Source organism: Mesocricetus auratus, unplaced genomic scaffold (genome assembly GCF_017639785.1).
Source record: "Mesocricetus auratus isolate SY011 unplaced genomic scaffold, BCM_Maur_2.0 Super-Scaffold_100033, whole genome shotgun sequence".
NCBI classification, from domain to species: domain Eukaryota; kingdom Metazoa; phylum Chordata; class Mammalia; order Rodentia; family Cricetidae; genus Mesocricetus; species Mesocricetus auratus.
In genome coordinates this window covers 6,704,953-6,777,041 of record NW_024429213.1, presented here as the reverse complement: position 1 = coordinate 6,777,041, position 72,089 = coordinate 6,704,953, and positions in this window count along the sequence as shown.

The following is a 72,089-nucleotide window of genomic DNA, read 5'->3' as shown; positions in this document are numbered from 1 at the left end:
TTCCCATTTTTCTGAGGAATCTCCATACTTATTTCCAAAGTGGCTGAACAAGTTGGCATGCTCACCAGCAGTAGAGGAGTGTTCTCCTTTCATCACAACCTCTCCAGCATAAATTGTCTTTGGTGTTTTTGATTTTAGCCATTCTGACAGGAGTGAGATGGTATCTCAGAGTTGTTTTGATTTGCATTTCCTGGATAGCTAAGCATGTTGAGCACTTTCTCACGTGCCTCTCAGCCGTTTTAGACTCCTCTATTGAGAATTCTCTATTTAGCTCTGTAGCCCACTTTTTAATGGATCCTTTGGTGTTTTGGAGACTTGCTTCTTGAGTTCTTTGTAAATTTAAGAGATCAGCCCTCTGTCAGATGTGGGATTAGTGAATATCTCTTCCCATTCTGTGGGCTACTTTTTTGTCTTGCTCTCTGTGTCCTTTGCCTTACAGAAGCTTCTCAGTTTCAGGAGGTCCCATTTATTAATTGTTGACCTCATTGTCTGTGCTACTGGTGTTATGTTCAGGAAGCTGTCTCCTGTACCAATTCATTCAAGGGTACTTTCCACTTTCTCTTCTAAGAGGTTCAGTGTGGCTAGATTATGTTGAGGTCTTTGATCCATTTGGACTTACGTTTTTTGCATGGCGATAGACATGGATCTATTTGTGTTCTTCTATATCCAGGTATGCCAGCACCATTTGTTAAAGATGCTTTCTTTTTTCCATTGTATATTTTTGGCTTCTTTTTGAAGATCAGATGTTCATACATGTATGGGTTAATAACAGGGTGTTCAATTCTATTTCATTGGTCTACCTGATTATTTTTGTGCCAATACCAAAGTGTTTTCAGGACTCTATAATAGAGCTTGATGTCTGGGATGGTGATGCCTCCAGATGTTGCTTTGTTGAGTATGGTTGTTTTGGCTATCCTGGGTCTTTTGTTTTTCCATACAAAATTGATTATTGTTCTTTCAAGGTCTGTGAAGAATTTTGCTGGTATTTTAATGGGGATTGCATTGAATCTGTACATTGCTTTTGTCAGGATTGCCATTTTTACTACATTGATCCTACCTATCCAAGAGCATGTGAGATCTTTCCATTTTCTGAGGGCTTCTTTAATTTCTTTCTTTAAAGACTGAAAGTTCTTGTGATGCAGGTCTTTCACTTGTTTAGTTAGCGTTACCCCAAGGTATTTTATGTTTTTTTTGTGGCAATTGTAAATGGTGATGTTTCTCTGTTTCCTTTCTCAGCCCATATATCATAGGTATATAGTAGGAGTACTGATTTTCTTGAGTTGATCTTTTAGCCTGCCACTTTGCTGAAGGTGTTAATCAGCTGTAAGACTTCCCTGATAGAGTTCAATGGGTCATTTGTGTAAACTATCATATCATCTGCAAATAGTGAAAGTTTGACCTTTTCCTTTCCAATTTGTGTCCCCTTGATCTCCTTTTGTTGTCATATGTCTCTGGCTAGAACTTCAAGTACAATATTGAAAAGGTATGGAGACAGTGGACAGCCTTGTCTTGTTCCTGATTTTAATGGAATCAGGTTGAGTTTCTGTCCTTTTTGTTTGATGTTGGTTGTTGGTTTGCTGTATATAGCTTTTATTACATTTATGTATGTTCCTGTTATCCCAGATCTCTCCAAGACCTTTATCATGAAGCGGTGTTGGACTTTGTCAAAGGCTTTTTCAGCATCTAGTGAGATGATCATGTGATTTTTGCTTTTCAGCTTGTTTATATGGTGGATTACATTGATGGATTTTCGTATGTTGAACCATCCCTGTATCCCTGGGTTGAAACCTACTTAATCGTAGTGAATGAATGCTTTGATGTGTTATTGGACCCGATTTGCCAGTATTTTATTGAATATTTTTGCATCAGTGTTCATGAGGGATATTGGTCTGAAGTTCTCTTTCATACCAATATCTGTAGTTGTGTCTTTGTGTGGCTTGAGGATCAAGGTTATTGAAGCCTCTTAAAAAGAGTTTGGCAAAGACCCCTCTGCTTCTATTGCATGGAATACTTTGAGAATAATTGGTATAAGCTGCTCTTTGAATTTCTGGTAGAATTTTGCACTGAGACCATCTGGACCTGAGCTTTTTTTGGTTAGGAGTCTTTTGATGACTGCTTCTCTTTCCATAGGGGTTATAGGTCTACTTAAATTGCTTATCTGTTATTGACTTAATTTTGGCAAGTGTTAGCTACCCAGAAATTTGTCCATTTCCTTTAAATTTTTGAATTTCATGGAGTACAGGTTTTCAAAATATGATCTGATGATTCTCTGAATTTCCTCAGAGTCTGTTGTTATGTCCCCCTTTTCATTTCTGATTTTGTTAATTTGCATATTCACACTGTGCTGTTTGGTAAGTTTGGACAAAGTATTGTCTATTTTGTTGATTTTCTCAAAGAATCAACTCTTCATTGCTTTGATTCTTCATATTGTTTTCCTAGTTTCTACTTTATTGATTTCAGCCCTCAGTTTGATTATTTCCTGGTGTCTTCTCCTCCTGGGGGAGTTTACTTCTTTGTGTTCTAGAGCTTTCAGCTGTGCTGTTAATTCTCTAGATCAACTATTCTATAGTTTCTTCATGTGGGCACTTAGTGCTATGAACTTCCCTCGTAGCACTGCTTTCAAAGTGTCCCATAGGTTTGGGTATGCTGTGTCTTCATTCTCATTGAATTCTAGGAAGTCTTTACTTTCTTCTTTTACCCAGGAATGGTGCAATTGTGCATTATTCAATCTCCTTGAGTTTGTAGGATTTCTGCAATTTGTGTTGTTTTTGAATTCTAATTTTAACACAAGATGGTCTGTTAAGATGCATGGAGTTTTTCCAATTTTTTTGTACCTGCTGAGTTTTGATATCTTGCCAAGTATGTGGTCGATATTTGAGAAGGTTCCATGTGGTGGTGAGAAGAAAGTCTATTCTTTTTTATGTGGATGGAATGTTCTATAGATGTCTATTAAGCCCAAAATTGGGTCATAACTCCTATTAGACCCTGTCCTTCTTTGTTAAGTTTCTGTCTGGTATTCCTATCTAGTGGTGAGAGTGGGGTGTTGAAATCCCCCACTATAAGTGTGTGGGGCTTTATATGTGATTTGAATTTTAATAATGTTTCTTTTACTAACGTTGATGCCTTTGTTTTGGAGGCATTGATGTTCAGAATTGAAACTTCATCTTGGTGGATTTCTCCTGTTATGAGTATGTAATGATCTCTTCCATCTCTTTTGATTGATTTTATTTTAAAGACTAATTTGTTAGTTATAAGGATTGCTACTCCAGCTTGTTTTTTGGGTTCATTTGTTTGGAAAATCTTTTCCCAACCTTTAACTCTGAGGTAATGTCTGTCTTGGAGGGTGAGGTATGTTTCTTGTATGCAGCAGAAGGATGGGTTCTGTCTTCAGACCCATTCTGTTATCCTGTGTCGTTTTATGGGTGAGTGAAGGCCATTAATATTGAGGGATATTAAAGACCTTTGAGTGCTCATTCTTCTTTGATTTGGATTGGTCGTTGTTGGTGGAATTATGTTTGGAATCCACCCCTTTTTTTCTTTTGGCTGTTGGTAAAGTGGGATTATCTAATGCCTATGTTTTTCTGGTTGTAGTTAATTTCCTTGTGTTGGAGTTTTAGTTTCAGATCTTTCTCTAGGGCTGGGTTAGTAGATATGTATTTCTGGAATCTATTTGTGTCATGTAATATCTTGTTTTCTCCATCTATAGTGATTGAGAGCTATGCTGGGTATAGTAGTCTGGGCTGGCACCCATGGTCTCTTAGTGTTGGTAGAATATCTATTCAGGATCTTCTGACTTTCAGAGTTTCAATCGTGAAGTCAGGTGTAATTCTGATAGGTTTGCCTTTATATGTCACTTGGCCTTTTTTCTTAGCTTCTCTTAGTATTCTTTCTTGGGGTATTGATTATTATGTTGTGAGGGGACTTTTTGTGGTCTAATCTATTTGGTGTTCTGTAAGCTTCTTGTACCTTCATTGGCTTGTGTTCCTTTAGGTTGGGAAAGTTTTCTTCTATGATTTTGTTTTATATGTTTTCTGCCTCTTTGAGGTAGTTTTCTTCTCCTTCTTCTATACCTATTATTCTTAGGTTTGGTCTTTTCATGGTGTCCCATATTATCTGGATGTTTTGTGTTAAGGATTTGTTGGACTTAAGATTTTCTTTGGTTGATGAATTCATTTCTCCTAGTGTATCTTCAACACCTGAGATTCTGCCTTCCAGGTCTCTTGTATTCTGTTGGTAATGCTTGTATCTGTAGTACCTGACCATTAGCCCAGCTTTTCTATTTCCAGCCTTCCTTCAGATTATGTTTTTTTTTATTGTCTCTATTTCAGTTTTCAACCCTTGCACTGTTTGAATCGTTTCTTGAAGTTTTTGGATTATCTTTCCGTCCATTTATTGCATTTTATGATTTTTTTTGGTTTGCTTTTTCTCCCATTTCTTGCATTTTTTGTTTTTCATTTTCTTCCATTCCTTTGAGGAATTTTCCTATATCCTGTTTTATGGCCTCTATCATTTTCATGAAGTTGTTTTCAAGGTCATTCTCTTCTCCTTCATTTGCATTAAAATGTTGCAGTCTTGCTGGTGTGGAGTCTCTAGAATCTGGTGGTGTCATATTTGTTTTTGTGTTGCTGAGTGTGTTTTTGTATTGTCTCTTTCCCATCTCTTCTTCTAGTGGGTGCAGAAAGAGCTCCTTACTAGTCTGGTGGTTATGGGACCAGAGTTCCCTTTCAGTGGGTGCAAGCAAGTCCAATACTATGGGTAGTTCTTCTCTTCCTGGTCCTAATCCTGGTCTCATGGGTGTAGAAGAAGCCTAGGAATCTGGGGTGTGTAGTTTCCCACCTGGTCCCCTGGTCCCTCTGGTGGAAGAGAAGACTTGGGATCTGTGGTGTGTGGCTCCTGCCAGGATTGGAAGCTCTGTGGCAGTCCCCAGGCATTGGTTCCGCTGGTCCCACTGGTCCCACTGGTCCCCTGGTCTTGTTGGTGGAAGAGAAGACCTGGGATGTGGGGTGCGTGGCTCCTGCCAGGATTGGAAACTCTGTGGCAGTCCCCAGGGTGTCCCCAGAACTGGAATGCAGGCCTGGATGCAGGGCCTGTTTTACCTGGTCCTGCTGGTCTCGCTGGACCCACTGGTCCCTCTGGTCCCCTGGACCTGCTGATCCCCTGGTCTCATTGGTGGAAGAGAAGACCTGGGATCTGGAGTGCTTGGCTCCTGCTGGGATGGAAGAATCTTTTAAATTATCTTGATTCCCAAAGTATAAAGTATTCTCTAAAAGATTTCTCTAAAATGCACAGAACATTTTATTTCAGTGAGTCTAGCTTTGGGAAAAAATAACAAGACCAAATTAAAATTGAAATATATATAGAGAGAAGGTAGTTTTGTTAATGTGTGAGCAGCCAATTATTTAAGCCTGACACATCATTGCAAAGGGTACTATATTTAATGTAATGTTAATTCCCTAGGTGAAGTTCAAAATTTCTTTCACTTAGTTGCCTATAGCTTTCATTCCTCATTCTCTGTTCATTGCAATGTCTGTTGTTTGAAGTCCTAGGGAAATTGTCTAAGGATAGAGGCTTATATGAGGCACTACCTGAGTTTTCCATTTGCCACTGTCTTGCCTGACACTTTTTCAACATGTGGTGAGAAAAAATGGATCAATTCACTGGGGGTATAAATATAAGTAGTATTTTCAAACCATAAAATAAAAAAGAAAACACTAACTTTTATTCTCAGACTGCAATAGGCTGCAATACAGATTCAAATTATGATAATTTACTCTGAAATAATCCTTCAACAGGATTTTATAGAGTGTTGGGGTAGATATTTAAGATGCTCTCAGGTGGTTTTTCAATCTTATGGAACTATGTAAACAAATTTCAGTGCAGATGAATACAATTATTAGAAGCCAGGCAGCCAAATCTTGGAGTTCATCAGGATTACTCAGAGAAGTTGTTAAAGATTATTAGGTCACCAAGTAGTATTTCTGATTTAATAGTCCTGAGACAAGGCCTCAGAGTCCTCATTTCTACTAACTGCCCATTTATCCTTGAAGCAGTTGATGTGGTAATAACATTGATTAACACAAGGTATGAGAATTCACTATAATCAGTGAAGGTCTGATACAAAGGAACTTGCACTTTGGGGAGAGACTGTGTGACCAAGCCAGTATGAACGACATGGGAGATGATGGATAGAAATTTTGAAAAGCTTTGTCATGTTACCCTACCAAATTCATTGTATGGGTTAAATGAAATTTTAAGTAATATTGTTCACATTTTGCTGGTGAACAGAGAGAGGACAAGGCAAAGCTAAGTATTAATAACTTACCCAAATTAACATATTGATATATAACCCATATCTACTGCTTCATGCCATTTTACTGGATATCAGGAAGGTTTCCACATAGCTGTGTAGTAAAGTAATGTGATGAGAATATTAACAGAGCAGCAAGAGGAAATCAAGTTTCCAATTAACTTTAAAGAGTGGTCTAGAGGAACAAGTTTCCAATGAAATTGAAAGAGTAAGTGAGAATAGCTGATTAGTCTAGTGTTTGCTTAACATGCATAAGGCTCTGAGTTCCACCTCTAGAACTGTCAAGGATAGTGGGGGTGTTTTAGTCAATGGTCTATTGCTGTGAAAAGACAACATGACCTCAACAACTTTTATAAAGGAAAACATTTAACTGGGGCTCTGCTTCCAGAGGTTTAGTCTATTACCATCATGGCAGGAGTCAGGGTGGTACACAGGCAGAATTGGTGCTGGAGAATTAGCCGAGATCTACATCCTGCCACTCGTCAAGACAGACTCTGGGCTTGGCATGGGCTTTTGAAACCTCAGGGCCCACTCCCAGTGATACACTTTCTCCAATAAAGTCATACCTCCTAATGTTTTCAAATATTTCCATTCCCTGGTAACCAAACATTCAGGGACACTCTTACTCAAGTGACCTTAATGGGTAATGTGGTGGCAGTTAGTAAGTGGCAGATCAAAGAAGCACAGTGTGAATTCTTTGAGCCACCATGAATAATAGCATAATAGTAAGATTAGAAGACTTATGTATAAGAGAGATCAAATGCTAGGCTGCCTAGATGAGTCAGCGTGTTTAGTTCAGAAGCACGAAAAGATCCTGATAAAGAAGAGGTTAAAATATATTGATAGTTCAATTAAAAATCTTGTGCTAGATGGAGTGATGAGGTGGGCATAAAGCCTTACCCCAGGTGAGGAGTTACTGCTAATCGATAGAAGCAAGGAGAAGAACAGTTGTGTTTAAGGGTGTGACTCCTGGTAGCTTGATCATGTTCTAGAGGAGCATTGGTTTTCAACCTTCCTAATGTTGTGACCCTTTAATACAGTTCCCCATGTTGTAGTGGCCCCAACCATAAATTATTTTTCTTGCTACTTTATAACTGTAATTTTTCTACTGATATGAATCACAATGCCATTTTCTGTGTTTTCCAATGTTTTCAGGCAATCCTTGTAAAAGGGGCATTTGACTCCCTGGATGGCCACACACAATAGAATATATAGGTAGCACTAATGAGACTCAATAAGTTTTAAAAGCAAAACATTACAAAATTGAGTGGGTATGGGGTGGGGAATAGATCTGGGATGATTTGTAGAAGGGAATAGATGCAATCAAAATAAAATGCATGCAGTTTTCAAAGAATGTGTGTGTGTGTGTGTGTGTGTGTGTGTGTGTGTGTGTCTGTGTCTGTGTCTGTGTTGAATGAGCTTGGAGGAAGATTCAGGTCAGTAGTAGCTTAGTTTCTACACGTCCTGTGATCAAAGTAAGTGGTGTCTTAAGAAACAGAGTTTTACCATCAAGATGTGGTAGGAGACAGAATTTAATCCCTACTGGGTAGCTTTTATAATGCTGGAAGGTGCTGTGCAGGCTTCTGGAGGAGAAATGCCATAAACAGCATTACCTAGCTGTGAACTCTGTGAACTACAGTAACAAGTGGACAGGCAAGACATATTCATTGGTACAATAGTGGCATGACGATCCTGAGAGTATCCAATAGCTTTATGACTGGGTTAAAGAGTAATTCCACAGGATGGAATTCAGGCCTGGTACTATAAAACTGGACAACAATTTATGGGTAGATAGGCCACATGTCCTAGGGGACAGCCTACTACTATTATTTTGTTAAGTGAACATAGTATCAAACTGTCTTGTGTATACTTAAATTTACACCTGTAGATCCATGCTGCTCTCACCACCCTTTCCCATTAGGAATGCTTCTGTTTACAAAGGATGAAGGATTATACAGAGACTTCTAAATGGTCAAATGCAGAGAATAAGTGTCTGTGAAGGACTTAGTCCTAGATGGGGCCTCTATATTACACAAGAGTGAGTAGAAAGATCATAAGAGACAGAGAATGTGTATGTACTGCTATGAAATAGTATCTTCTGGGCATGGTGACTTCACAGAAGCTATGATGGTAGGCACAAGACATGTGAAAGAACAAGCCATCAACATTCCAGTACGGATGAGTGAGGGGCTCATAAGACCCTATCCTTAGTTGAGGAGCCATTAACAGTTGATGGCTGTTTGGGGAACAACAGTCAGTTTTCTTCAGGATTGAGACCCCCTGATAGGTTGTACACTGGAGACGGCATATTCCCACACTCAGACTGGCAGCACTAATTGAACTGAATGGGTTATCAGGAGCAAATAATAAGAAGTTATGAAGTTTGGGGAGTGTTGTGGGGGCAGGGTTCCAGGAAGAGTAGAGGGATAATGACAAGCAAAATTGATCAAAATACATTGTATACATGGATAAAATTCTCAATGAATAATCAAACAAGTAAAATGATCTTGTGTTAATGATGCTACAACTGTCAAAGTTACTGGTAGAAAAGAAAATTGCTGCAGGACTGGAGTGTCACAGAAGAATGTATTTAAACTTTCTTAGCCCTCTAACCAACCAAGGCATCTACACTTAGATTTGAGGCTAAATAACCACTGTGGGAAAAGGTGGAATTGCTTATACTGCTGTCATAATCCTTTGCTCTACTACATATGAGCAAAGCAACAGCAAGAGTTCCCAAGGATAAAGGCCACGAGAAACAGAACCATTCATGAGCTGATGAATACTTAACAATATAAAAGAAAATGAAACTGTCACATTTCCTAGTCAATTCTTCTCTGCCCAGGATTTCCTCTTGTATAAATTTAGGCATTGTATCTATCAAAAATGTAACAATTCATTAATCTACCAACCTTTCTACCTCTTGCTATAGTTTGTATATGGAATGCTTCTGAAGGTCTCATGTATGAAAGGCTGGGCACTTCAGTTTAGTACCATTGGGAATGCTGGATCCTCCAAGCAGGTGGAACCTAGATAAAGAATAGTCTGTTGAGGGTGTGCTCTCAGGACACCCCTTTATATCTCTCTGATTCACTTCCCAGATATTAGATGAATGACTTCTTCCACCTTGAGTTTTTGCCATGATATACTACCACTATATGGGTCTATTGCCAATGGGGCCAATCCATCAAGGATCAGAACTCTAAAACTGTGAGCTCCAATAACCTTTTTCTCTTTATAAGTTGATTACCTTAGACATTTGTTATGGAAATAAAGCCCTAACACTTCCTCATCTGCTCCTCTGTCCATCCTAGATCCAGCATGCACTTTATGCCCCTTGTCCTTTGATATTACTGATTCCTAGATGCCCATTCTATGACATGAATATTATTTTTCAATGGACACATGGAGAGAGGACACATGGAGCGAGAGAACACATAAAGAGAGGACCTGAAATTGTTGTTTAGAAAAATTCAAAGTCTTCTCTACATATAATGTTTTGACTTCTGCAAGTATGTGAGCACTTTGACTATAACTTACACATTTTTCTTATTTTATTTTAAAAATTTAGCATCTATTATGACAAAGTTCACACACATATACAATACATTATGATGCTATTTAGCCATTAGCATCTTTTAAGGTTTTTTTTTACATTTACTTATTTGTAACGTGAGGTTATTCTCTGGCCTGGCTAGGGTCCCCCACCCAGCTAAACACACGGATACACGGATGCTTTATTAGTATAAAGCTGTTGGCCTTTTGGCTAAGGTTTCTTACTTGCCAGCTCAATATTTATTATTCATCCATTTTCTACTAATCCATGTATTTCCATGTGGCCTTATCTTATTGGAGAAAAGGTCCAGTCCTTTTACTCCATTGGGGTCTACATTGCATCTGTTCCACATCTTTGCAGAGAAGAGCGATTTCCTGCTTGCCCCTGCTTATATTCTGATTCTGCCTGCTACGTCCCTTATTATTTATTTTTTCTGCTTATTGTGCATATGTGTACAGATGTGTGTATGCATGAAGCAATGTGTTTGTATGTGTGAATGTGGGAATTGGTTCTCTCCTTCCACCATACCAATCCCAGGAATCCATGTCAATAGGCTTGGCATCAAGTTCTGATAGTCACTCACCAGTCTCACTGCCCATCCCCATCTCTTATCTCTTCCCACATCTACTGAATTCTTTTTTTTCTCCACAAGGTTCTTTCCTACTTTTGTATCTTTGTATTTTCATCTACATTTTCAAAAATATTCATCTCACTGGGTATATATTGTATTTGTAATTCAGATATGCCCAGGGAGTGTAACCTTGAATTAACACTTAACTAATTTTTACCAAAAACATTATTCCATAAATAGAAGATTCCAAAATACAGGTAACTATTTCTCTAAAGACTCAAAGATTAACCCAGACTAGATTGTCATATACTCAGTCCCTGTTTTTCCATATCCCCTCCACCAAATCTTATTAATTATATATTAATTTTATGTCTTTGACCTATATTGAGAGACATTGAAGAAAAGTTTAATACAAATGTTTGTTGTTTGTATTTTAACATGTTGCTGAGATGGTTTGAATAGTTCCATTTATTTAAGTATCTCTACCTTGTGTGACCTTGTGGAAAATTTTCCTGATTAGCTTTTGGTGTTCCAATACTGGATCCTTTTTTTTTTATTTTTATTTTCCTGCCCTCACAAGCAGAATGCATTTTTCTCCTCTTTGTACAAGGTGAATTCTAAAAGCTGAGAGTCAAATCTGTGTTCTTCTCTTATGAGATCTTTACACTAAATATTTTGTTTTCTAAATTCATCTCTGACTTTTTCTCTCATGTATTTGTTCTCCTTCGTTCCCTCCCTCCCTCCCTTCTTCCCTTCCTCCCTCCCTCCCTCTCTTCCTCTTTCTTTCTTTCTTTCTCTCTTTCTTCCTCCCTTCATCTATCCCCTACTGCCCAGTCTCTCTCTCCGTGTGTGTGTGTGTGTTGTGTGTGTGTGTGTGTGTTTGTGTTAAGATGATTGACATTTGTATGCAAATTTGAGTTCAATATTGTTTTCTGTCTCTTTCCTTTCCCTTAAGTTCAGGTTCAACCATGATTTAAGTAGGAATCATCACCTGATTCTCATCTGCGGGGTTGAATACATACTTCATGAAACATATTCAGGGTATTCTTTTCTTTTAATAAAGCAGTTTCATTGAGGTAAAATTGGTATATAATAAACTGAACAAGTTTGCAACACACAATGGATATAGTTTGACTTATACATATATCCATGACATCATCACTACAATTAAGATAACTACCATACCCAAGTCCCCATCCACCAAGAATTTCTTTACACACCTCCACATTTTTTTGTTGTTGCTGGTTTGGTTTGATTTTTTTCATGTGTTTATTTTGAGACACAACCTTATATGCTACCCAGGCTGGCTTCACAGTCCTTATCATCCAGTCTTACCTCCTATGTGTTAAAACAATGTGTGACGCATGTCTGTCCCTTTTCATGCAACTTGTTAATCCTTTTGTCATATTTATTCATACATCATTCCAGTATTTGTAGATTTTCTTTCAATGTAAGTATTTATCCAGGTTTTTCTATAAAGTGCATATCCTTGTTTTGTTTTGGTTTCTTTGGCTTAACATAATTAGGTTGAGATTCATTTCTGCTGATAAGTCAATAATTTGTTTCTTTACATGGCTGAATGATAGTCCATAATAAGAATATATCCCAATTTGTTTATTCATTCACTTATTAATGGACATTTGAATTGTTTACAGTCTTAGGCAGTTACAAATAATATTTCTATGAATATTTGCTTGTAAACTTTTTTTTACAGATACACCTTTTCATTACTCTTGGGTAATTATTAATATAGACACTTCAGCTGGGTATTCAGCAAGTTTAGAGGATTTTTTTTACTTATTTTACTTCCAACACGTGTGTGGTTTTACACTTAAACATATTTGTTTTTTTGTTGTTGTTGGTTTTTGAGACAGGGTTTCTCTGTATTGTTTTGGAGGCTGTCCTGGAACTTACTCTGTAAACCAGGCTGGCCTCGAACTCACAGAGATCCGCCTCCCTCTGCCTCCTGAGTGCTAGGATTAAAGGTGTGCACCACCAATGCACAGCTCAATATATTTCTTGTAGGTATCGTGTTAACGAGTTTTATGTTAAACTGGAATGAACTAAAGTCATCTTGGAAGACAGACTTTCAACTGAGAAAATGTTTCCATTAAATTGGTCTGTAGGCAAGTCCAAAGCACATTTTATTAATCAGTGAATGACAAGAGAGGGTTCAGCCTATTGTAGTTGACACAACTCCTGAATTGATGGTCCTGCAAAAGAAAGCAGGATGAGGAAGCCGTGGAGATCAAGCCAGCAAATGGTAATCCTCCATGTCCACTGCATGAATTTCTGCCTCCATATTCCTACCTTGAGTATCACTGAACCTGATTTTCCTCAGTGATGGACTTAAATTCTTTGAAGTGAAATAAAACCTTTCTTTTTTCTGTTGCTTTTGGTCAAGGTGTTTTATTACAGTAAAAGAAATGGTAACTAAGACAGTACGTTACATTGGAATTTATTTTTATATCATCTGGCAATCTCTGCTTTTTGATTGGGGAGTTTAAATAATTTGCACTTAATATAATTATTAATGTAGTTAGGTTTCCGTTTGCTACTTTGCTATTTGTTTTCTATTTGTCACTTGTTTCCTTTGTTTTCCTCTCCTATTTTTCTTTCTTCTTTTATATTAGTTTGATAATTCCATTTTAACTCCTTTGTTGGATCATTAGCTATAGCTCCTTGTTTAGTTCTTTTAGTAGTCAATTTACAGTTTATACTATATATTTTTAATTTATCATAATCTACTTTTATTTAATATTATATCAATTCAAATAAAGTATACAAATTTTAAACATATTTTCCCACTTCTACTTAACACATGTGAAAAATAAAATCAAGGTAAGTTTGAATGTTATGAAAATAGAAAACATTTCGGTTACCATTTCTTCCAATAATTTTTCTGGCCCCTTTTATACTTCCTCTTGTTTAGGAATACTGATTGCATGTAAATTAGACATTTAATGTTGTCTTATAGATCACTGGTAGTGTGTTCAATAGTATTTTATTCATTTTAGCCATTACAAAGAGTTCTTATCATCATGTTCTGAAGTGCATCATTGGTTTCTTCTGTAATCTCAACGTTGTCATTCATCTGACCTCATGTGTTTGTCATCTAAGCAATTATTGCTTTCATCTCATTAGTGTCAACTTGAGTCTTTTTCAGTATATCCAGTAGCTCTACTTAAAACATTCAATCTTTTCTTTAGCTTTTTGCACATATAAAATGCAGTTTTATTACCTCTTTTAACATCATTTTCTGTCAGTTCACATCCATATCAGTTCTAGATGTGTTTGGGTTGATTGATGCTTTTCATTGTGAGCTATGTTTTCCCATTTTGCTTTCCTGAGAATCTCTAACAGTATGGTAGAGATTGTAGAATTTTCTTTGTTGGATCTTGGAAATTTTTTATCATTTTTTATTTTAATTTTAAATAGCTTGTTTTACATGTCAATCCCAGTTCCCTCTCCCTCCCCTCTTCCCGCACTCCCCTTCCCCCCTCCCTCCCACCCTATTGCCAAATCCTTCCACATAGGGGATATCTAGAGTCTGTCATTTTACTCTTGGTAGGGTCAAGGCACTCCCCTAAGAGTCCAGGCTGAGAGAGCATCTCTCTTTGTGCTATAGGCACATGAAGACAGTTTGTATACCAGGGATAGACACTGATCCACAGCTCAGGGCCCCATAGGTTGCCCAGGCCTTCTCACTGACACTCACATTTGGGGGGTCCAGATCAGTCCCATGCTGGCCTCCCCACTGTGGGTCTGGGGTCCAAGAGCTCTCCCTTGTTCAGATCAGCTGTCTCTGATGGTTTTGCCAGCCCATTCTTTGCCAATTTGCTCATCACTCCTCTCTGTCACTGGGTTCCTTGGGTTCAGTTCAGTGATTAGTTGTGTGTTTGCCTCTGCTTCCATCAGTCACAGGATGAAGGCTCCCAGATGGTTATAGACATCAAGTTCATTATCAGGAATGGGCATTCGAGGTGGTCCCTCCACTATTGCTTAGCTTGCCAATTGATGTTATACCTTTAGATCACTCGAGGTCACTCTGGTGCCTGATCTGTCTTCGATCCTATGATTCCCTCTTCCCCCTATTCTACCCCCACCCCCTCAACTTCCTGTTCCCCCATGACCAACTCCCTTCCTCTTTACCCCCTCTATTTTTCCCAGGTCCCACTCCCCCCACCCCTCGCCGTGTTCCCCATCCATTCAGAGGATCTTGTCTCCATCCTCTTCTCTTGGGTACTATGCATATATGCATATCTTTTAGGTTCTTTCCTGTTTCCCAGACTCTCTATCTGTGGAAGTGCAGACTGGCACTATCCTGATCCATATCTAAAATCCATATATGAGTGAGTACATACCATGTTTGTCTTTTTGCAACTGGGTTACCTCACTCAGGATGGTTTCTTCCAGTGCTATCCATTTCCCTGCTAATTTCAAGATTCCATTGTTTTTTCTGCTGAGTAATACTCCATTGTGTAAATGTACCACATTTTCTCTATCCACTCTTCAGTTGAGGGGCATCTAGGTTGCTTCCAGGTTCTGGCTATTACAAACAATGCTGCTATGAACATAGTGGAGCAGATGCCCTTGTTGTATGAACCTGCCTCATTTGGATAAATGCCTAAGAGTGGAATTGCTGGGTCTAGTGGTAGATTAATTCCCATTTTCCTGAGGAATCTCCATACTGATTTCCAAAGAGGCTGTATGAGTCGGCATTCCCACCAGCAGTGGAGGAGTGTTCCTCTCTCTCCACATCCTCTCCACCATAAATTGTCTTCGGTGTTTTTGATTCTAGCCATTCTGACAGGAGTAAGATGGTATCTCAGAGTTGTTTTGATTTGCATTTCCCTGATGGCTAAGGATGTTGAGCACTTTCTTAAGTGTCTCTTGGCCATTTTAGCCTCCTCTACTGAGAATTCTCTATTTAGCTCTGTACCCCACCTTTCAAGTGGATCCTTTGGTGTTTTGGAGACTTGTTTCTTGAGTTCTTTGTAAATTTTGGAGATTAGCCCTCTGTCAGATGTAGGGTTAGTGAATATCTTTTCCCATTCTGTGGCCTGCCTTTTTGTCTTTTTGACTGTGTCCTTTGCCTTACAGAAGCTTTTTAGTTTCAGAAGGTCCCATTTGTTAATTGTCGATCTCAGTGCCTGTGCCACTGGTGTTATGTTTAGGAAGTGGTCTCCTGTACCAACTCGTTGAAGAGTATCTCCCACTTTCTCTTCTAAAAGTTTCAGTGTGGCTGGATGTATGTTGAGATCTTTGATCCATTTGGACTTAAGTTTTGTACAAGGCAATAAACATGGATCTATCTGCAGTCTTCTGCATACCAGTACCCAGTTATGCCAGCACCATTTGTTGAAGATGCTTTCTTTTTTCCACTGTACAGTTTTAGCTTCTTTGTCAAAAATCAGGTGTTCATAGGTGTGTGGGTTAAAATTAGGGCTTTCGATTCGGTTCCATTGGTCTACCTGCCTATTTTTGTGCCAATACCAAGCTGTTTTCAGGACTATAGCTCTATAATAGAGCTTGGAGTCAGGTATGGTGATGCCTCCTGAAGTTCCTCTATTGTATCCTGGGCCTTTTGTTTTTCCATATAAAGTTGATTAATGTTCTTTCCAGGTCCTTGAAGAATTGTGATGGAATTTTGATAGGGATTACATTGAATCTGTAGACTGCTTTTGGCAAGATTGCCATTTTTATTATGTTGATCCTACCAATGCAAGAGCATGGGAGATCTTTCCATTTTTGGTATCTTCTTTGATTTCTTTCTTCAAAGACACAAAGTTCTTGATATACAGGTCCTTCACTTCCTTGGTTAACATTATCCCCAGATATTTGATGCTGTTTTTGGCTATTGTAAAAGGTGATGTTTCTCTGATTTCTTTCTCAGTCACTTCATCTTCTGTATATAATAGGGCCACTGATTTTTTTGAGTTTACCTTGTATCCTGCCACATTGCTGAAGGTGTTTATCAGCTCTAGGAGTAACCTTGCGGAGTTTTTTGGGTCACTTATGTAAACTATCATATCATCTGCAAATTATGAAAGTTTGACTTCTTCTTTTCCTATTTGTATCCCCTTTATCTCCTTTTGTTGTCTTATTGCTGTAGCTAGAACTTCAAGTACAATATTGAAGAGATATGGAGAGAGTGGACAGCCTTGTCTTGTTCCTGATTTTAGAGGAATTGCTTTGAGTTTCTCTCCATTTAGTTTGATGTTAGCTGTTGGTTTACTGTATATTGCTTTTATTATATTCAGGTACATTCCTGTTATCCCTAATCTCGCTAGGACCTTTATCATGAAGGGGTGCTGGATTTTGGATCTTGGAATATTTTGTATGCCTGTACATATTCTAGAATGAAGTTAAATTACTCAAAAAAAGTTTGATATTTTGGGTTCTTCTTTTTAAGATCTGCTTGTCAGAAACAGAGTGGTATTTAGTCTATGACTAATTATTATACACCATCGAGGCCAGAACTTTTGATATTCTACCAACAATCCAAGAAGGATGAACATTGCATTTTGCCAGTGAAAATAGTTCACACATTGGGATTTTCCTTTTTTCTTTGGGGTATTACTTCCTGGACCTCAAGTAATTTCCTCATATGCATATGATAGGCAATATTCTTTCAAATATTTGTCATAGAATAAGTTTATGTTTCCAGAATATTTTCCTTGTGCTATTCTCTTACTGCCATTACTGTTTTGTTCCTCCAAAACATTTTGACTTCCTAACCTTTTGACAAATTCCTCATCTCAAAATCTGATGCATTTCATTTGATTTCTTCAATACTACACAGTGTCCTGGAAACACTTTCAGATTAGCAAGGTAGGCAATAGGATGTGTAATCGTGTAATTTTCCACTCTTTTGGATTGTTATAACTGTAACCTTCTGCCCAGTCACTTAATAAACTTTGATTCACAGATTTTTATCTAATATTTTCTTTTGCTTCAGATGCGAAGGTAAATGCAGTTCCACCTACTCCATCTTTGATAGAATTTCCAAGTCAACTTTTCTTTGGTTTAATTGACTGTCTTTGAATTGTTCCTTCCTGTTGAGAGTGGTGGCCCACACCTATAATCACAGCACTCAGGAAGAAGAGGAAGAAACATTGAGATTTCAAGGCCAGCCTGAGCTACAATGAGCAGACCTTGTAAAAACAATTTGTCTTCTAGTGTGTGGGCTGACATAAAAAGATAGATACACTCATCTCTGAAGATAATAGGTATTTGTCTTGTTATTCTTTGCTTTGGATTATTTTTCTCCTTAATTCTTTGTGTAATATCACCTGAAATAATGTTGAAGCTCAAGGTAAATTGTTGTACCTGAGAGTAAGGTATTCTGGAGGCTGACCAGTCTCCTCTAAACTTTAGTCTTCATACAGAAACACAAAGGAAGCCTTTGTTTCAACCGAGATCAAGAGGGCTCAGAGTTCCCCTTTGGTTAGGGTGTCCCTTAATTAAATCTGCCTTTCATGACGTTAGCAGTTGACGAGGTGTTTGAATATTTCAAATTTTAGCCAATAGCTCTCCATCCTCTGTGACTACTATGACAAATCTAGTTAGAAATATAGTGGGAAACCAGGTCAGTCTCTGAGGCCTCTGACAGTGGATCCAATGTTTATCCCTAGTGTACAAGTGGACTTTGACAGCCCATTCCCTATGTATGGATACTGTCTCAGCCCGGATACACAGGGGAGGGCCTAGTCCATGGCCCAAATGATGTGACAGCCTTTGATGATCTCCCATGGGAGGCCTCACCCTCCCTAGGGAATGGATGGGGGTTGGGATGGGAAAATGGTGGGGAGAATGGGAGGATAAAAGGGAGAGGGAACTGGGATCAGTATGTAGAATAAGATTGTTTTTCATTTAAATAAAAAGAAATATAGTGGGAAGAAATAATTCTGACTTAAATATCAAAGTTATCATTTTGTTATATTTTGCTATATATGATTATGCTAAAGTATAGTTCTCTCCTAATGGAATACATTCATTTTATATCAGTCTCGAGGTCTACCCATATAAAAACATTTGAACTTGGTAGGCCTATGTGATAACAACAGCTCAAGTGAACAGGATAAACAGACAACATGACAGATCAGTTTACAAGTGAATTCGATCACTCTAACCACCCAGCTGTGTACTTTAGTATGTAGATATTTAGTACTCATGCAAATACACGTCAGGAATATTGAACATCTGTTCTTAATTATTTATTTTATTATATAAAGTAATAGGTCTTATTACAGTATTTTCATATGTGTGTGGGGGGTGTTTTGGCACCTAGTTCTAATTCACTGTTTTACTTACTCCCTTTTAATTGCTTACCTTCCTTCCCTTATTGCTTTTATGTAATGTATTCCATTACGCTGTCACCACCTCCACTCTAGCTGTAATACTTCTTCGTTCCCTCCTATGCCTCCTTTGATGCTTAAATATACATGCACATACATTTAACTCTAGATTTGAGTCTAGTTTATTTTGTTTTACACAATGATTTTTCAGTTCCATGTACTGCCATGAAAATTCCATGTTTATCTTTTCAGCTGAATAAAATTCCATTGTGTGTATGAAATACAATGAGGAATATTAACCTGTTCATCTGTGGATGGACATCTTGGCTGGTTCCATTTCCTAGCTGCTGTAAATACTGCAGAAGTAAACATGAATATATATGTGTATCTGTGGGATGTTGATTTAGACTCCTTTGGGTATATACTCAGTATGCCATATCTGGGCCATATGTTAATTCTATTTTTAGATGTATTAAAAAAGAAATCTACAGCTGACTTCTATAGAAGGTATACCAGTTTACATTGCAGCTAGCAGTTTAAAAGGAATCCTATTCCCTTTCATTATCACCAGAAGCTTTTTTATTTGCTTTCTTGATCGCCATGTTAACTGAGGTGAGATGGACTTTCAAAGCAATTTTAATTCCCATTTTCTTAATGCTTAAGTTTGTTGAATAGTTGGTGACGATTCATTCCTCCTCTGTATCTTCACTATGATTATTTCTTTTTTCCAATTCTTTTCTCTTTTGATTTTAAATAGCTTGTTTTACATGTCAAACCCAGTTCCCTCTCCCGCATCCCCCACCATCCCCCCATCCTCCCACCCTATTGCCAATTCCTTCCACATAGGGGATATCTAGAGTCTATCATTTCACTCAAGGTAGGGTCCAGGCACTCCCCTAAGAGTCCAGGCTGAGAGAGCATCCCTCTTTATGTTATGGACACATGATATCTGTTTGTATTCGAGGGATAAACACTGATCCACTGCTCAGGGCCCCATAGGTTGCCCAGGCCTCCTCAACCCCTGAATGTGAGAGTCACTATGATTATTTCTTTTCCCGATCAGAATCTTCTTAATTTTATGAAATCCCATTCGTCAGTTCTTGGGATTACTTCCTGTGCTATTAAAGTTCTGTTCAGAAAATGCCAGTATCTTCAAATGTCTTATCAATGTTTTCCTTCAACAGTTTCAAATGACAGATTTTACATTAAGGTATCTCAACATTTCAAACTGACTTTTGTTCAAGCTGAGAGACATGGCTCTAGTTTCATGTTTGATGTGTGTATATCTAGTTTTCCCAACACCATTTGTTGAAGAGGCTCTCTTTTTTTCCAACGTAGGACTTTTGACACTTTTATAAAAAGTTAAATAAGAGGCTGGAAATATGTTTCAGTTGTTGAAAGCACTTGCTACTCTTATAGAGGGCCTGAATTCAGGTCCCACTCACCACTCTGTAGTTCACAGATGTATAACTGCAGTTCCAACGCTTGCTATCCTTCCTGACTTGCATGGGCACTTCAGATATATCCATCCATCCACCCATCCATCCATCCATCCATCCATCCATCCATCCATCCATCCACCCATATATCTATGCAAAGCACAAACGCATAAAGTAGTGGTGTAAATTTAATTATGGATCACGTATTCTAGTTCATTGATTTATGTGTCTGTTTGTGTGGCATTACCATGCAGGTTTTGTTATTGTGGTTCTGTGTTACTCTGTGAGATAAGGTGATGTTTACAGCACTGTTCTACATGAGTAAGATTGATTTATATGCTCAGGATATTTCATATGAATTTTAAAACTGCTCCATATAAATTAGAATTTTTCTAGATCTGGGAAGAATATCATTGGAATTTAATTGGTGTTTATGTGTGATTTGTAAATCACTTTCACTAATGTGATCACAATTTACAATATGAATTCTGGAATTTCATGAACATGTGAGGTCTATTTTCTAGCCGCTTCTTCAATTTCTTTCTTCAGTGTCTCAAAGTTTTCACTGTAGGTCTTCGACCTTTTTTGTTAGGTTAATTCCTAGGCATATGTTGAGGTTATTATGAATGAAACCTTTTCCCTTAATTTCTTTCTTGACAAGTTTTTCATTCATACAAAAAATCTACTGGATATGTATCTATATCTATATATATGTTATTTTATTTATTTAATTTTTATTGTCCTGGCTATGAGTTCAAGAATTATATTGAATAAGAGTGAGGTGAGCATCTTTGTCTCATTCCAGACTTTAAAGCAAATGCTTTCAGTTTTACTCTACTTAGTACAGTGCTGTTAGTGAAATTATTAAGGTTCAAGCTTACACCTTGACAGCCTTGATAAACAGGATAGGATCAATCATATTTCATCATTAGGCTAATTAAGCAAGTAGTAATACAAAACAGACTTATTTGTTGTGGCATCATTATAAAGAGGAACAAATAAAGAGATCCAATAATATTCCTGCTTAGCCCTAAATTTCATGGTGATTAGACATGAAATTTAACAGAAAGGAATAGGTGTGCATAACTAAGCAGTACTTGTCAAGGTGTGGTCATGCCAGTGATTGTCTGGGCTCCTGGTCTCTCTAGTAAGGTGTTTGGACAGTTGCTGGAACTGTGTGAAATCTCTTTCTCTGACTAAAAACAGAATTTCAACCTTTTCTTTCTTCAAGGATGAAATTATTTCAAAAGTTTGAGAGCCAATCTATGTTTGTTCCTATCAAGGTGTTTAAAATATTGACCATGGGTCTATCATATATAGCCTTTATTATCTTGAGGTATGTTGTTTCTATTTCTAGTTTCTTCAGGACTTTTATCATGAATGGATGTTGAAATTTGTTGGAGGTTTTTTTTGCATAGATTGAGTTGACAATGTGATTTTTGCTTTTTTAAGGTTTATTTATTATGTATACTGTGCACTGCCTGCATGTATGCTTGCAGGCCAGAAAAGGGCACCAAATCTCATTAATGGATGGTTGTGGGCTACCATGTGGTTGCTGGGAACTGAACTCAGGACCTCTGGAATAGCAACCAATGGTCTTAATTGCTGAGCCATCTCTCCAACTCATTGCTTTTTATTAAATGCCTTATTATTCTTTTACATATGCTAAAACCACATTGTATCCTTGGTATGAAATCAATTCGGCCATGATGCATACATGATCTTTTTAATGTATATTTGAATTCAGTATGCCGTAACTTTATTGAAAAGCATTTTGCTGATTTAAGTCATACAGGAATTTATTTTAAAACAAATCTTGGTGTATATACAATTTTACCCTTATTAAAGAGGAAAACAAATTTGCCTGTTAGTAAACTAGATGTGCTTATTCACATTTTATGTAAAGAATTAAATCTTGGCTGGATTCCTTTGCAACTGGGTTCGATTCGGTTCACAGCTGTGGGTGTCTGCCTCTGCCTCCAACAGCCATTGGATGAGAGTTCTAGGATGGCATATAAGGTAGTCATCATTCTTATTATCATGGGAGGGCATTTAAGTTAGCCTTAATGCCAGTTGGTGTCATTCTTATAGATCTGTGAAGATCTCACTAGTGCCAGATCTCTCCTCCAACTTATACTGGCTCCCTCTTTTATGGTATCTCCCATCCTTTTCTCCTCTACTCTTACCCTGGCTCAACCTTCCTGCTCTCCCCTCCTCTTTTCTCTCTCTCTTTATCCGATCTCCTTCTGTCCTCCCCTTCACCACCTAATCCAATTAGGAGATCACATCCCCTAACCCTTCTCCGGGTTACCATGCATATCTATCTTAGGGTTTTCCCTGTACATCAGACTATCTGGTGGTGGGGTTGTGGGCTGGCAATGCCCTGCTCCACGTCTAAAATTCATATATTAGTGAGTACATACCATGCTTGTCCTTTTGTGATAGAGTTACCTCACTCAGGATGGTTTCTTCCAGTGCCATCCATTTGCCTGCAAATTTCAAGATTTCATTTTTTTTCTGCTGAGTAGTACTTCATTGTGTAAATGTACCACATTTTCTCTATCCACTCTTCAGTTGAGGGGAATCTAGGTTCTTTCCAGGTTCTGGCAATTACAAGTAATGCTGCTATGATCATAGTTGAGCAGATGTCCACATTGTATGAGGGTACATCTTTTGGGTGTATGCCTAAGAGTGGAATTGCTGGATCTTGTGGTAGACTGATTTCCATTTTTCAGAGGAATACCCATACTGATCTCCAAAGAGGCCGCACTAGTTGGCATTCCTACCAGCAGTGGAGGAGTATACCCCTTTCTCCACATCTTTACTTGCAAGTGTTTATTGCAAAAAGTCAATAGTTTGGTGCAAGACCTCTGGTTTCAGCTACACTATGATCCTGGGCCCTCTCTGGGACTCCTCTTGAATATTCTGTTGTTGCCCTGTGTTGTGGAGATCCTGAAGCTTTGGGCCTATAGGACCAGGCACTTCACATGCTCCAGCAGATCACAGATGGGGCGGGACAACTCATAACCCTGATTCTGGGCCTGGGTAGTTGCAGGGTTGATCAGCCTGTCACCAATCTCACCACCAGAGTGAGCTCTCCAGCATTGCCCTGGAAAGTTACCCCTTGCAGTAAGTGATAGAGTAGTTCTCCTGATTTCACACTATAGCTTCTATGATATGATTTTTCCTTTTTTCTTTTCTTTTTTTCTCTTAAATTTTATTTTATCTTGAGTTGGGGGTGCAAGGGGAGAGGGCAGATGTGAAGGGATGGGCAATGAATGGGTTCAAGATGCACGCTGTGAAAGACACAAAGAATAAATAAAACGAATGTTAAATAAATTAAGATAAAGTGAAAACCCTTTGCCTTTCTAGTATTTTACAACTATTATTAAGAACTTTTGCATTGGTTTGTGTTGTTGCTGAAGGCCAAATTGATGTCTGTGGTCTCTGCTGTTGTTGGAGAACATGTTGAAGTCAGTGACCCAGGCTGCAACCAGAAACCATGTGGAAGATAATGATTTGTGCTGCTTCAGGCTTCTATGGGTAAGGAAGCTTTTTTGTAGTGTTATTGATGACTTCAGACTTGTAACTGAGAATGAAAGACATTAAAGGCTTCTGTGACACCACCCCCCCACCACAAAAAACGAAATGCTGTAGACAGGAAGCTACTGAAGACAGTCCTTTGAAACTGGTAAAGATGCTAAATGTAACTCTTCACTGTTGATGGTTCCTGCTGGGCAGGTGGGGAAGGACTCATTTTCTTTAAGGCATGTCCACTGGGAGTTTGGCCATACTCCAATGATTATATGGGCAACACAAACTGGACTTGGTGTTGCTTATTTTGGGGGACACAAGTGTGGGATGGCGGGTGCTTGACAGAATGAGTCTGATAGCACTCCTCTTTTAAAACATCACAGAGTAGTTTGAGGGCTGTTGATGCCAGCTCTTCTTTAGTGGTTTGGTAGATTTCAGCAGTGAAGTCATCCTATATCTTTTTGGGAAACATTCTTTCACACCACCAATCTCATGGCTTTCTTTGGATCTCTTGAAGTTATTTATATCACCTTAATCTGATTTTTGTAGGTCATATACTCAAGAATTTAGCCATTGCTTAGAGAGTTTCAAATTTTTGGTGTCTAAGCTTTCCCAGGATTAGAATCTGTTGTAGCTCCTCCTCTTTCATCCCCTATTTTATTAGCTGGTGTCTGCCTTTTCTTTTGGTTAGTTTGTCTAGAGCATTGTCAATTTTGCTTATTTTTCCAAAGACCTAACTCTTTCACTATTTCTACATATTTTTCTTTGGTATTCATTTTATTAATTTCTTTCCTTTATTATTTCTATTGCTTTTTAGCGTTGGGTTATTTTTCTGTTGCATTGAGGAGTGCCATCAGGCTATTTGTTTGATATCTCTCTGACATTTTAATGTAAGCATCCATAGCTACTAGCTTTCTTCTTAAACTGTCTCACTTATATCTTAAAATTTTTGATAACTTGTGCTTTAATTTGCATTTGATCCTAGGATTGCATCCAGGGCTGGAGAGATGATTGCTCAGTAGTTAAGAGCACCTAATGTTCTTACAGAGGACTCAGGTTCTGTTGTCAGTACCTGCATCTAGTGGCTTACAAACACCTGTAACTCCAGTTCCAGGGGATCTGTCCTCCTCTGTCTTCTGTGATCAACTGTGCACACATGGCTCACTTGTGCACATAAACTCTCTCAGTTATGCATAAATGCACATAAATAAAAACAAGTAAATCTTTAAAGTCTTCTTTTCTGGTTGCTTCAATAGTTTTTCAATAGTGTATATTTATGTGTCGTTAGATCTTGGACCTGAATGATCTTCTAAGGTGGCTAATAATGCTGCTGAGGTGTATTGCTCTTAAGTCCATTGTGACTGTGGGACGCAGTCACAGTACTGAGAGCTGTAGAGGCAGACAATCAGACTCACTATTTCCAAGACCCAATGAGTACTTTCTTTGTATGAGGGACAGAGCTATAGATGATAAAGCAGACTGCTGGAGCTTTGTGTTCTCAGGTTCTACTCTACAGCAGTGAAATGCAGATAGATGATGGCTTCAGAGATCAATCTGCCTTCTGACCTCAGGTTCAAGGCTATCAAACAGCAATGTTATTCTTAGTTGATTGCATTTCCTCCACAGCGTAGATGATGGAGTTATTTTTCACTACGAACTTTGCTTCCTGAGCTGAGCTGCCTATCATCTGGACTTCGTGGCTTGTTCGAATTTGGTCTTCCTATTCTCCACAATTGCCTCCCAAGGCTATCTCTCATCATAGGGTTATTGCAGGTTAAATTCCTGAATTGTGATTTACCCATTTTTAGACCTGTAAAGTAGCTCAGTTTTAAAATATGTGTTTTCTATTAAGATGGTTCCCTCACCTACCAAATTGATGGAGAAAAAAAGTGGGATTACTCTCTACAGATGACATATCCATGGTGGAATTTCTGTTTCATCAAAAATTGCAGCTGGTTTTGAGGTTTCCAAGGGCTGTGGGGTTTTCCTAAGGATAAGGTTGTTAGATCTCTTTTCACCCAGGCTGCCTAGATTGCCTTTTAGAAGAGGATTTTGCTTCCATCCACCCACCAGGGAACCATGTGTCTGGAACTATGTTTGACACCGCAAATTCCATTTCTGTACATTCCTTATCCTGTCACGACTTGTGACTTTCTGAAGCTCTTCCTCTTTTCCTCGTGACTTTGGAATCGAGTCTGCTTTCCTTATTCTGGCTCTTCACCTTTACCAGCACACATACAGGCAAGTTTTAGTTCATCATCATAAATGGAAATTAAGCACCAAAATCTTACATTTAATATTCCAGTCTTTCATACCTAACTATAATTAGCTTTAACTTAGATATCATCAGAGAAGTTTTCACCCAATAGTCATGCTTATCATTTGTGCAAGACTATTTTGAAGTATTTGACAATGTCCTAAAGGGGAAAAGACCAACTTCTTATGAGATTATTTCTTTAGGGTCAAATGAATAGGGTAGTTATTCTTGTTTTCAGAAACTGTCAATAACTGAAAATCAGCAATGGAAAAAGTATACTTACTTTTTCCCTTGGGAAGCTTTATTGGGAAAGGGAAGGGGGTAAGGGATGGGAAAAGAGAGAAAGAGAGAGGGAGGCAGAGAGAGAGAGAGAGAGAGAGAGAGAGAGAGAGAAGAAAAAGAATTATTTAGAGAACAGACTAATAAAGATCTTCAAATACTTGGGGAAAACACTAGAAAACAATGCACAAATAGTTTTTTTTCATCCACCTTTTTGGAACTATAAGCAATCAAATTATTAGGCATTGGGACTATTTTCTTGAGAATTATGAGCTAGTCTGGTTTTAGGCAGAAGGGTACTTCTGATCTACCAGAAATTTCTGTATTAAAGCCCAGATCAGTCATGAAAGCATGCACTTGAGGGGAGACTATAGACTGTATTGCAGCACTTTTACATGTCAGCTTTCCTGCCAAGAAACATGCTTCTTGTTTACTGAATAGTTATCCCATAGGTGACTACCAATGACTATGTACCATGAACCAAAAGGAGTAAGGACAAAAGAGAATGAGACAAGCTTTGCTTAGAAGAGTCCTGAAGTTCAATTCATTCCAGTAAATTACTTGACGCATCCTTTATACCTCATGTTTCTCTTTTGCATTGTTATTGATAAGGAAAAAGCTATAGCTTGTGTGCCCTTAAATCTGTTTTATAAAAAGTTATTAACCTTTAGTGCCATACTGCATTCATCTTTCTCGTTAATTAATGATCTCCTCAGAGATAGGACTTGCAATTAATTTTTCTTCTCTATTCTTCTCCATTATTTCCCTCTTTGCAAGAACAATAGACAGAAAACACTATATAATAATACCAGGGTCATATCAAATAGCGAACCTTTAAAATATACAAGTAACATATATAGACTGACCGGCTTTTATGTATGTGCATGCAATAACAATCAGTGAAAAAGAGACCGTGCGTTTGAAGGAGAGCTTGCAGGGGTATTGGGGGGGGCGTGGAAAAAGGAAAGGAGAAATGTAATTACGTTATAATCTCAAAAATAAAGTAATAACAAGTCAACTGTGCCATAAGTTTCAAGTCATTACTAGGGTTCCCCATCACCTTAACTAATATAGGTATCCACTCTAGTTTTGAGTGATTTCATATAATCCTTATCTGTAGAACAGAAAAACATAATCAGCCTGCCTTTCAGAAAAACTTATATCTAAGACTGTGACATATTGAGGCAATGTAATAGTCATCAATAGAAACAGTGAGTTAGTGATAAATATTACATAGCAAAGTCCCAGTTGCATCATTTTAAGTGAACTAAGCATAACTTGAAAGTTTCTGTGCTGGATGATTTAATTTATAATGTATTATGGACATGCAAAGCTATATGGGCAAACACTGGACAGACAATAAGGGAAAAGGGATGTACACTTAGAAGGATGTAATGAATTTTAGGGATCCAAAGAAATCTTTATATACACAGGATAGTGCGTACAGGATGTACTCATCAAGAAGTATAGAACTATACAATACGATTATGGAATTTTCTTTATAAATTATTCTCTAATTAAACAGGAAAATGGCAGTGTCCTTTGGGGCCCCTTATTTTGAATCTCTGTGGGAGAAATATTGGCAAGCGTAAATTCCCATTGGTTTCAAGCTTTGGAAATATATATATATATATACATATATATATGTCTTACTAATTTTCATCCAGCTACCAGTAAAATGATAAATAATGCTTTATGCGTCTCATATTTGAGGCATCAAAGAAAAGCTACCACTTGTAATTAAAATAAATTTGATATACTCATGCATATGGGAGCATGTGGGAGGCACAGGTTAGAGAATTAATGCAAGTTTGAAGCCAGTTTCAGCTACATAATGAATTTCAGGCCAGCCGGGGCTACATGGAAAGACCCTGCAACACACACACACACACACACACACACACACACACACACACAATGGGAGATTAATATGATGATATTATTGATAAAACTGATGTATGCAAGGCATTTGTCTAAACTTTCTACATTATATAAATTACTTAATTCTCACAACAGTCCTATAGTATATGCTGTTACCATCCCTGTTCTACAAATATAAACAGAGTTATGACAAATATGACTAAAAAATCACATGGTAAATGAGAGCTGGATTCAAACCCAGGCAGTTTGTTTCCAGATGCCAGCTTTCCCAATCCTGCTTCCTTTGTAATCATTAGGGAATATTAGGGAGAACACTGGAAATTAATTGTTTCCATCTAGGATTCAAGTTGAGCGTAATTTGCTCAATAACAAAGGACAATGTTCGGTGTATTTGAATCCAAAGGGAGAAAGAAGGCAGAGTGTTCAGAAAGTCATTCATTTTTAGTCTTCTCATATCAAACCACACTAGCTTCACATCTGAGAACGAAGAGAAAGGAAAGAAAATATGTTGGAAAGGGAGAAATATTAAGTGTGTGTGTGTGTGTGCTTAAAGGAGAGGCCATGTCATAATTCATGGGTAGCAACAGAACTGCTTTTCTCTAAGAATTCCATTTATTATATACCCTTTTCATAGCTACCATTTATCTCCTTAGCTACACCCATTGCAGTATTCCAGCTATGTTTAAAGTTTGGAGAAGCATAATCCAGAGCAGGAGATATTGGTCAGTGGTAGAGTGCTGGACATAGCATGCAGGAGACCCTAGGGCCAACGCCCAGTACTACAAAAGCCAACAAACAAATCATAAGCAGCAGCAAAAATTAGACAACATAGGCAAACGCCTCAGGGATGTTTCTCTCATTTGATTTGGTTTCAATGAAAATATGTTGAAAATAAATTCACTTGGGTGTTGTTTATTTGCACTTTGTTTAAAAAATACATGAGATGTGGCATTTCTCTTGAAAAGGCCATAAATATACACATTAACAAACCCGTCTTTCTGAAATCTCGCCATAGACAACAAACTGACAAAATGTGCTGCATGTAAGATTCATATTGGAAATCACATCTATCTTCATGACGTATTTTCTCCTGCTTCTCTTTGTCAAAGCCTTTTAAATGACATACTAAAAATAATGGATTTTAACGTGAATAAAAGGTTAACAAAAATGAAAATTTCTAGGGAAACAGAATGCACACCAGAAAATGGAGCTGTATGGAGAAATGTTATTTATTGGCTGCCTTGAACTGGCCAAAGTTTACACCATCTAGCTGCCGGTAGTCTGCTGCAGATAGCTTTGGAAACTAGTAATAGCAATATTCCCAGTAATTTTTTTCTGAGTTTTAAGAGAGTGTACAATTAAGGGTATTCATTCAGTCAAGAGACATAAAGAAAAAATCGGCTGTTTCTTGGATTCTATGATTCAGCTAAAGAAAAAAGTGGGTCTTCTATAGGAGGACCCTCCTGTATCTTCATTGCTGTGTTTTGCTCAGTTGTATTACCTATTAGTATCCTCAGACTTGTCACAGTTAGTCACAGGAACAGAGGAGAGCCCCTACCTGGCTGAGAATTCTCACTCAGATGGGGTTTGGTGTGTTTAGTTTGCACAGGGGAATAAGCTTGCATACTTAAGGAAAGAGTTACGGATGGGACAGCTCCTGGGTAACTGCATCATTATGGGGTATTTTATCTATTATTGCTCTCTGACTGCAACTTTAGACTGAATATTGCTATACTTCGACTTTATTCTATTAGAGAGGAACAAACAGCAGTTTGGATAGAGCATGCACCACTTGGCTTTTATAGCCTACATTTTTCATGCAGTAAATCCCAACACTTTACAATCATTAAGAATATATAAGAAGACTTGCCTCTCAAATGTCTCTCCAGAGCTCAACCTGGGCTATAAAACAAGTCACCACAGAAGTCTTACACTCAGGCTCATTCTCCATGAGCTCAAACTGACTGTTCTAAATAAGTTATTTATGGTAGGAAAGACATAGGCTGTGTGCATGGGATGTGTTGTTCTTTTGATGCTCACGACTGTTGCTTCCTCCTCATTTACTTCCTCCAAACTACAGTTTGCCCTCTTTCTCATCTCTTTAATAATGTAGCCTCTGGTAAGTACATAGGACCCAAATGAGATGGCTCTATTGCAGTTGCTAGGATCCAGCTGGTTTCTACACTGGGATTATAGACGCCTCTACCAAGGCAGGCCTTTCCCTCCCAGCACACATCTGGAAAGCATTAGTCTGAGGAAATGTGAGAGGACTATGATGAACCTCCCTGAACTTCACTGCAGTTGCCGTGGGACTCTTTCTTTACCACCTTGTCTCCCCTGGATACGGCCCCTCACGTGAGAGCAGTAAGGATTGCACATAGAACTGTTTGGATTGGTCAGAAAGGAGGAAAGCAAACAGGCTGTTTTAACTTTCCTACCTGAACGTAAAATTTCCTTCCAGACATAGAACTGGCCCTCTGGAGAAAATGAAACCAAGATGGCTCAGGTGGGGAACACATCTTCTGGCTTTGTGCAGTTCTGCTCTGGAAATGGAAAAAATGTTCTTTCTTTCCCCTAACCCCAGGAAGCAGCCCCAAGAACATAGGAGGTCCATGTTCAGAATAAACCATATCTTACAAAGATGGGGCCAGGTTCCATTTTATTGAGCTCTGGGTGTCCACTGGGTTTGACAACATGTCAGAGTATTGTGCTTCATTTCATCTCTTAGTTAATTTCATTTCTCCAACATCCATGTGAAGTAACAAGTATTCTTGAAGTGATTACTCAATTATTTTTTTAATCCAAGTTTTTTTTCAAGGCTGGTTCTTTCTTGTCAATCACAGAGAAAAAAATTTTTAAAAACCCTCAAATTATTACTTTCCCCCTTTTCCTTCTATTATTTTTTATTTATTTAAACCAGAAGCAAGCTTGCTTCACGTGTCAATCCCAGTTCCCTCTCCCTCCCCTCTTCCCCTGGCCCCACCAACCTCCCAACACCTCACCCAATTCCCACTCCACTCCCCAGGAAGGCTGAGACCCTCCATGGGAGATATCCAAAGTCTGTCATATCTTCTGGGGCAGGGCATAGGCCCTTTCCCATGTGTCCAGGCTGAGAAAGCATCCCTCCATGTGGAATGGGCTCCCAAAGTCCATTCATATGCCAGGGATAAATACTGATTTATTACCTGAGGCCCCTTGTATTGCCTAGGCCTCCTCACTGACACCCATGTTTAGGGGATCTGGATTAGTCCCATGCTGGCCTCTCAGCCATCAGTTTGGCGTCCATGAGCTCCCCTTGTTCAGGTCAGCTAGCCAGTCTTGACCCATCACTCCTCCCTCTCTGCAACTGGGTTCCAGGAGTTCATTTCAATGTTTAGCTGTGGGTGTATGCCTCTGCTTCCATCAATCACTGGAGGAAGGCTCTAGGATGACATACAAGATAGTTTTCAATCTCATTATCGGGGAAGGGCATCTAAGGTAACTTCTCCACTGTTGCTTAGATTGCCAGTTGGTGTCATCCTTGTAGATCTCTGGAAATCTCACTAGTGCCAGATCTCTCCTCAAACCTATAATGACTCCCTCTATTATGGTATCTCTCATCTTGCTCTCCTCTTTTCTTCTCTCAGACTCAAAGTTCCTGATCCCCCATGTCCTCCTCTCCTCTCCTATCCTCTCCCTCTCCTATTTTTAGCCCAGCTCCCTCTAGCCTCCCACATCATTCCAATCTGCTCAGGACATCCTGTCCCATTCCCCTTCACTGTAGTACCATACATATCTCTCTTGGGGCCCTTCCTGTTTCCCAGACTGTCTGGCGGTGGGATTGTAGGCTGGCACTCCCGAGATCCATGTCTAAAATCCATATATGAGTGAGTACATACCATGTTTTTGAGACTGGATTACTTCACTCAGGATAGTTTCTTCTAGTGCCATCCATTAGCCTGCAAATTTCAAGATTCCAATTTTTCCCCCATTGAGTAGTTCTCCATTGTGTAAAAGTACCACATTTTCTCTGTCCACTCCTCAGTTTAGGAGCATCTAGGTTGCTTCCAGGTTCTGACTACTACAAATAATGCTGCTATGAACATAGTGGAACAGATGCCCTTGTTGTATGAATGTTCATCTTTTGGATATATGCTTAAGAGTGGAGTTGCTGGATCATGTGATAGATTGATTCCCATTTTTCTGAGGAATCTCCATACTGATTTCCAAAGTGGCTGTACGTGTTAGCACTCCCACCAGCAGTGGACATGTGTTCTCCTTTCTCCAAATCCTCTCCAGTATAAATTGTCCTTGGTGTTTTTGATTTTAGCTTTCTGACAGGGTAAGACGGTATCTCAGAGTTGTTTTAATTTGCGTTTCCCTGATGGCTAGGGATGTTGAGCACTTTCTCAAGTGTCTCTCAGCCATTTTAAACGCCTCTACTGAGAATTCTCTATTTAGTTCTATACCCCACTTTTTAATTGTGTCCCTTGGTGTTTTGGAGACTTGCTTTTTGAGTTCTTTGTAAATTTTGGTCCTCTGTCAGATGTGGGGTTAAATAATATCTTTTCCCATTCTGTGGGCTGTCTTTTTGGCTTATTGATTGTATCTTTTGCTTTTCACTTTCAGGAGGTCCCATTTGCTAATTGTTGATCTCAGTGTCTGTGCTACTGGTGCTATATTCAGAATCCAGTCTCCAGTACTAATTATTTCAAGGGTACCTTCCACTTTCTCTTCTAAGATGTTGAGTGTGGCTGGATTTTGGTTGAGGTCTTTGATCCATTTGGACTTAAGTTTTGTATGTGGTGATAGATGTGGATCTATCTGCAATCTTCTACATTCCAGCCTCCAGTTATGCCAGCACCATTTGTTGAAGATGCTTCTTTTTTCGATCGTACAATTTTAGCTTCTTTGTCAAAATCAAGTGTTTGTAGGTGTGTGGATTAATATCAGGGTTTCTAATTCAATTCCATTGAAGCATCCCTGCATTCCTACTTGATCATGGTGGACGGTTTTCCTGATGTTTTCTTGGATTCAATTTGCCAGTATTTTATTGAGTATTTTTGCATCAGTGTCCATGAGGGATATTAGTCTGTAGTTCTCTTTCTTAGTTGTGCCTTTGTGTGACTTTGGTACCAGTGCAATTTTAGCCTCATAAACGTGTTTGGCAATGACCCTTCTGCTTCTATTGTTTGGAACAATTTGAGGAGTATTGGTATTAGCTCTTCTTTGAATTTCTTGTAGAATTCTGCATTAAGCCATCTGGGCCTGGGATTTTTTGGATGGGAGAGTTTTTATGACTGCTTCTATTTCATTAGGGGTTATATGTCTATTTAAATTGCTTATCTATTTTTGATTTAATATTGGTAAGTGATATCTATCCAGAAAATTGTCCATTTCCTTTAAATTTTAGAATTTTGTGGAGTACAGATTTTCAAAGTATAACCTGAAGATTGTCTGGATTTCCTCAGTACTGGTTGTTTTGTCCCCCTTTTCATTCCTGATTTTATTAATTTGCATGTTCTCTCTCTACCTTTTGGTTAGTATGGATAAAGGTTTGTCTGTCTTCTTCATTTTCTTGAAGAACTAACTCTTTGTTACATCGATTCTTTGTATTGTTTTCTTTGTTTCTATTTTATTGAGTTCAGACCTCACTTTGATTATTTCCTGCCTTCTACTCCTCTGGAATGAGTTTGCTTCTTTTTGTTCTAGAGCTTTCAGTTGAGCTGTTAATTCTCTAGTGTGACTATTCTCCAGTTTCTTCGTGTGGGCACTTAGTGCTATGAACTTTCCTCTTAGTATTGATTTCAAAGTTTTCCATAATTTTGGTTATGATGTGTCTTCATTTTCATTGCATTCTAGGAAGTCTTTAGTTTCTTTCTTTGTTTCTTCCTTAACTGGTGAAATTGTACATAGTTCAATTTCCATGAATTTGTAAGGTTTCTGCAATTTGTATTGTTGTTGAATTGCAACTTTAAAGCATGGTGGTCTGATAAGATACAGTGGGTTATTCCAATTTTTATACCTGTTGAGGTTTGATATGTTGCCAAGTGTGTGGTCAATTTTAGAAAAGATCTCATGTGGCACTTAGAAGAAGTATATTCTTTTGTGTTTGGATGGAATGTTCTACAGATTCCCGATAAGCCCAATTGGGTCATAACTTCTGTTAGTTGCTTTGTTTCTTTGTTAAGTTTTTGTCTTGTAGTCCTGTCCAGTGGTGAGAGTGGGGTGTTGATGTCTCCCACTATAACCGTGTGAGGTCTTATGTGTATTTTGAGTTTTAGTAATGTTTCTTTTGAGACTTCGTCCTGGTTGATTTTTCCTGTGATTATTATGAAAAGACATTCTTCATCTCTTTTGATTGATTTTAGTTTGAAATCTAATTTGTTCAATACTAGGATAGCTACACCAGCTTGTGTCTTGGGCCCATTTTTGGAAAATCTTATCCCAACCCTTTACTCTGAGGAAATGTCTGCCTTTGAAGTTGAGCTGTGTTTCCTGTATGCAGCAGAATGGATTCTGTCTTCATATCCATTCTGCTAGCCTGTGTCTTTTTATAAGCAACTTAGCACTATTAATATTGAGGGAGATTAAGGACCACTGAGTGTTAATTCTTGTTTGCTTTTTATTTGTTAGTGTTGGTGTTATTGCTTGAGAATTGACCCTGCTTTTTCTTTTGGCTTTTGGTAAAGTTGGATTATCTATTGCCTATGTTTTTGTGAGTGTGGTTACCTTCCTTAGGTTGAAGTTTTCCTTCCAGTACATTCTATATGGCTGGATTAGTGGATATGTATTGTATAAATTTGGTTTTGTCGTGCAATATTTTTTCTCCTTCTATAGTGATTGAAAGCTTTTCTGTGTATAGTAGTCTGGCTGGCGTCTATGGTCTCTTAGTGTTTGTATAATATCTATCCAGGACCTTCTGGCTTTCAGAGTTTCAATGGAGAAATCAGGTGTGATTTTGATAGGTTTGCCTTTATGTTAGTTGGCATTTTTACTTTGCTGCTTTTAATATTCTTTCTTTATTCTATATATTTGGTGTTTTATTTATTATGTATCAAAAGAACATTTTTGTGGTCCACTCTTTTTGGTGTTCTGTAGGCTTCTTGTATTTACATTGGCATGCCTTTTTTTAGCTTAGGAAAGTTTTCTCCTATGATTTTGTTTAATATGTTTTCTGCCCCTTTGACTTGGGTTTCCTCACCTTCTTCTATACCTATTAGTCTTAGGTTCGACTTTTTCATGGTGTTTCATATTGCCTGGATATTTTGTGTTAGGGATTTGTTGGATTTAAGATTTTCTCTGGTCGATGAATCTATTTCTCCTAGTGAATCTTCAATACCTGAGATTCTCTCTTTCAACTCTTGTATTCTGTTGGTTATGCTTGCATCTGTAGTCTCAGATCATTTACCCACCTTTTCTAATTCCAGCATTCCTTCAGACTGTGTTTTTTTATTGTATCTATCTCAGCCTTGAAACCTTGCACTGTTTGAATTGTTTCTTGCAATTTTTGGTTTGTCTTTTCTTCCATTTCTTTAAATGATTTTCTCATTTCCTCTTTTAGGTTCTCTATCATCCTCATGAATTTGCTTTTAAGGTCATTCTCTTTTGCTTTATCGGTGTTGTGATGTTCAGCTCTTACTGGTGTAGAGTCCTTAGACAGTGGTGGCATCATATTTGTTTTTTTGTGTTTGAATGTGTTCTTATATTGTTGTCTTCCCATCCCTTCTTCCAGTGGGTACATGTGGGGTCTCTTCCTCTCCTGCTGGGTACAGGTCCAAGGTTCTCTTCCTGTGGGTGCAAGCAGGTCTAACACTCTGATGGGTTTCAAGGTAGGTGCAGGCAGGTCTGAGGCACTCCGTATCCACTTGGGTGTGAGTTGGATTAGCACATTGCTTTCAGCAGGTTAGTGGTTGTTTGGTGAACCAGGGGTGAGTTGACCTGCCTGCAGACTCCAGCCCAGGAGATGCCAGAGTGGACAAGCTGAAGTGGGGCCTGACGTGGGGGCTGGAGCTCACTTTTGCCCTCAGTGAGGGGCTGTATGGCTCAGCAATCTCAGCAGGCCTGTGATTGATTGGTCAACATGCCTGCATTCCCCAGACCAGGAGATTCCAGAATGGGCAAGCGGCTCCTTTAATCATTTTTTAATTCTATATATTTTTCAGTCAAGGATCCTTTATTTTACTCTCAAACGTTTCTTTAATACAGCAATTTAGACTTCTATTTTGTCATATTTGTCTTTCAATTTAATTCAGAAACCAATATGATATAGCCTAGGTAGAAATTGACATTTTTTTCTGTAAAAAGCCAGATATTCATTACTTTGCAGAGATTGCAGTCTATATGAGCTGCTCTTAATGATTCAAATCTTCTGTTACAAAAGCAACATAGACAATACATAAAATAATGAATTCATTTATGTTCTAATAAAACTTTATTTACAGAAACAAGAGGACTGTAAATTGATGAACCCTGTATTTAACTGGATTTAACATGCATACCAAACTCATACAGTAGCAGGGACCTGATAGGGTAAAGAGAAGTCTGAATCTTGATTACTTTGTGGGCCTTGGATAAGTTTATTTATTTCTCCAAAACTTAGTTATCTTGTCTGTGAAACAACAGTGATAGATAGGGTTTTCATGTATTAGAGAGAGTAAAAAAGAGTTTCTACAAAACTTCTCTTTCATTTTAGTGAACGCTAATTATCCTGGTTCGCTTTGAGTTGCTGTAATAAAAAGCTGATCAAAACCAAATTGAGGAGGAAAGGTTTTGTTTGGTTTACAGGTTATATGTAGTACACCATCAAGCCATCAAGGGAAATCAGAACATGAACTGGAGGCAGGAGCTTGAAGCAGAGGACATGGTGGAATTTAGCTTACTGCCTTGCTTTTCGTGGTAGCCTCCATTTTTATATAGCTCAAGCACACCTTCCCAGTGGTGGCTCCAACTCCAGTGGGCTGGTTCCTCCTATATCAGTCATTAAGCAAGAAATTTCCCCTAGGCATGGTCATGGGCCAATCTGATAAAAAACAGTGCCTCAATTGAAATTCCCCTTTGTCAGGTACATTTAGGTTTGTGTCAGGTGACAAAAACTGTAACATTTTACCTTTTTCAACTTTGACACACAAACACATTTGTCTTTGAATTTCTCGTCCCCAAGATTTCATATTGATATCACATTTATAAATGTGTAAATATTTCATGTTAATATCAAGATTTCAGGCTAATATCATGTGCATAAATGTATAAAGCAAGTGTAACTTTAAATGTCCCATAGTCTTTAAAGCTTTAAAAATGTAAGATCTACTTAAAAATTCAAACTCTCTTAATTCCTCAATTGAGAACCCTTCCTCTCAGATATGTCAAGTTTGTGTCAAAGTGACAAAAATAAACTACGACACTGATTACTCATTTTAAGCACATGATTAAATAATGATATTATAGCCACAGACAAAATTCTTGTTTAGTTTACTTCCGATAAGGGATTCAAGAACCATTAGTCCCACCTCAAAGAATAAAGAATAAAAGATGGCATACTGGTTTGACCTTGAGGAATGATTGGATAGTTTTTTCTTTCTTAGAAGCAAGGGGAGGACATTCCAAGTAGCAATAGCTGGGTGTAAAGAGATAAAACTTGTGTAGATAGTAATTCACTACTGTCAATTCTCCTTCTTTACTCAAAGATCCATGCTTTTTTGTACAAGGCAGAATATGTATCCAGCTAAAAACATTCCATACTTCAAGTTCCTTTATAGTGAACAGTTTGAAACAATGAGCTATAGGAAGATGGGTTTTTTTAGGAAGAACTTAATTTACAAGTAAATAGAAAAGAATCACACAAAAAGACCCTTTTCTGTACTGGAATGTGGATATTACACTTGGATATTGGAGACTCACCAACCTATTTGCAGCTGTGAAAGTGATAGCAACCTATTGTCAGTACCACTGCAAAGGGGAGGGATGGGCACAACACATGCCATGACAAAAAGAAAACCTGTGTTCCCTGTGGCTTTGCTGAACTATTACATCAGCCCTAGTTATACTTTTCCAGATTTTGGTTATATAAGACAATGGTAGTCCCCTTACTGGTTTAAGCCCCTGTGCATAAATTTTACACTATTTACCAATGAATGAACAACCAAAAGACAATGGCTAATACATTTTATTCAATGATATAGAACACTGTTGGGGAAGTCCTGTGTATATGTCAATAAAGCACTGTTGGCTAATAGGGAAGCAAGATAGGTGGAACTAGGAGTCCAGGAGGACTCTGGGAAGGAGAAACACAGGAAGTCAAGATATAACGCCATAGGGATAAGAAGCCCGGAAACTTTGCTCCAGTAAGAGAAATACTTAGATTAACAATTATGGGATAAATACTTAAGTCAGAGCTAGCCAGTAAGAAACAAGCAAGGCCAACAGCTTCATAACTAATATAGCCTCCCGTGTGTTCATTTGGGACTGATGCGGCTCTGGAACCAGGCTGGTGGGAAGGCTTCTCTCAAGGAAAAGGCTTCCCTTTACAGAACACATTGAATAAAATGTATTAGATTCATAGTTTTAAGAGTCAAAACAGCTTACACGTTAAATACTCCCTAATATAAAAGTCTGAAATCTCAAGTGGTCCCAAATGTGAAAACTTTTTGAACATTGACATGATGGCACAAGTAGACATTCCACACCTGACCTTGTCTGACAGGTCATGGTAAAAATTTAGACGTGCCAAAAATATTGTATACTCTTGTGTACAAGTTATATGTAAACATGTGTATTTTGTGTCTACCTGTATGTAAATGCAAATGTTATAAAACTTGTAAAAAATCAGAGATACTTTTAGTCTTAAGTATTTTGAATATGGGAACTCAACTTGTAGTGAAGACTTTGAACTGAAACCTTTGGACAATATCAGGAGAAATAGCAAAAGATTTTATTGTTTTTCTAAGAAGGAGAGACTTAAAGTAATTTTAATGGGAGATAGTTCAGCTCTAAGTATATGTCATATACACAAGAAAACAACACCCATAAACAGCCTTGAGGCAAATTAATAAATGAAATTACAAGCATACATTTTGCATTTTTCTGTGTTGTGCTATACTGGCACATTTTTAGAGTCAACTTGACATAAGTTAGACTCATCTAGGAAGAAGGAACCTCAATTGACAAAATTATTACATGAGATTGCCCCATGCAGAAATTTTCTTGGTTTATAATTGATGTAGGGGTTTCCAGCTCAGTATAGGGTGGTACTACCCATTGACAGGTGGTCCAAGGTTATATAGGAAAGCAGGCTGAGAAAGTCAGGGAGGACAAGTCAGTAAGAAGTGTTTCTCCATGTCCTTTGCATTCATTCTTGCCTCCATTTTTCTGCCTTGAGTTCCTACCCTGATTTCATTTGATGATGGATTGTGATATGGAAGAGAAATAAACCTGTTCCTCCTCAAGTTGCTTATGCTTATAGTGTGTTGATCACTGCAGTAGAAACTATAACTACAACATATGCTTTACATATGTTGTGTTACAAGTTGAAGATTTGTGAGGAACTTTCAGGGAACTGTTGTGCAACAATGTTTTTGTACACTGTGAAGATATGTTGCTCGCATTGGTTTACAAAACAGCTAAATGTCCAATAGCTTAGCTGGAAAAGGTATAGGCAAGAGAGCCAGACAGAGAGAACTATGGGAAGAAGAAGGGCTAGTCACCAGCCAGACTGAGAGGGAACAAAACACACAAGAGGATAGGGACATGCCATGAGTCATGTGGCAACACATAGGTTGGTAAAATGGGATAATTTAAGTTGTAATAGCTAGGTATGAACAAGCTAAACCTATTGGTAGAACTTTTATAATTCATAAGAAGTCTCTGTCTGCTTATTTGTGAGTTGCTTGGAAGGACTGAAAAGTCTGCTTATGGGGAATAAGTCTACCTATAATATTTTCCAAGTAGTTTCAATGACCATTTGCATTGTGTGGTAACAATGTAATTTAAAAATAGTAGCTGAGATTGATATGTGAAGCATTCATGTTTCTAATTTAAATAAAAACATATATTTAGGAAAAATAGTATTTCATATTTATTCTTTGAAAATGGCATACATGTATAAAATATATCATAAAAATACTCTGCTCTACTTCTCCTTCCAACCCTTTCCAAGATCCTTTCATCATATCTATCTCCAAATTTCATTACTTCCAACAAATGTAATTTTTAATAAAGACACATAAACTGTTTAGATACAATACTATGGCATACTTAAATTATAGCATAGTGTACACACAAACTTTTTCATGGTTATTTTTCAAAGAGTAAGTTTATAGTGGTGATGGAATTTTGTAAAATGGATATTTAAGTAATTAGTATATAATTTAAGCTTGTGTGATTTTGTGTTGTGATCTATAAACTATTGATTTTATAAAATATATCTTATTAATTCTGTGAGAATTTAATATATGCATGAAATAAATATATTTTGATCATCTTCATTCCCCTATTCACTCTTCTCTCTGATGCCTCCCAGATGCACCACTCTACCCTCTCCCAACTTCATGCCTTTTAGCACCATGGATGTTTGAAACAACCATATGGAAACTATATATATATATATATATATATATATATGTATATATATGCACTTGGTATAACGCTTCTTGAGTTGTCAGGAGAGCCTCAGTACCGCCCCAGTCTACTGCCATTATTCTTCTTTGCCCATTATTGCTGAAGACAACACATAGTTTAGACACAGAACCTGGAGTAATCAAGGGGGTACTGAATTAGAGGCATCTTCTATATATTCCTAGTACTAGAAGTACCTGCATAGGCTATTGAGGGAAAAAAGTCATAGAGAACCAGCGCCCAACAGTATTTTCTGGACACAACAGGAAGGGCCATTGCACTCAGAGCAGCTTTTGTTGCGTGTACAAGATCAAGGTATTTAATAGTTCAGCATGGAGGAGCTCATTAGTCCCCATCCCTAACTGAAGAGCTCCTGGCAGTTAATTGTTTCTGGGGGAGGGAGAGTCAGTTATCTTTAAACGTATTGGCCAATTACATTCCAACAGATGGTTCTATACCATATGTGTATAGGCAACATAAATTGGAATCAGTGGGCTACAAAAATATGCACAAGTAAGTCAAAAGTCCTGTGTGACATACTTTTTTGTGCTGTCTGGTCTTGTGTGTCAACTTGATACAATCTAGAGTCATCTAAAAGGAAGGAGCCTCAGCTGAGGAAATGCCTCCATGATATCCAAATGTAAGTCATTTTTTCAATTAGTGATCATGAGGGAGGGCCTAAGACTGGTGCCATCCTTAGGCTGATGATGCTGGGTTCTAGAAGAATGCAGACTGAGTAAGCCAGGAGAAGCAAGTCAGTAAGTAGCATTTCTCCCATGGCCTCTGCATCAGCTCCTGCCTCCAGGTTCCTGCCCTATTTGAGTTTCTGTGCTGGACTTTCTTCGGTGATGAATAGCAATGTCGAACAGTAAATCAAATAAAATCTTTCCTCACCAACTTGCTTTTTGGTCATGGTGTTTTGTCACAGCAAGAGAAATCCTAACTAAGACATTCATGATACTTGCTTTATCATAGTGATCTGGAATGTAACCCACAATATTTCTGAGGAATGCCTGTCTTATAAACGATGATGTCTTATGTAACAAATAAGTGGTTTCACTGAAGAGTAATCAGAACGGCCTATTTTTACTATGGTAAGAAGGCTCCTTTGGGAAGAAACAATTTAATTTAGACCTAAAGGATAAAATGAAATTGGTTATGCAAATACCAATAACAGCATTTTAAGCAGATGGGGAAGTGTTTGTAAAAGCTCTGAGGCAGAAAAGTGTTTAGCATCCTATAGTAACTTTAAACAGCAAAGTCAAAAATCCCCACAGCTTATTATAATAGCTGGGAGACAAAGGTTTCAAATGTTGTTGGGAGATAGACAAGGGTGGCCTTGTAATGCCATAGTGTTGTAAATGAAATAGGAAGCCACCGAGAAAGGTGTATTTTTTTCTATTTAACTTCGTGAGCCTTTTTTATAACATGAAACCTTAGCTAGCTTGGAATTTATGATCTTCCTGCCTTCACTTGCTGTCCTTCCTTGGCCTATTGAGTGCTAAGAGTATAGGCACATGCCACCATATTTAACTCATTATCATGTCTTAGAAATCTACTACTAGATAGGATATAGTGTTGTCGTCTGGGCAAGATACGATGAAGTGATGATGGTACCCTAGAGTAAGGTGAAAATGATGGGGACTATATTCATTAGTTTTCTTGTTTCAGTGGCAGAATATCTGACAGAAATTATTAATGGAGGAATGGCATGTTTGGCTCATTCACTTCTAGCAAATGTATCTAACTTTTTGCAATGTGACAAGATGTTGTACATAAAGTTTATTTATGCTCAAGAATTACCTAATCAAAGTATAACTTTTTTTCAAAAGCAATATCATGATCCTTTAAGTAAATTTATAGTTTTGTGTGGGACCACATTCATAGCTTTGCTAGTTCATTTGTGGTCTAGGAGGCATAGGGTGGACATGCGTAGTAGGGGAAACAGTCATTCAATACAGCAAAGCTGAAGGGATAGGCTAGGTTCATGGTGCCAGGAGCTTGTTACATCTTGGAGGACTAGGAAGCAGAGAACATAGTCAGAAGCAGGTCCAAGCTAAAATTCTAAAGCTTATCCTTATGCTTATGCTCGTAAGCTCTAGGTCTAACACATTTCCATTACTTCCCACAGCAGCACCACTTGTTGGGAACTGAGTTTGAACACTTAAGTCTGTGGTGAACATTTCATATTCAAACTATGATAAGGATAGAGAAACAAGGCTATGTCAGGGACATCAGTAGGAATGGCTCCATGGATTGGCTGTAAGTGGTTGGGGAACGGTGGAATCAAGTTGATTATCTTTGAACTGAGTTTCTGAGTGAGAAGTGACAACATGTATTAATATGCAGGGAAAATACATTTTAGATATGAAATGAATTGTTCCATTTTAAACATATTAATTTTGTGATGGCTGTGGTCCATCGAAGTAAAAACATAAAATAGACTTTGGATATGTGGAATATATGGGATGAAGATTTAGAGAATTCTTATGGCTGGTGATAAAATTATTATTTATCAACAAATGACAGCAGTTTTGTCTAAGAAACTAGATGAGCTCCTTTAGGAAGTGTACATGGAGAGAGACAAGATGAGGTCAGTTTGGGACAGATAGGTAAAAATTAGTTTAGAGAAAAGAGAGCTAAGATAAATCTATGAGACATCTCACAAGAGTAACACAAAGAAACAACATTGTGGGGGTTGGAAAGAAGACACAACAGTTAAAGAGATCCAGGTGTTCTTGAGAGCCTCAGTTTGGTCCCAACACCCGTGTCCAGTATTCACAACTACCTGTTAGGAATGACAGATGAAGCATTTCTGTGAAGTATGCCAGTTGGCCACTTAAACCCACACAGTTTGATGTCCTGAGTGGAATATTAGAAACTGCCATGGTTATAATGTCCTCATTGCTTCTGCTGCTTTAAGCAAAAGGGTCAAAGAAACCTGAGGACTTATAGAAGGTAATGGAAATATATAACCCCGTCTGAACAGTACCTGAACTTGAAACCAAACCTGTTTCTTTGCAGAAATTGGGTGTGTCTGGCATTTTAGATATGAGCAGGGGCAAGTGAAAATTAAGACGAGAACATCTAATTTAGAGTTTTTCATAAGCAGTAGATTTTTATAACTGGAAGAACCTTAGAACTACAAAGCTTTAAATGTGGGAGAAAGTGATATTGATAATGAAAAAATTAAATACAGCTCAGTCCTTACTGATCTTACCTGAGAAGTATATAATTAAAAATTTGACCCACATTAGAGTGATTTTTTTCAAGATTCATTTATTTATCTCTCATATATACAGTATTCTGCATTGATACCTGCATGCCAGAAGAGGGCACCAGATCTCATTACAGAGGGTTGTGAGCCACCATGGAGTTGCTGGGAACTGAATTCCGGACCTCTGGAAGACCAGTCAGTGCTCTTAACCTATGAGCCATCTCCCCAGCCCTGCATTAGAGTTTTACTCTGCTTTAACTTTTATTTACCAAACCTTTTCCTTTGCTATCATCTCTGACCTTAGATCTCTGAGATTTAAGAGAAGCTAATTGAGTTTTTAAAAATGTATTTAGAGACAGTCACTTAAAAATAATTTCCCATTGGACCACACATTTCAAGTAGAAATCATACATGTTTTGGTGAGGTAAGAAAGACATGCATTTGACTAAAAGGTGCAAAAGCTAATTTATCTTAAATATCTACTTGAAAATGTATGTTTAGTTTCTTAGAACCCCACTAAGAATCCTTTAGTTGTTTAAATATAATTGAGAAATAAACATCTATGTGCTATATTAACAAGATAACACACAGTTCCTCAGTATATTTGTTCCTCAGTATTCTTGCAATGGATATTGGTTCTAGGAGGCATGGGCAGATACTGAAACCTGTAAATGCTCAGAAACTGAATTGACAGGTCATTGTAGGCTATCATGTGAGTACTAGGAATTAGACCTGGGTCTTCTAAAGAGAAGACAGTACTCTTTACTGCTAAGCCATCTCTCTGCTCTTAACACAATACACTATAGACATTTTTCATATCATGATAGGCAATGCTAAACCAAGGTTCACCTTCTAGGTGTTCCCAAAGGCACAATGTTTCTACTTGTGGACTGCTTTGTAGTTCTCTTCCCTCCTTGTCATAAAGACAAGCCTATCTCCATACAAGATGCCTTGGAGGGTACTCTGAAGTAAACATGCATGGGTCTATAACGGGGAGAAGACAATTCTGCTTCCATAGTAAGATTATCAGTGAGATAAAAACAGCATATGAAAATTGCCAATATAATATACATTATACATTTTGTTCCTGGCTTGGAGAATGCTGCCTTCTCCCATTGCCCTCATAGGGCTTTTTCTTGAGTGCACTAAGGGAGAGAAAGTGAGCTCTTTGTTTGAGCTTCTTATAACAATTCTAATCCTACCTGATATGGGTTCTTTCCTCTGCCTTCATTTAAACTTAATTACTTCCTTAATGTTCATATTTTCCAATATAGCCACATGGGGGTTAGCTCTTTAATATAAGCATTTGGAGGTGATCTGGACATTCAGTACAGAGCATGGCCCAAAATAGGAGTGAACAGAGGAGTTTCACTGGGGAGCTCTGGAAACAGGTGAGGTGTCCCAGTCCCCGTGCACATCCGGCTGGCCACTTCAGCTCAGGCTTCCTGTTGCCACCGGGGATAGGAAAGAAAAATAGTATCCTTTTCTACCAGCTTGCTTGACCTGAAGGGGAACAAGGACTGTACACTTTAATGAAAACATGCTGTGAGGCCAAACTGCTGCGCATTGCTCCTCTACCCCTTGCTGCAGCTAAGTGAGCCTGAGATCATGGGGCCAAGCATCTCCCACTTGAAGACTGGTGTCACGTAGAAAAAGTGATAGGAAGAAGGTCATGACAGTCTCACAGACAACCTTTACAGAAGACAGTTCCCTTTCCTTAAGTGATAACCTCAGAAGATGAGAAAACTGCAACCCACTAAAACTGCCAGTTTCAGGGAAGGACTTGGTTGGAAAAAAACGTGAGATATTCCAGAAATCCTTTTAACATATTGTCTACTGGTGGGGCAAATAAGGATACAAAAGACTCTCTTAAATGTAGAGTTATTAGTGTTGTTTGTTGTGTTATGTTTTATTTTGTCTCTTCTCTGCAATGTGCTTAGTCATGTGTTTCTTCATTCACCAGTCGTCCTAGTTTGCTTTATCTTCCTGCGATGAACATTATGGCCAAAAGCAACTAAAGGAGAAAAAGTTTATTTCAGATTACAATTTGTAGTTCATAATGAAGGGAACACGGTTCAGGAACCTGGAGACAGAGACTGAAGCAAAGATCTTGGAGGAATGCTCCTTACTGTTTTTTTTCCTATGGTGTGCTCAGCTTCTTTGGTTTTAGCACGCAAGGTCGCCTTCCCAGGAGTGGTACTGCCCACAGTGGGATGGGCCTTTCCCCATCAATCACTGGTCACCAAATGCTCTACAGATTTGCCTATATGACAACTGACAATGACTCTAGCTTATGTCAAGTTACTTTAAAAAGAAAAATAAGTACTAACAAGTATGCCACTGTTTCACTTGAAAGAGAGAATTCTATGATTAAGGCTGGGAGTTGCATGTGTCCATGGATATCCCACAAAAAATATTTAGAATGATAAATGAATCTCATAAAGGGACTGAGGGTAAGAATGAGGGAGTTGGTTGATAGGGATGAGAGGAGAAAAGAGAGTGGGGGAATGGGGCAGGGAATAATCCTAATATAGTAGATACACGTATGAAGCTGTCAAAGAACAAAATTAATCCAAAAAAGAGAATTTACGAACCACAGACATTTGGGCTGGAGAGGGTTTTTTTTTGGTGGGGGGGGGGCTCACCTGAAGATTAGAGAATTCTTCGCAACATTTCTGGCCTGTATTCATTAGATGATTGTAGTACTGCTACTACATTGTGACTACCAAAATGTCTCTAGACATAACCAGTATTACTGAGAAATGATGGCTGCTAGTCCCTTATATAGACAGTTTGTGTGCCCAGATAAGATAACAGCAATAATTCCTACAGTTAATTGGAGCATTAAATAAAGCTCCAAGATTAGGCTAGAGCTAAAAAGGAAATGTAATATAATGTACCACAGGAAAAAGCCAAACCAATGTGAGTCAGTTTCTCACTAAAAATGAGGAAGGATTAAAAATATTTTTCAACTGAAGAAAAGCTATAATTAATTAATTATTGAATTTTATAATAAAATCTGATCAGATGGTTTAAGAAGTGATTATAGTCTGCCTGAAATGTTGTATAACTATGTATACTCATAAATGTCCCAAGTTCTGCTGTACAAATTAATTTTGCCCGACTAGGAGTTGGCTTATGAATAAGAGCACTTGCACCAATGGAAGAATGCAAGTTCAGAGTTCATAACCAATGTAAAACTCCAGATATGGTCACATATGTGCCTGTAACCCAAGCACCTTGAGGGGTAGATATAGAAGAACTACTGAGGTTTTCTCTATGCCAGCCTAGTTCAAGATCCAGTGAGAAAAAGAAATAAGGCTGAGGGCTGGAGAAATGGTTCAGAGAAAAAGATGACACTTGCTGTTCTTGCAGAGAACCTGGGTTTGGATTCCAGCACCCACATGGTGATTTGCAGTCATCTGTAATTACTATTTGAAGGGATACAGTGTCCTCTTCTGACTTCTACAGGCATCAGGAACACACGTGCTACAACATACAGGCAAGCATTCATGCATATAAATGAAGTAAACCTGACAAAAGAGAAATATGACTTAAGAAAGGTTTAAGATGGAGAGTAACAAAATAGGACACTCAGTGTCTTCTTTTCTTCTTTTACACACACACACACACACACTGTGGTGGTTTGAAAGAAAATGGCCCCCAAAAGAAGTGACACCATCAGCAAGTGTGGCCTTGTTTGAAGAAGTGTGTCACTGTTGGGGTGGACTTTAATGTCTCTCTTCTCAAGCTTCACTCAGTGTGACAGTCAATCAACTTCCTGTTGCCTGCAAGATGTAGCACTCTCAGCTCCAGCACCACCTGTTCCCCATCATGATGATAACTGATTGAACCTCTGAAACTGTAACTGAGCCACCCCAATTTAATGTTTTCTTTTTAAGAATTGCTGTGGTCATGGTGTCTCTTCACAGTAATAAAACCCCAACTAAGCCATAACACACATACACACACACACACACACACACACACACACACACACACCAGTTAAATCTTAGGTAAGGGTGTGTATTAAGGAATGTAACTCAGAAAAACCTAAGACCTTAGTCTTCTATGGGATTGTCTTGGAAAGTTGACCTTTGCCTTGTTGCTTCTTGCTGCAAACACTCAAACATACATTGGTACCTTTCCATAATTATTTTATGCCTGGAAGTAGTCACATTCTCAAAAATCAAGCAGTAGAAGGTCAGAAGAGTACATACATATGCCAAGCTAGCTCCTCATGCTATGTCTCCTCAGTACGATATATCCTTGAAGAACTTTAAAGCAGAGGAGACACTCTACTTCCAGTTGGGTGCTGGGTGTAGTGACTCTGCTTTCTATAGGTAACCTTGTAACTGTTCATGCCTTTGTCAGTTTTAGAAACCTTTGAACTTTACATAATAGCAGTGTCTGTTGGTGCCTTTCTGCCAACCACATCACTGTCTTGTGATGACTGAGCTTGTTCTTTTGAATTCTGTATGCCTCACCCTAATCTTTCAGTGTTATGTATTAGCCATTAGGAAATGTAGAGATGAAAGTCAAATTAGCATCAGACTCTTGTGTTTGTCTTTTTTATCTTTTAGATTCCTCAGAGGATCCCTTTATAGCCACATTGCTTTCTTTAGATTTCTCCCCCTTTCAAACCTGCCATTATTCTAATTTCTTAGTACAGTCTAAGAATTTGTAGAGCCTCTCATGCTTTTGAACACCGTTTAGAAACTGATCATGTGATAAGAACTGCATTCTATCTGACCTTTAAGGAAGACAATAAACTAGAGTACTTCAGAGATAGCTCGCTCAGTGGGTTAAAGCATTAGTGTTAGGGTTAGGGTTAGGGTTAGAGCAAGTCTGACTACCTGAGTTTGATTCTCAGAAGGAGCTAAATGTAATGCAATACATCTACAACCTCAACATCCTTAAAATGAGATGGAAGATATAGGAGAATCACCTGGGGGTCCTTGGGCCAGCTACCCTATGTAGCAGAAATAACAAGAAAGACCTTGCTTTAAAAAACAAATAGAAGGAAAAACAAGTCCCTGAAAAATTGTCTTTTTGCACACACACACACACACACACACACACACACACACACACACCACACTGAGTCATGTACATGGCAACACTCATACTCACGCATAGACACACACACATACACATACATACACACTAAAATAAAGGAATATGATGCCTTTGTTTTTAAATACATATAATTTTGTTTTCATTTTGAATTTTATATGTATAGGTGTTTTTCTCGCATGTGCATATGTGCACCATCTGTGTGTATTGCACCCTCAGAGGCAGAAGAGGCCATTAGATTCCTTGGAGTTACAGATGGTTGTGAACTGCCATGTGTTTCTGGGAATCAAAAACCTGGGTCTCCTACAAGAGCATCAAGTGCTCTTAACCACCGATTCATCACTTCAGCCCCTAGTCTACCACTGTTTTCATTGCCTGCATTTCATGTTAGAAACTCCAGAATATCAACTTCCTCTCAAGCTCCTGTCTGACTCACTTTAAGAACTTTGCTGTTCTTGAGGTTGGAGAAATAAATGGCTTGGTGGTTAAGAGCACATACTGCTCTTTAGAGGACCGGAGTTTGGTTCTAAGCAGCCAGGTTGAGTGGCTCACAACTGCCTGTAATTCTGCCTCCAGGAGAGCTAATACCCTCTCTGTCCTCCATGAGTACTCATATCTATGTGGCACATGCTCACACACAAAAACACATAAGTAAAACTGAAAAAGATCCATAAAAGAAGAATTCTATTATTCTTGCTTCTGTAATTAAATGCAGAGTAAGAAGCAGCTAGGTGATTCCTCTCTTTGTGATGGCAATGAGCACAGGAGGAATGTTTGCAATACTTAATAAAATTAAATTCCCATAGACATACATACCTTGCCTCTAAACCAAACTATAGAACTGATATTGGGAAATAATAAGTGATTTATGAAATCACATTTGTGAGATGCTTTTTATTCTATTGTGTATATCTAATATATACATATTTATACACATATAAATAATTTTCAGGTCTCCAGTGAAGTCCCTATGCCAGCACTACAAATCCCTATGCACTCTTTATATAATGCCATATTTTTAAACACTTCTGCTTTAAATAATATTTGCTTTGCCTATGCAAATAATTTTAAATGAAAACATAGCCAGAAATACAAGATGTTTCCACAATGTGCAAAATAGGACCTCAAATATCCATGCAAACTCCCCACAATGGCTTCCTAGTCAGTGTCTTCCTCTTACATAAGGCTGCCTGTTTCTGTCTCCCTCTTCAGACACATTCCTAGCACTCTGGAGAGCAGTAACGGTCTATTATTTATCTCTCCATCCCTTGCCTGCTATTCAGTGCCCGACATATTGTAAATGTGTTCAGTGGGTGTGGAATAAATTTTCCCCTCTATGGGATTCAGTTTACTGCTGTGTTGTTGGTTTAGTTTGGGTCTGTTTCTAAAACAGATGATGCTTTTCATCTGTAAGTTCTTCCAGTAAATACAGACTGGGAGAGATATGAAGTTGTAGCCAGATGCTTAGGCCTGAAATCTATGAGGATGATGCCGGAGAATATGTGGGCACAATAAACAATTGTAAAGGAAGCTTTCAATCCCTGGGCCTGGTGGTGAAAGGCTCGTCAACCCAGATACCAGGAAAGCTGATGCAGGAGGATTGCAAATTAAATGACTACCTAAGTTGCATAACAAGTTAAAGGTCAAACTGGGAAATGTTGCAAAATAAAAAATTTAGAAAGGGCTAGGGCTGTAATTCAGTGGTAGAGCACTTACCTATTATATGTAAGGCCCTGTGTTTAAGATGCTGTCAAGACTATGATGTAAATACCAAATTTTTAATGAATATTAACTGTAAAAAGGATATTGTTCATCATGGTGTGTGTGTGTGTGTGTGTGTGTGTGTGTGTGTGTGTGTGTGTGCGTGTGTGTGTACTTATGGAGGTCAGAGTACAGTCTTCGGTGCTGTTCCATTTTGTTTTTTGATACAGTGTTTTTTGCTGACTGGAGTTTACTTAGTAAGGTAGGTTAACTGTCCAGTGAGCCTCAGGGATTCACCTGTGTCTGCTTCCCCAGTGTTGGAATCATAAATATGTGCCATTGTGCTTAGATTTTTTTCCCATAGGTTCTGTGGATTCAACTCAGATCCTAGTGTTTAGGTAGCAAGCATTTTATGAATAGATCCATCTCTCCACGTGCCACCATAGTACTTTGTAAAGAAATCAATGTTTCAGTTTTGAAAATACAATCTGATACAGGACATTAAAGTTGTACAGGTGTTTGTTAGGAATAGAATGCTATTTGTGTAAACAAAACTTTGAAAACTTTGCAAACTATCAACATGGCCAGTTCAGCTCCGATAGTGGATGAGATCCTGTCATTTATACCTGTATATATTCAAATACAAAATTGTTGAAAAACGCCAACATGAGATACTGCTGACCCAATCAGGGAATATAGAAGTAACACATAGGAATGCACAGGAGGGAAAACTATCTGTTTAAGGAGACCTCTAGTGTAGCTCTCTTGTTATTGTTTTCCAAAGCATTTGTACATTTAAGGAAACCTCTGCTCCCTCAGTCCTGTGTCTCCATAGTACTGAAATGTGAATTCAAAACCCTGTCTCTTGGCAGTAAACAACATGATGCAGGTTCCATGAATCAGGCACACCTGTTAAAGACTTAAATTCGGAAGTAAAACAAAATACAATCTTTGCATGGAGTTTCTCTTTGGGTTAGTACAGATGAATGCTAAGGCATTGGTAAGCTTAAATTCTTGTATTCAATTATTTACTATTATTATTGTTTGATGTCTGTTATTGTGTGGGGAAATAAGCAGAGGGTAAAGTACAACTTTGTGAAGTTGTATCTCTTGTTGCCCCTTTATATACGTTCTAGGTATTGAACTTGAGTCATTGAGAAGTTCTTACTCGCTGAATCATCTGATGGCTCAAACTTAAATTATTTAAATTTTAAATGAGAATTCATATATGAGTACAGTATTTACACCCTTCCCTCTCCTCTCTCCGAGGCCTCCTGTCTCTGTCTCTATCTCTGTCTTTGTCTTTTTCTCTGTCTCTGTCCCTCCCTCCCTCCGTCCCTTCCCCCCCCCCCCGTCTCTACTGTGTTCCTTTAGTGTTGTTTGTTTATATGAATACATGTTTCAATGTTTAGGACTGACCACTTGGGATTGGGTAACTGTCAGGGAACTCGATCCTGAAGAAAATTGATTCTCCCTCTCTTGGCTACTATAATTACCTGTAGCTTGTCACCTAGAAGTGGGGCCTTCTGAGATTTCCAAGATTCTTGATGAAGAAACAGCACATTTGACTGGTAGCAGTCCTAACATGTGGTGGGATCAAATCATTAGCAGTTAATGTTTGGCTTGGCATGGGGGAAGTGTAGATACTTTTTTCTTTAGGCCATATTGGAAAGGATTGTTTGAGTTTGCCTAATATCTGTAACTTTCCTTTCCAGTCAAAAAAACCAAAGTCGATTCTGTGGTTTGTACCTCTCTTATACAATATTACAGACATTCTCCATTCAGTTTGTTAGGAAGGCAAGAATTCAACAATCAAGTTTGAAAACACTAAGAAATGGGGAGAGTAAATGCAGAATTAAATAAAAATACAAGTTGGCATGGTGATGCACTATATTTGAGAAGAGAAGCCAGACATAATACATTATGACTAGAATCTTAGAACTTGGAAGGCTGAGCCAGGAGAATGATGTTGAGTTCTAGGACATACTGGGCTGCATAGTGAATTTTAGGACAGCACAAATTACCAAGTGAGACCCTGTCTCAATCAATCAATCAGTCAGTCAGTCAATCAATCAATCAACAAATAAATGAGAATAGGTGAACAGTGCCTTTAAAATAGACTTCCTGTGAAATGAATACAATACGCTTCTAAAGATTTTTTTTATTTTAAAAATGGAAAAGTCTAATCAAACTCTACCACTTTTCAGGAAGCCATAAAATATGGCAAACATTTTTTCTAATTTTCACCTTTAAAATAACAACAACAACTAGGTAAATAGTGAAAAGGAACACAGAAATTGGCATCTCCTCCTTTTTGTTTAATTGCACTTTGGGGAATGAGGAGGAGAGAATGGCTACTATAGAGATAGTAAGTAGCAGCCCTGGAAGAGTGTGCTTTCTCTAAAGTCTCTTGGCAATGCTTCCAGTTATTTAAAGGTTCTTTTCTAATGGGCTTGCCCATCACAGCCCCCCAGAAGAGCAGACTCTGATCCTGTCCAGGGAGTATCTCTTTTCCCTAGATCTGTCTGCCACTATTTGTTTTCATTAGCAGAAATGAAAACAAATGGAGTCCCTGGTTGCCCTAGGCAGAAGAGAGACTGCATCCTCCCATCACTCCTGCTTGGAGCTCACACAGGAAGCTTTCCAAGATAAGGATGTGTCTGTCATGCATCCCCTTCAGGGGCTTGGGCATGTTAATTTGAATTATTTCACACTAGTCTGTTTGCAATAAAAATGAATCCCCCTTAGCTTATTTTTAACCAAATGAGGACTCTGTAGGTTCAGAGTCCCCTCAAGGTCTAGTATTTGGAGGATGCGTGCCCCCTGGCCTGAATGTAGGTGTTCACATCCCATCACATCCCTGTTACTGTCTTTAGAATTTGCATGAACAAAAGATCTCATAAATAGCTGCTGTTAATTGTTGCAATTTGTATTTACCTCAGTTCCTTGCCTGTTTTGCAAATTCAGCCTCAGCTCTGCAGCCCTGGAAAGCTGCTTCCCCTCAGTATGTGCTCTCACAGTGCTTTGTATCACCCTGATCGCCTCTTCCACAGCACAGCCCAGAAATGGGATTTCTCCCGCTTCTTTTATAGTCCTCTAGACCACCAACTCAGCCTTGCTTCACTCCACACACTTGCAGCTACCAAGTTCTTATATATAGCCTTGCAGTCTGTAGCTGAGCACCGTGTTTGCAGCTGTGGGGCACACACAGATGTGAAAACGGAGTCTATCGATTTACTTATTGACTGCATTGCTCCGGTTTGAGTGTGTCCCACAAAGCTTTACACATTACCCTCCATTCCACTTATTTCTCATTCCACGACTCTTCACAGTTGGATGTTAAAAGCAATGAGAATTAAAGCCTTCATATTTGTCCTGACACCATGTCCCCATGCTTAATATCGTCTGTCACAGCAGGAGACAGCACCACCAGAAGGACCCAGTCAGCCAACATGGATGTCATTGTGTAATGCTTGACATGCCTTTTCTTCTTCTGTATTCACTCTTATCCAAGCTCTGTGCCACCAACCTCACTGGTCATCTAATCTGGGGCCTTCATCTGTCCACAAGTGTTTTTCAACTCTGAGAAAACATGTGAGGGACCAGGAATTAGACAAATCCCTAATAGGAATACAAATAGGGAGAGACCACAAATTTCTGGCTTCTTCCTCACTCACTGGAGACAAAGGAAGCTTAAAACAAAAGCCTAGGTCAGGATGGGGATATGTTTACCCAACGTTGTAGGCCTATCAGCTTCCCTGTCTTTGTTCAAACGAAGTAAGAAAGAAAAAAAAACTGTCAAAGACACTTAAAACCCCAAGTCCTCTAGCAGAGGCCAGACTTTGGATTTCTGAGTCTCCCTATCTGCTAAGCAGAGGACCTCTTCTCGGTGTGCCTGCTGTGCGTGTGCTTACTCATGTCAAACAAAAGTCTTTCTTCACTGGTTAGTTCCATCTGCTGTGCCTGAGATTTTCCTAGCTTCTGCCTGTGAGCTTGATATTTTTCCTATCCTACAATTCTTTAACTGTAACAGGAAGTCAGCCTTATCAAGACCTGTAGCTTATGGCATATTAAATGAGAAAATGCTTCTGGATATACATTCTGTTGTCCATGTTTTCTGACCTCCAGAGTGTTGTTTGTTTGTTTTACAAGGAGAATAATTTCTTTCCTGATTTGCTCCAAAGGGTTGTGTCATCAGACTCCAGTTCCTTCCAGAGGGGAGTCATACAAGGTTCAAAACTGGAGTAGTACAAAGAGACATTATCTAAGACAGGTCATAGCTCTAGGATCTAGGTGTCAGGTTACTTACTAGTGATTATGCTATAAATCAAATGTTAACCTTGGCCAATAAACTTAAAGTCTGTAAGTATCATGTTTGAGGAAGTGGGGCACAGCGACATGTGAATGTAAAATCTTTTTCTGTCCTCATTTACTGCAGGGTTGAGTGTGTCCCCTGAAAGCTCATGTCTCAGAAAATTTATCCCTCATCCTGATAATGCTGGGAGGTGTGGTCCACTGAGAGAGATTTTCCTCATGGGTTTGGAGACCTCATGATTTTCTTAATGCCTTTCTCTTATAATTTTATTATTGATATGATCTAACCTGTGGCCCTCAGGCTACATGCTTCTAAAGGTAGTTATGAATGCAGGTCAACAAACACACTTATAGTTAACAATGTTATATTGTGAAGTCAGAACATTGGCACCCTTGCTAGTGGGATCTAATTAGCAAATGCAAAGTTGGCATGTTTACCTTCTTTTCTTTTGCATGTGCCCATACCCATCCATTTTTGGTCCATGAGTTGAGGCAATATGAGAATTCTATCAAATGTTGCTGCCTCATATTGGTTATCATAGTTAGCATAACTATGAAACATTTAACCTCTTTTCTTGGTAACTACTCAGTTTTCAGTATAGTGTTATAGCAATCCAATATTCCTTCTCCAGTAGTCATGTGCACAGATTACCCTACCACATTTGAAAACTAGGAAGGTCAACGTGGATCCAAAGTTCATCTATCAGATATGTCAATATTTGATCTGAGGTTCTGTGGGGTTCTAAATACTATAGGGTCTTTCCATTGTCCACTATCTCATCCCTCTCCATGTACTGAAGTTGTTCTAAAGCCTGAGTGTACACTAGAATTGGGCAAATTTAAAAAAATTAATAGAACTCCTGATTATTTAAAATGGTAAAATCCGTGCTATATGTAGCTCATTCTTTCAAGTTTTAAAATCAAGTAGCTCTCTATATACAAGGAAATGTAGCTAATCTCTCATCATTAAGTAAAGGGTATACACAATAACTTTCTCCTAAAAGAGAATTCCCAAATAAAAGATATTGAAAGAAGGAAAGAGAATTAGCTATTACTTGGAGAAACACAACAAGCCTCAGGAAAGTTATGAATGTATGAAGGATGTCAACAGTGATGGACTATGTTATAGCAGGTACCAGTGATATGATGCCATGAAAATGTCACTTTACTTCTGATTTTCCAAAGATCTGTAGTCCAAGTATAAATGTGAGAAAAACATTACAAAACTCCTAATTGAGGGACATACTGGGAGTTTCCTAACTGAGGTTCTCTCTTCCCAGCTGACTGTACTGGTTACAAGATAGCAAAAATATCAATGATTATACTAAGAAAATAGGAGTAAGGTGAGGACATGGATTAATGTAGCAACTTTGGATCATTAATTGCCACCAACTCTCCTATGCTAATATGTAATCAAGGGTATAGAGGAACTACTGGTATTATCTTTATTATAATAATAGCTTTTGTAAATCAACAATTCTTTTCTAAAAATTTCAGTTAATATATAAATACTAAAAAATAAGCTTAAAAATTATCCTAAGCAATGATATTTTTATTAACTCCCCTGTTGATTCTACTCTAATGCAGAGTGGGGTTCAAGCATCATTGATGCATCTGGACTTGCAAGTCAAAATAATAATTGTTAGCCTGTTTCTTTTCAGCAGCTTTTGCTTTCATCAGCTCTTATAAGTACAATTATTGATGGGCCTTATGTCTTGGCCTAGGCCCAACCAATTTCCTTAGTCAAATCTGAGCTGACTGAGAGATACAGTTTATTACTGAGGAACCTCAGGCTGGGATTAGCCTTTTAACATCCCTCATTCAGACTTAGGACAATATCTAGTACAGCAAGACCTCGGTACTATCATTCTCTACATTTGCAGATCCACCATACTACAAATCAAAAATACTGGGCAAAATATGTGTATACAGTTTTTTCATTGTTCCCTAAAAATTGAAGTACAGCATATATTTAGTTTGCATTTCATCTTCTATTTTTGTATTTCATTGGATGCTAAAAGCAATCTGGCTTCCGCATGCCCTCCCTGGGATCTCATGGCCTGGGGACTGCAGACAGGTCAATTTGCCACCAGCTCACCAAGCAACCACTAGTCTGCTGATAGCACTGTCCTAATCCAGCTCCCATCCACCAGGAGAGGGAGTGCCTCAGACCTGCCTGCACCCACCATGAGACCTATCAGAGTACTGGACATGCTTATACCCACCGGGAAGGAAGAGACCCCACCTGTACCCACTGGACGAATGGATGGGAAGATGACAATATAAGAACAGATTCAACAACAGAAAAACCAATATGATGCCACCAGAGTCTAGGAATTCTCTACACCAGAAAGATCTGAACATTCCAACACAGATGAAGCAGAAGAGAACGACCTTAAAAACAAATTCATAAAGATGATAGAGAACCTAAAAGAGGAAATGAGAAAATCATTTAAAGAAATGGAAGAAAAGACAAACCAAATATTGCAAGAAACAGTTCAAACAGTGTAAGGTTTCAAAGCTGAAATAGAGACAATAAAAAACAAACAACAGACCGAAGGAATGCTGGAATTAGAAAGGGTGAGTAAATAATCAGGAACTACAGATGCAAGCATAAACAACAGAATACAAGAGTTAGAAGAGAGAATCTCAGGAATTGAAGATTCACTAGGAGAAATAGATTCATCGACCAAAAAAAAACTTAAGTCCAACAAATCCATAACACAAAATATCCAGGATATATGAGACACTGCAAAAAGGCCAAATCGAAGAATAAAAGGGATAGAAGACGGTGAAGAAATGAAACTCGAAGGTGCAGAAAATATATTCAACAAAATAATGCAAGAAAACTTTCCCAACCTAAAGAGAGGCACCAATGAAAGTACAAGAAACCTCAAAACAGCTTGGTATTGGCACAAAAATAGACAGGTAGACCAATGGAATCAAATTGAACACCCTGATATTAACCCACACATGTATTAACATCTGATTTTTGACAAAGAAGCTAAAAATACACAATGGAAAAAAGAAAGCATCTTCAACAAATGGTGCTGGCATAACTGGATGCTGGCATGTAACAGAATGCAGATAGATCCATGTCTGTGGCCATGCACCAAACTTAAGTCCAAATGGATCAAAGACCTCAACATAAATCCAGCCACACTGAACCTCTTAGAAGAGAAAGTGGGGGGCACCCTTGAATTAATTGGTATAGGAGACCTCTTCCTGAACATAACACCAGTAGCACAGACACTGAGATTGACATTTAATAAATGTGACCTCCTGAAACTGAGAAACTTCTGTAAATCATAGGACACAGTCAACAAGAAAAAAAGACAGCCCACTTATTGGGAAAAGATATTCACTAACCCCACATCTGACAGAGGGCTGATGCCCAAAATTTACAAAGAACTCAAGGAGCAAGTCTCCAAAACACCAAAGCATCCAATTATAAAGTGGTCTACAGAACTAAATAGAGAAATCTCAATAGAGGAGTCTAATATGGCTGAGAGCCACTTAAGAAAATGCTCAACATCCTTTGTCATTAGGGAAATGCAAATCAAAACAACTCTGACATACCATCTCACTCATGTCAGAATGCTAAATTCAAAAACACCAAGGGCAGTTTATGCCAGTCAGGATGTGGAGAAAGGGGAATGTTCCTCCACTGCTGGTGGGAGTGCCAACTCATACAGCTACTTTGGAAATCAGTATGGAGATTCCATAGGAAAATGGGAATCAGTCTACCACAAGATCCAGCAGTTCGAGTCTACTGCCCCACACATGGGTCCAGGTAAACCAGGGCCCATTTCTGGACAGACTTCCTGGGCCTGGGCTCTGCCACTGGGGCTTCCATCCCAGCAGAGGCAGCAGGAGTTAAGATACCATAGTTTCCTGCTCCACCCATGGAACTGGGAATTGACTGGCTGCCTGTGCTCAGGGACTGCCACAGCAGCTTCCATCCCAGAGGCAGGAGCAAACTCATTTTATACTCATCACAGGAGGAATCAACCAAGATGAAGTCTCAATTCTGAACATTTATGCCCCAAATACAAAGCCATCCACTTTCATAAAAGAAACATTAATAAAACTCAAAGAACATATAAACCCTCACACACGTGTAGTGGGAGACTTCAACATCCCACTCTCACCACTAGACAGGACCACAAGACAGAAACTTAATAAGGATAGGAAGGACCTAATAGAGGTTATGACCCAATTGGGTTTAACAGACATATATAGAACACTCCATCTATACAAAAAAGAATATACCTTCTTCTCAGGTCCACATGGAACCTTCTCAAAATTCGACCACATACTTGGCAACATAGAAAACCTCAACAGGTACAAAAAAATTGGAATAACTCCGTGTATCTCATCAGACCATCATGCCTTAAATTTAGAATTCAACAATAGCACAAACCGCAGAAACCCTGCAAACTCATGGGAATTGAACAAAACACCATTGCACCACTCCTGGGTCAAAGAAGAAACAAAAAAGAAATGAAAGACTTCCTAAAATTCAATGAGAATGAAGACACAACATATGCAAACTTATGGGACATTTTGAAGGTAGTGCTAATAGGAAAGTTCATAGCACTAAGTGCTCACATGAAGAAACTGAAAAATAGTCACACTAGAGAATTAACAGCACAACTGAAAGCTCTAGAACCAAAGAAAGCAAACTCACCCCAGAGGAGTAGATGTCAAGAAATAATTAAATTGAGGGCTAAAATCAATAAAGTAGAAACTAGGAAAATGATACAAAGAATTGATGTAAGAAAGAGTTGGTTCTTCGAGAAAATCAGCAAGATAGACAAACCTTTATCCAAACTTACCAGAAGGCAGAATATGAACATGCAAATTAACAAAATCAGAAATGAAAAGGGAGACATAAAAACAGACAATGAGGAAATCCAGAGAATCATCAGGTCATATTTTGAAAAGCTGTACTCCATAAAATTTGAAAATTTAAGGGAAATGGACAATTCTCTGGATAAATATTACTTACCAAAATTAAATCAGGAACAGATAAGCAATTTAAATAGTCCTATAACGCCTAAGGAAATAGAAGCCGTCATCAAAAGTCTCCCAACCAAAAAAGCCCAGGGCTAGATGGCTTCAGTGCAGAATTTTACCTGAAATTCAAAGAACAGGTTATACCAATTCTCCTCAAAATATTCCACGCAATAGAAGCAGAAGGGTCTTTGCTAAACTCTTTTTACGAGGCTTCAATAACATTGATACCCAAGCCACACAAAGACACAACTAAGAAAGAGAACTTCAGACCAATATCCCTCATGAACATTGATGAAAAAATACTCAATGAAATACTGGCAAATCAGATCCAAGAGCACATCAGAAACCTCATCCACCATGATCAAGCAGGCTTCATTCCATGGATGCAGGGATGGTTCAACATACGAAAATCCATCAATGTGATCCACCATATAAGCAAACTGAGAAACAAAAACACATGATCATCTCACTAGATGCTGAAATAGCCTTTGATGACATCCAACACCCCTTCATGATAAAGGTCTTGGAGAGATCCGTGATAACAGGTACATACCTAAACATCATAAAAACTATATACAGCAAACCAACAGCCAACTCAAACTGAATGGAGAGAAACTCAAGGCAATTCCTTTAAGATCAGGAACAAGGCAAGGCTGTCCCTTCTCCCCATATCTCTTCAATATTGTACTGGAAGTTCTAGCTAGAGCAATAAGACAACAAAAGGAGATCAAGGGGATACAAATAGGAAAAGATGAAGTCAACCTTTCACTATTTGCAGATGATATGATAGTTTACATAAGTGACCCGAAAAACTCCACAAGGGAACTCCTAGAGCTGATAAACACCTTCAGCAAAGTGGCAGGATACAAGATCAACTCAAGAAAATAAGTATCCCTACTATATACCTACTATAAATGGGCTGAGAAAGAAATCAGAGAAACATCACCCTTTACAGTTGCCACAAATAACATAAAGTACCTGGGAGTAACACTAACCAAACAAGTGAAAGACCTGAATCACAAGAACTTTGAGTCTTTAAAGAAAGAAATTAAAGAAGACAGCAGGAAATGGAAAGATCTCCCATGCTCTTGGATAGGTAGGATCAATGTAGTAAAAATGGCAATCCTGTCAAGAGCAATCTACAGACTGAATGAAATCCCCATCAAAATCCCAGCACAATTCTTCACAGACCTTGAGAGAACAATGCTCAACTTTATATGGAAAAACAAAAGACAACATTGCTCAACAAAGTAATTTCTGGAGGCATCACCATTCCTGACTTGAAGCTCTATTACAGAGCTATAGTCATGATAACAGGTTGGTATTGGCACAAAAATAGACAGGTACAGCAATGGAATCTAGTTGAAAACCCTGAGATTAATCCACAAACCTGTGAACAGCTGATTTTTGACAAACAAGCTCAAATTATACAATGGAAAAAAGAGAGCATCTTCAACAAATGGTGCTGGCATAACTGGATGCTGACATGTAGAAGACTGCAGATAGATCCATGTCTATCACCATGCACAAAAACTTAAGTCTAAATCGATCAAAGACCTCAACATAAATCTATCCACACTGAAACTCTTAGAAGAGAAAGTGGGAGGTACCCTTGAATGAATTGGTACAGGAGACAGCTTCCTGAACATAACACGAGTAGCACAGACAGTGAGATCGACAATTAATAAAAGGGACCTCCTGAAACTGCAAAGCTTCTGTAAGGAAAAGGACACAGTCGGCAAGACAAAAAGGCACCTCACAGTTTGGGAAAAGATATTCACTAACCCCACATCTGACAGAGGACTGATCTCCAAAATTTACAAAGAACTCAAGAAGAAAGTCTCCAAAACACCAAAGGATCCAATTAAAAAGTGGGGGACTGAACTAAATAGAGAATTCTCAATAGAGGCTGAGAGACACTTGAGAAATTGCTCACCATCACTAGCCATTAGGGAAATGCAAATCAGAACAACTCTGAGATATCATCTTACTCCTGTCAGAATGGTAAAAATCAAAAACACCAACTGCAGGTTGTGCTTCAGAGGATGTGGAGGAAGGAGAACACTCCTCCACTGCTGGTGGGAGTGCCAACTAGTACAGCCACTGTGGAAATCAGTATGGAGATTCCTGAGGAGAATAGGAATCAATCTACCACAAGACCCAGCAACTCCACTCTTAGTCATATACCCAAAAATGTCCATTCACAAAACAACCATGTCTGTTTCACTATGTTCATAGCAGCATTATATGTAATTGCTAGATCCTGGAAGCAATCTAGATACCCCATAACTGAACAGTGGATAGAGAAAATGTGATACATTTACACAATGGCGTACTACTCAGTGGAGAAAAACAATGGAATCTTGAAATTTGCAGGCAAATGGATGGCACTAGAGGAAACCATCCTGAGTGAGGTAACTCAGTCACAAAAAGACAAACATGGTATGTACTCACTCATATATGGATTTTAGATAATGATCAGGGGAGTGTCAGCCTACAATCCCAGTGCCAGTGAGTCTGGGAAACAAGGAGGTTTCCAAGAGAGATGCATAATACCCCAGAGAAGTAGAATGATGCAAGATCTCCTGTGCAGATTGGGAACATCACGGGAGGGAAGAGGGAACCAAGAAAAAGAGAGGGGGATAAGAGGAGGGGAGAAGAAGGCATGGGGGACCAGGAAGGTTGAGTTGAGGTAAGAATAGAGGAGAGAAGGATGAGAGATACCACAATAGATGGAGTCATTATAGGCTTGAGGAGAGAGCTGACACTAGTGAGATCTCCAGAGATCTACAAGGATAACACCAACTGGCAAACTAAGCAATAGTGGAGAGACTACATTAATAGACCCTCCCTGATGATAAGGTTGATGACTACCCTATATGCCATCCTAGAACCTTCATCCAGGGACAGATGCCCACAGCTAAACACTGAACTGAACTCCTGGAACCCAGTGACAGAAATGGAGGAGTGATGAGCAAAGGGGTTAAGACCATGATGATGAATACCACAAAGACAGCTGGCTGGATAAGGGGGAGCTCTTGAATCCCAGACTGATGGCTGAGAGGCCAACAGGGGACTGATCCAGACTCCATGAATATAGTGCCAGGAAGGAGGCCACAGAAATCACTGGGGCCTTGGGTAGTAGATCAGTGTTTACCATGGTTTATGAGATCTTTGGGAGCCCATTCCAAATAGAGGGATGCTCTCTCAGCCTGGACACATGGGGAAGGGCCTAGGTCCTTCCCTGGATGAAGTGATAGACTTTAGAGACCTCCTCTAAGGAGGGCCTTACCCTCCCTGGGGAATGATGTGGGGATTGGGTGGAGGGCTGGGAGGAGGGGAGGGAGAGGGAGCTGGGACTGATATGTGAAACATTCTTATTTCTAATTTAAATAAAAATATATATTGAGAAAAAAACTAGACTATGTAAAAAAAAAGATCCAGCAATTCTGCTCTTAGGTCTATAACCAGAAGATTCACATTCATACAACAAGAACATCTGTTCCAGTATATTTATAGCAGCATTATTTGCTATTATGATGCCCTTCAACTGAAGAGTAAATAGAGAATATGTGGTACATTTACACAATGGAGTACTACTCAGTGGCAAAAAACAGTGGAATTTTGAAATTTGCAGGCAAATGGATGACACTAGAACAAACCATCTTGAGTGAGGTGACCCAGTCACAAAAAGACAAACATGATATGTAGTCACTCATACATGGATTTTAGGCATGAAGCAGGGGAGTGCCTGCCTACAATCCTACCCCTAGAGAGTCTGGGAAACAGGGAGCACCCTAAGAGAGATATGCATGGTACCCCAGAGTGGACTGGGAGCATGGCAGGAGGGGAGAGGGAGCTGGGTCAAACTGAGGTGGACAAGAGAAGAGGAGAGGAGGACATGGGGGATCAGGAAGTTTGATTCTGGGGAAGAATAGAGAAGTGCAGGATGAGAGATAGCATAATAGAGGGAATCATTATAAGTTTGAGGAGAGAATTGGCCCTAGTGAGATTTCCAGAGATCTGCAAGGATGACACCAAGTAGCAATCTAAGCAATAGTGGAGAGGCTACCTTAAATGCCCTTTCCTGAAAATGAGATTGGTGACTACCTTATATGCCATCCTAGTGCCTTCATCCAGTTACTGATGGAAGCAGAGTCAGACTTCCACAGCTAAACACTGGACTGAACTCCTGGAACCTAGTTGCAGAGAGGGAGGAGTGATGAGCATAGGTGTCAAGACTGGCTGGGTGAAACTCACAGAAACAACTGACCTGAACAAGTGCGACCTCATAGACCAAAGACTGATGGCTGAGATGCCAGCATTGGAGTGATCCAGACCCCAGGAACGTGGGTGTCAGTGAGGAGACCTCTGCATTCTTTGTGGCCTCAGCTACTAGATCAATATTTATTTCTGGCATCCAAATGAACTTTAGGAGCCCAATCCACATGAACGGATTCTCTCTCAGCCTGGACACATGGGGGAGGGCCTAGTCCATGCCCTGGATTATATGACAGACTTTGGAGATCCCCTATGAAGGGCTTCACCCTCCCCGGAGAGTGGAGTGTGGATTGAGGGGGGTTAGGTGTTGGTGGTATGGGGGCAGAGGGGAGGGAGAGGGAGCTGGGATTGATATGTGAATCAAGCTTGTTTCTAATTTAAATAAAAATAAATAAATTAATTAGAAGAAATAAAAAAGTATTTTGGATATGGTATAATGTATATAGGAGAATGGTCACAGTTTTATTTATGGAAATACTGTATTAATTTATCTAAGGGTCTTGGGTGTGAATTTGGGCATTTGGATGGTGGGTTTCCTAGATGCAATCCAACATGGATACAGAGACAGGATATGCTATCTGGATTTCCCCAGTCAGCCATGCCACTGTTTGTAGACATTCCTTGAAGAACGTCTCAAATAAAGATTTGATCTTTGTGAAGACACCAGATGTTATCTTCCTTGTGGATTTTAGGCCCCTGTTTTAATCACTGATTGGATACTGAAGGGTGTGGAAAAAACTCCAAAATGCTTCTCTCTGAGTCCTGCTTAATTGCCTTCTCATTCTTTCAAATTTCTGCTAAGAGGCTCCATCTGTCATGTTCTTGAGCATTTTGGCCATGGACCACCCAACTTCTTCCCTTAGACTGCGACTTTGAGGTAAGGTTCTACACATGTTATTGGAGTGTTGGATTATGATCTTAGCTCAACTTCATCTTGCTTCCCTGTTTTTTGGTCACTGTAGCACGCTAATATATGAATTTGCTTCCATTATAACAATAGCACATTTGTCAAGCCAAACTTCCCTTTTGTTTGACAGTCAAATTTCTCCCTGCAATGAGACTATGACCTGTTATACAAATATATCAGCCTGGGAACAACTTCTTCAAATCTTTTGCTCTTTACAAAACTTTAGCCTTCTCTTCCATCTGCCCTATTTTGCTCCATTTTAATATATGCTACTTGTTCTTCATTTCTGCCACCATAGAAGGAATTGGAATTCTTCTAATTCCTCCTCCACCTCCTCCACACTTAACAATACCATCAGATATGTGGGGGAAATCTGCAGTCTGAAAAAGAAGCAGAATAGCAATAACCTAAAAAAATGGATTTAGAAGAATCAGCAACAACACAGAAGAAAACTTAAGAAAATTCCTAAAAGTGATTAAAATTTTATCTATATTACAAAACCAATATTTTGGAGGCAAGGTTTTTTAAAGGAAAAATACATATCTGAAAATTTTGTATATGTATAATAATTTTCAAGACACCATATATATACATACATATATACATACATATATATATGTATATATACATACATATATATACATATATATATGGATATATATATATATATATATATAGCCATGACTGACCTTGTGCTCACTACAGACCTCCTGCATCAGCTTCTTGAGTGCTAGAATTCTAAGTCACAGTGTCCAGAAGAAATTTAACATTAAAAATAAAGTTGCAGAAAAATAACTTTGATGCAGAAATTGTAACATTGTTAGAGTTGCTAGGTTTTTGCTTGTGCCCTCAGTTTGAGGTATGAACTCAACAGGCACTTTTGAATCTGATGCACCTTTGAAGTTAAATCAGACAGAGCTCCTGCTATTGAGTATATGAAGTTACTCCAGGGCCCTTCATGATGTAGGTGATTGTATAGAATCTGAACATGATTCTTCATTAATGTTTCATTAGCCATAATGACCCACCTCTAGATGCAACCAGTCAAGTTGCATTCATTTTTTATTGATTATTCATATTATTTCAGGGGTTATTACTATGTGCTATATACAGAGGCTAGATGGCAACTGGCTTTAGTGCCCAAATGTGTCTTTCCCAGTCTTTATACCTTAGATTTCTAAATGCTGGGATTACAGATGTGTGCCATTATGCCTGCCTTCCATACTGCTCTTGAGAGGTTCTAGTTTTGTTTTGTTTGCCATTTCACATATAGACTCCCTGATCAAACAGGATGTCTTAATATCTAATCTTACACAAGGGTAGTAAAAGTACTATTCAGCAAGAATCCTATAGTCATTGATACTTATTAATATTTAAATTCCAGGCATTAAATTAAATAAGCAATGAATGGGTCTAAATTGTTTTTGTATTTCATTATATTTTTAATTATTTAAAAGAATTTTTAAAATTAATACAATGGTCCTAAATTCTATACTGAAGGGCCATTCATGTCTCTGTAAAAATGATCACCTAAGCATGTGGGTCTCAAGGTCAATACTTAAGTGGAGTATTGGAAGGTTCCTTTTGAGTTTGAAACCCAAATAAGATTTTAATCCAGATCTTGCTTGAAAGCAATGTACTTGAATATTTTATTATCAACTTCATATTTCTATTAAAGTCTTGTGTGGCATCCATTTTATTTGTGATATTCATATGCTTCTCCTCCAAACTCCCAAATTAGGGAAGGCAAAAGATACCCAAATAAGATGAAATGAAACAGCATAGTTCCTAATACTCAAAGGAGTTTTAGTGTATATAGTATACATTTTGCCTTTATTAACCAAAGCAATGGCAAAAATGATAGCTTTTATAGAATACTACATTGTCACATGCACTGTGGTAAGCACTCACAGAGATATTTCAGTTTGAAACATCTGTTGTAGGAGGCAAATACAATTGTCATTCCTGATGTACACATTAGACAGGTGAGGTGAGTGAGAGAGAGCAAGAGAACTAAAAAGCAGATACATCACATTAAGTGAACATGATCTCGTGATGGAATGGGCTGCAGTAGAAAGTAGACTTAGTAACTCCAAGTGTTCCCCAGTCTTTCTTTAAAATTTATTATTATTTGAGATGATAATATAATTTCACGATTTCCTCCCTCCATTTCCTCCCTCCAGACCTTCTCACATACTCCTCCTTTCTCTACTTCAAATTCATGGCCTCTTTTTTCTACCATTAATTCTTGTTATATGCATATTTGTATTTATATGTACATTCACAAATATAACCTGATCAATTAATATAATGTTAATCATATGTATGTTTTCAGGGATGACTCATTTGGTATTGAATACCCAATTGGTTTGTTCTTACCTGGGTAAAATTATGTCTCTTACTCTCAGCATGCCTTAGTTGACGGTAGTTTTTGTGTAGGATTGAGGCTTCATGGTCTTTTCCCTGGCCACTTTGTCATGTCGGTTATTGTTATCATTCAGCTCTTATGTAGGCAGGCATGTTGTTGAGGCTTTAAAGATGGCACTTTTGATATTTTCGCTCACATTCTGGTTCTTACAGTGTCTACACGTTTCTGCAATGCTACCTGAGACTTAGTTGTGGGAGTGTTTTGCAGATACATCCATTGGAATTAGGGTGCACAAATGTGCATTTTGAATAGTTGTGATTTTTTTGTAATGGTTTCTATTTGTTTCAAAGAGAAACTTCCTTGATGAGGGCTGAGGACTACACCTATCTGTGGGTATATGCTCAAATATTTAAAATATAATTAGGGTTTATGCTGGTTTAGTAAAGTGGTAGTTATAGGCTCTTCTTTTTTTCTTTTTATTTTTTTGACTTTATTTTATTTTTTTTATTTTTAAGGTTTTTTTGACTTTTCAAAAATTACATTAATGTTTAACATGCATTCAAATAACTTTCTTTTTTCCAGTTTAAATTTAGATAAGAAACGAGGTTGCTTCACAAGTCAGTTCCAGGTCCCGCTCCCATTCCCTCCCCTCCTCCCGTGCCCTCCCCCCAACCCCCCCCATTATCCCCTCATTCCCCCAGGGAGGGTGAGGCCCTCCATGGGGGTGTCCATATTCTATCATTTCATATAGGGCAGGGCCTAGACCCTTCCCCAAGAGTTCAGGGTGAGAGTGCACCTCACATTGTTCTATGGGAGTCCAAAGTCCGTGTGTATACTTGGGATGGGTACTGATCTGCTGCCCAAGGCTCAATAGGTTCCCTAGGCCTCCTCACTGCCACCCAAATTCAGGGGGTATTGATCAGTCCCATACTGGATTCCCAGGCTGATGCCTGGGATTCAAGAGTTAACCTTTGTCTGGTCAGCTGTTTCTGGGGGTTATACTAGCCCAGTCTTAATCCCTTTGATCATCAGTCCTCCCTCTCTGTTACTGGCTTTCTTGAGTTCAGCTCAGTACTTAACCAGCCACTAAATGAAGTTTCTGTTTCCCAGACTCTCTGGCCATAGGATTGTAGGCTGGCACTCCCCAGATCTATGTCTAAAATCCGTATATGAGAGAGTACATGCCATGTTTCTCTTTTTGTGACTGTGTTACCTCACTCAGGATGGTTTCTTTTAGTGCCATCCATTTACCTGCTCTTCTTAAGATCCATTATTTCACTACCTGTAGACAATTGCCTAGGTTCCCAGTACTAGTCAAGATTTCCCTCTTGTTGAGTGAGTCCTTTTTTATGTATAAATTTTATTTAAATTAGAAACAATCTTATTTTGCATATCAATTCCAGTTCCCTCTCCCTTCCAGCCTCCCATACTCCCCCAATGACCCCCCATTTTATCCCCCATCCACTTCTCAGGGAGGGTGAGGCCTTCCATGAGGGATCATTAAAATCTGTTAAGTCATTTGGAGTGGGGCCTAGGCCCTCCTCTGTGTATCTAGGCTAAGAGAGTATCCCTCCATGGGAAATGAACTCCCCAAGTCCGTTCGTGCACTGGGGATATAACCTGGTTCCACTGACAGAGGCCTAATAGACTGCCCAGTGCTCCTAACTGACACCCACGTTTAGGGCCCTGGTTTGGACCCATGTCGGTTGCCCAGCTATCAGGCTGCGTTCCGTGAGTTCCCACTTGCTCAGGTCAGGTGTTTTGGTGGGTTTTTCCAGTGTGGTCATGACCCTTTGTTCATCACTCCTACCTCTCTGAAAATGGATTCCAGGAGTTTGGCTCAGTGCTTGGCTGTCGATCTCTGCTTCTGCTTTCATCAACTACTGGATTACAGCTCTAGAATGACATTTAAGTAGTCATCATTATTCCTTATAAGGGACGGTAGCCTCTCCACTTTTGCTTAGGGTCCTAGTTGGGGTCATCCTTTTGGATCTCTGTACAATTCCCTAGTGCCAGATTTCTCTTTAAACTTCTAGTGGCTCCCTCTATTGATGTGACTCTTTTCTTGTTCTCCTCTATTCCTCTCCATCACTCAATTGGTTTTTACTCTTAATGCCACTTCTTCCTCCTTTCTAATCCAGATTTTGAATAGAGAAAAATTGAAGGTGACTTTGTAGGTGAGTTACAGTAAAACAGCCACTGTGTTCATAATATGCATAAATGAATACCTTCTCTGGCAACATCAAGGTAGAGCAAAAGTTCTGCAGGTAGAGTTGCTGCCACAGTTGAGTGATCTATCTGCTCCTGGATTTACAATGCCATTCCAGCTCAGGAACTGGCAGGAACTGGAAAATGATACTAGTTCTGGGCCTTTGGGCTTCCTCAGAATACACACGAAAAGGATGGATATAAAGATGCAACTCCACCAGAGAACACACACAGACACTCTAAAGACTGAACAGAAAGTCTGTATTGCTGGCTTTTTTTTCCATGGGGAACTTGCCCAAATCATGCAGCCCCTAGCCTCACTATCCTTTGTCTTTTATGCACAAAACCCACATCCTGATTGACATAGCAAGAAGCATTAGTGAGAAGCAAAACCACAGAAGACAAAAGGCGAAGTTAGTACACTTAGGGACTTTCCTGGATCCTGGAACTATGCACTACATCTTTGATGGATTAACTCTTTCTTCATGTTTTGACAGGTGTTGGAGTCTACGTGCTGGGTTCTAAGGTTAGAATAATGCTTCCAACACGGTATCAATCATGGTATGGTGTACGGCTCTGTTACAAACAGAAAGCTTTGAAATTCCTTTGATACAAATATAAGCAGAAACACAAGGCATCAACAATTTATCAAATTTCTACTTTATAATGCCCATCATTATGAATTACCTAGTATGAATCAGTCCATATGTGAAAGTTCAAGATGTATTATCTAGTTTATCTTTATAACTACTCTTTGATACAAGTCTGTTTTCTAAACAAAGACACTGCAATGTAGGAACATAAATCTTGTTTCTAAGAGCAGACAGTCCAGATGTTGACATCTGAGATCTGAGCACAGAAATGAAATGACTCATGTCAACATCTGCTCTCAAATCCTATAACATTTCTTATTCTCTACACGGGATCAGTATGTGTGGATTAGTCAATCAAACGGTCTCCAAATATGCAGAGCATGTTTTATATCAGTATCATCAAATTGTGTTGGAAAGTCCCACACTAAAACCAATGTTGCTCCCAGTTGAACCTTGGACTACCCTAACAGCACTGAACAAAAAGTCTTTAACTCTAACTTTAGGATCCTAGAGCATACATCATACTGTTGAAGTTTGTTAGTTATAAATAGAATGTTGGTGTGCAAAAACTATTGGGAAAAGGAATGCAAGCAAATGGTTTATCACATTAAACAAAATGACATGATATGTACAAGTAGTTAAGACCATCAGAGTCAAGCATCCCATTTCACTAAATTGGAAAGCTATGTAAATGAACTATTCTACAATCCATGATATGCCATTAAGGCATATATTCCTGTACATACAGGAAATTTGTATGCTGTTCGATAACTCAGAATTTCCATTGTTTCAATGAAAATTTACCTATAGCAATCCTATTTCTTTTTGTTATTTTGTTTTTAAAATAACTTTATTTGGTGCCATAGTTAGTATTTTTTAATTTTTAAATATAAATTTAGATTACAAACAAGGTTGCTTCACAAGTCAGTTCCAGGTCCTTCTCCGTTTCCATCCCCTCCTCCCGTGCCTTCCCCCAACCCACCCAATATCCCCTCATTTCCCCAGGGAGGGTAAACCCTCTTTGGGGGTGTCTATAGTCTGTCATTAATTGTGGATCTCACTGTCTGTACTACTGGTGATATGTTCAGGAAGCTGTCTCCTGTACCAATTCGTTCAAGGGTACCTCCCACTTTCTTTTTTTTTTAATTTTTTTTATTTTTCAGTTTAAATTTAGATTAGAAACAAGGTTGCTTCACAAGTCAGTTCCAGGTCCCTCTCCCTTTCCCTCCCTTCCTCCCATGCCCTCCCCCCAACTCCCCCATTACCCCCTCATTTCCCCAGGGAGGGTGAGGCCCTCCATGGGGGTGCCCATAGTCTGTCATTTCATCCAGGGCAGTGCCCACAAGAGTTTAGGGTGAGAGTGCATCTCAAATTGTTGCATGGGAGTCCAAAGTCCATGTGTATACTTGGGATAAATACTGATCTACTACCCAAGGCTCAATAGATTACCTAGGCCTCCTCACTGACACCCGCATTCAGGGGGTCTTGATCAGTCCCATGTTGGATTCCCAGACATCAGCCTGGGATTCAAGAGTTAACCCTTGTCAGGTCAGCTATTTCTGGGGTTAAGCCAACCCCGTCTTAACTCCTTTGGTCATCAGTCCTCCCTCTCTGTTACTGGCTTTTTTGAATTCAGCTCAGTACTTAGCCATGGGAGTCTGCCTCTTCTTCCATCAGCCACTAAATGAAG